The sequence below is a fragment of the Numenius arquata genome, chromosome Z (genome assembly GCF_964106895.1).
Source record: "Numenius arquata chromosome Z, bNumArq3.hap1.1, whole genome shotgun sequence".
NCBI classification, from domain to species: domain Eukaryota; kingdom Metazoa; phylum Chordata; class Aves; order Charadriiformes; family Scolopacidae; genus Numenius; species Numenius arquata.
This window is the reverse complement of record NC_133616.1, coordinates 55,560,144-55,621,091: the sequence shown is the minus strand read 5'-3', so window position 1 is coordinate 55,621,091 and position 60,948 is coordinate 55,560,144. Positions and strand designations below refer to the sequence as shown.

General features: G+C 40.3%; 2 protein-coding genes across 3 annotated transcripts in view; both read right to left on the bottom strand.

Annotated features, from left to right (window-relative positions):
• Positions 1 to 6,349: 6,349 nt before the first annotated feature.
• On the bottom strand, positions 6,350 to 30,422 carry LMNB1 (lamin B1). The gene is made up of 11 exons (XM_074166928.1): positions 29,852 to 30,422; positions 19,737 to 19,893; positions 18,740 to 18,865; positions 17,549 to 17,719; positions 15,951 to 16,076; positions 13,766 to 13,986; positions 12,593 to 12,818; positions 10,111 to 10,215; positions 9,554 to 9,673; positions 8,717 to 8,830; positions 6,350 to 7,390 (listed from the first exon to the last, which is right to left on the bottom strand). Exons 1-11 carry the CDS (start codon positions 30,205 to 30,207, stop codon positions 7,349 to 7,351), a joined length of 1,764 nt encoding a protein of 587 aa, XP_074023029.1. The 5' UTR covers positions 30,208 to 30,422; the 3' UTR covers positions 6,350 to 7,348.
• Positions 30,423 to 53,853: 23,431 nt separating this feature from the next.
• The window catches only part of PHAX (phosphorylated adaptor for RNA export), a 13,710-nt gene continuing 6,615 nt past the window's right edge, over positions 53,854 to 60,948 (bottom strand). For both annotated transcript variants that reach the window (XM_074166200.1, XM_074166199.1), the window contains exons 4-5: positions 60,193 to 60,276; positions 53,854 to 57,788 (exon numbers count right to left, since the gene is read on the bottom strand). In XM_074166200.1, coding sequence (XP_074022301.1) covers positions 57,519 to 57,788; positions 60,193 to 60,276 — 354 coding nt within the window. In that variant the 3' untranslated portion in view covers positions 53,854 to 57,518. The remainder of the gene's footprint in view (positions 57,789 to 60,192; positions 60,277 to 60,948) is intronic.

Sequence of the window (60,948 nt, the reverse complement as noted above, 5' to 3'; positions counted from 1 at the left end):
TGGACCAGTCTGGCTGGTTATGTTATTTAACAATATTCTTTGTAACTGTCAATTTCATGGGGATATAAGAAGCAACTACCTATATAAAGCAATAACAGCCTCATTCAGACATTAAACTGGTTTCACAGCAAGCCAAGATGTGTAAGAAACCATGAGCCTGCACATCTATACTCATTAGTCTGACAAGGGCAGGAGTTGGTCACGTTTGGCACGGAAGAGCTGCTTCTCTTCCAGAGGAAACTACATAAAACTCTGAAAACATGGATATCGCGAACTCTTGTGATGGCTGAAACTGTACTGCTTACTTTTAAACCCTCTTCCCAAGGGCAACTAACTATCTGCATAGAAGACTGAAAGTGCGCATAAGCAGAGAGTTCCAGTTTAAAAGAAAACCTGCTAGCCAGGGGCACAGAAATAAAGCAAGTCTGGCTGGGTCACGACCAGTGTCTTAATGCCTACACCTTTGCTTTAGGTAAGCTTTCTTCAGAACTCTATTACTACTTCTGCTTCTTGGGAGATAACCCATTCCTGAGCACATACTGTTCTGGGTTTTGTTTCATGAAACAATTCCACATTGTCCTAATTTTTTAAGTACCCAGTAGGAAAACTATTATTCAAATCAAGCTGCAAGGTATATGCATATAGATCAGCATAATGACTTGGCCCAGCTTGTGTGTTTTACTTCATTTTTTTATTAAAGGCAGCTTATTTAATCTGAAGAAGGCATACTGAAGCAGCCAGAGAGGAAGCATGGTGCAGTTTAGCAAATACGTTACTACTCTACTTGTGCTTGATGCACAAGTACAGCAAAACTGACTGGTGAAGTCACTAGCAGTAGTCTCCCATGCCTTTTCTTCAGAAAAAAATACACCAGAAAAGATCTAGTCACACACTTATCCTTTTGCATTAAACCCATGGAAAAAAGCATACTTCATAATCTTCCCCGTTTTTCCTAAAACGTAAGAGCAGGAAGGTAGGTGATATTCCCACTTCTGTTCTCAACTGAAGACTTGCAGACAGAAGGCTCCTCCTGACAAGTATTGCTTTTTCTTCCACTAGTTGAGGCTATTGTTGCCACATCCAAATTTCGGTTAACGATTTTAAAACTGGATCATTACAGCAAATATTCTACAACAGCACCAATGCTCATTTTCGTCTGAATAGATGTGAAAGATGAATTCAACTGCAGCAGAAGCTACAGTTAGCAAAGCAGTACAATCTTTTGTTATGCTATCCTTGAGGAGTTAAGGAAAATTAAGCAAAAATAAAAGTTAACCAATGAAAGGATGGGGAAAGTCTTTATTGAGAAAAAAAAAAGGAGAGAAAGTGTCACTCCATTTCCTTCTCAGAAACATTACGCTTTCATGCAGCTGGCCTTGACATTTACATTCCTTCCCCATTTAAGAAGTTATACAGAAGGAGCAGTATTCCAATCAGTATTTTGAGGTGCAAGTGATAAAAGCAACAGCAACTTAGGCCACCCAAAAAGTCTTCTAAGAGGCTGCAGACATACTAGTTTTATTCCTTCCTTTCGCATCCTACTTGCCGATCACAGAGATTGCCATCCTAAGCGCATAGAGTTAAACCCACGCAGAGTCCACAACAGTTCAGTATTAATGACACGTACAGTGCAGAGTGAGGAAGTTTTACTTCTTCTACATAGACTAGTGTTGCAGGGAAAAGGCTATCACATTACATGAAACAACAAACAAGGTAGACTTAAAAGTACGTTTCAGCAGTGGTACTTGACATAATGATGATGCTGAAAAGGTATGAGGTTCAGCAGCAGGAAGCTAGGCAAGTCCTCACTTCCTATTGTAGTGAGGAGAATAAAACAGAGGAAGCAGCCATATAAATCGCTTATGGAGAAGGGGGGGGAAGCACATTCAATGCAGAGAAGAAACTGGTACAGAAGGATGTAACTGAAGATTTAGAATTACAGCCTTCTGTTCAACTGGAAGGAAGTCACAGCATAAGTAGGATTAAAGATACTTCAGGTTTTTTGGGTTTGGGGTTGTTTTTTTTTTTCCTCCTTTACTGTATAAATCCATCAGATTGAGACTTCAAACTGTCATTTATTAAAAACTGCTTTACATCAGTTTCACAGTAGGAATTCACACAGGGAAACGTGAAAACTCACTAAACTCAGTACATAAAGGGAATTGGGGCCAATATATGCCTTTGGTGCGATGGATACCATCAGAAAGAAATTAAAAGCTACTGTGGGAAACACTTATGTACTAAAAGAGGGCAAAAGAGCCCTCCCTTTCAACTGAAGGTAAGTTTAAAAAAATAACTGTTAATAATTAAGCTCTTCATCTGTTATTGTTTATGAGACCAAGCTCCATTTAACACACAGCTGGTTAATTAAAAAAGCATTTTCCTTGCAAGCAGAACTGAGTATTGCCTATTTACTGCCAAACACTGCGTTTGGGATATTCAGAAGTATCTTTAAAAACTATTAGACAATGCAAAATGTACTAAGGCCCCTAGCTTTATAAATACCTAGCAGGCCCATAAAACAATAAAGCCTACAGTATGGGTATACAGTATGTAACGTAACTGATGATGACACCACACTGCATACGAATTCATTACTGTTATTTCACATTTCAAATTTGATTTCCACAAGCTCTTTCAAAAAACGGGTTACATCTCTCAACAGCTGCCAAGTTTGTTAGTACTGTGATTGCTTTCAGGTCTTGAAGTTTTTACTGACAGCCTCTTACACCTCATTGTGGCAATGCTACAAAACATTTTTTTCTTCCTTTTGATTTTAAAAGGTTATAAGAACTGATTGTGATCTTCATCTTTATCATAAGTGTACAAAATGCTTTCTCAATAAAACTTGTTAAAATAAAGAATCAATGTTGACATTCTATCTACAACACCTTCAGAAACAAAACGCGATAGTTGTAGAGAAAACCAATGTTACAGTTTCACTCCATGACTTACATTATGGAGAAGGTCAGTCTTGCTTGCCAATAATCTTTTCTGTTCATAAATGCAGCAGTCAAACCAGCTATGAAAATTCATATCCAAGAGTTAATTGACGACTGTAGCAAAATCCTATCAAACAATCAACTTAAGCTGAAATATGCCTTTATTGATGCCACCAAATCTAAATTTTCTTTCTTCAGGGTAAATCACAGAGAGAACAAGTCCTGTATTTATGCATACCTATAAAAGAAAACCAGAGGAGAGCGGCAAAGGACATAGAGCAGTAAGTGCACACTTAGCAAAATCTGAGATAAAATAGCTAACTTTTGCCATAATCCTCTGATGGATCTAGTTGAATATTAGAAATAACTAAGTGTCCCAGTGTTTCCTTGAGGTTAACCTTCACATACCAGGAAAGGCTAAATAAGCATTCGCGTCCATCATACATAGCCTCCGTTCCCTTTATAAAAATCACCCGTTAGTACTAGTTGTCCTATTTGGGGCATGAGCTTTAAAAAAACCAGCTTTTATTCCCCATCAACTACTTACTTTCTTTGCCTGGAGAAAAATATTTCTTAGTCAATTAACATGTAGCCATTTCTGCAAAAGCAGCAGTCCTTGTTTTTTTTCCTGCTAGAAGCACCTATGCTGCTTACAGAGCAGTATGAAAACAAAAGACACTATTTCACAGATTTGGAATTTCCCCATAAAGCACCCTTTTCACTCCAGAAACCCTCAAGTTAGTATCAAAGCGATACACTGATAAGAGTTAAATTTATCCATGAAAATTTAAGACCAACATTTAAAATTGCTTCTTTGGCATATACTGAACAAAAAAAGTACTTACATTATGTATATATTAATTTCTCCATCTATATTTTTCTGCCTTCTGGGGGGCAGAAATGCCTACATCATATGATGTAGGCATATGCAGCAGGAGCAAAGAAGCCAGAGGCTTAAGACAATCTGTAGCATAGAGCTACAATGGCTACACCGTGGAAAATAATTTGTACCAGAGGGCTACAATTGATTACATGGAGGTTTATTAATGAACTTGTCCACTATAAAAAAAGAATGCGGTTTACAGGTTAGCTGCTTTTGCTGTGAACAGACCCAAAACCTGAATTTCTACAGAAACAGGACCAGCTGACAGGAAAGCATACCTTGCCTCAAGACTGTTCATTGTACAGTACTAGTGCAGTACAAGTCAAACTACTTGTTTCCTAAACAGATTCTTACTCTGATTTTCATAGGAATTAACGTATTTGAGCAGGCACATTTCTGATAAAGGGTTTTTCTAGTTGCTAGCAGTTTTCGCCTGTCAGGATGACGCAATTTGTGTCTCCCGTTACAGAGTTGACAAATCAGTATCAGATAATGATAATCCATTATCTGTTGCCAACTCTAGAAAGGACTGAATGTACCTAAAAACAATCTTTACACACTACTGTTAACAGTACTAATAAAGACCTACCAAAATTTTGATCACAAGTTGAACACATTTACAGAGCTCGCTAGGATATTGTTTGCTTCTTCTCTGGCTTATTACCTAACACACACCCTTCAGAAAACGCAAACACATTTGACGTAACATTGCATATAGCCAATTGGCTCATTTTTCAGTGGTCAGGTATCTTTACCAAATCTATCAGCATGCCTTCTCTCACCCAGACTGGTGTAGATCATGACAGTAACCAAGGTGCTGTACTTTGAACGCAGTTCCAAACTAACAGGAACAAGAGCTCCCATTAGACAAGGTGTGATAGAGGGAAAAAAAAAAAAATTAGCCATAAAAAAATTTGCATTTGTTGCATACAGTGGCACAATGCATACCCCTCCACAAGCTTGAGGATGGTGTTCTTCAGTACAGGAATGGAAGGTCCACTCTACCTTGCAGTAATCAAAACGCACTTCTGGACTTCAGTGTGGGAAGATGGGGAAGTAGGAGAACAGAAGCTGTTCTGATGAACAGAGCAAAAACTTTCAAGAGTTACTGTGGAACTTGCAGGGAAGCATCGGAAGGTTTGGGTTGGTTTTTTAATACTTCAATAGTAAGATCTCCACCTGGTGGTAGGATGTTTCACTCAAGCTTAGAGTGAACCCACACGCGCACGTACTCCCCAGAAGGGGCACCTGTGTTTCCAAGCACTCTTTATGCTAGTTTACAGAAATACCTGTAACAGCAAAATGATTTTCTAAAAATCAGCATTTCTGCCATTGCCATCCATCACAAGGGTGCCGATTTACCAGAATATTCACAAGACTCATGTAAAACCTCTCTTTACAGAGAAAATTAGCTTGAAGTGGCAGCTCCTAGCTATGCATTCAGGTAAGAGTTACAGCGCTGTTCATCATCCTGGTGACAAAAAAGAGGCTCTACAAAAGTTATAACCAAGAATGCTTGATTATACTGGCAGGTTCCTACTATGAATTAAGAGTTAGGTACCCAATGCCTGAGTGCAAATATTTTTCTTTACAACTGATTGGAGAGATTAACAGTCCTATCTAACTGGCCCAATCAAGTCTTTACCAGAATATATTGCTAGCCTGTGCTATTTGATTTGAAAACAACAAACAAGGAATGGAATCAACCCCTTCCTACAACACATGCATTCGTTTATATAGTGTATGCCTACTGACATCTGAGACTACAATGAATAGAAAGCCATTATTCCCATAGATCAAACGGAGGAGCATTCAGAATGTCAGTGATGCTTTAGAGACATTAAAATATTTATGCTATGTAAACATTCAAATATAAATAGAAAGTTAAATCAAGTATTACACTGGGGTTTAATGTAGTTGTTTAAGACAGCATTACTGTCAAAAAAAGCAGTTCCCCTAATCCTAGTCCTTCTGTATAACCCCTTGGCCACCCATCTCCACTTTCTGCTAGCACAAGGTTGAACCACCGCTATGTAGTTCATCAGAAAAGGGAACTTACCCTAGATGAAAGATACGTTAAAAAAGTCTGAAATTTTTCATGAGACAAATGCTAGAAAAAAGTTCAAATCCACTTCTAAAATTCTGGCCATGCATTTAAAAATACTTCTAGACTAAGATGAAGATAACTGTTTAAAGTATTTCTAAGTTTCTATTTATGTTATTATGCCGTGCTTGAACTCAGCCCGGTACTTGTGTAATGTAGTAAAAGCCATTCTGGTAAGAATTAATATATGAACAAAGATGATGCAGAAAGTTATGCAACAGTGTTTGAATAAAGCTCTAAAGAATTAATTTTCTGAACATGAAACGTGTTACCCATTACTTGGAATAAGTCTTTACAAGTCAATTGCCACCATTCCATTTACATGGATGTTTCACCAGCTTCAAAGCCTATCAGTTCCAAGTAATCAACACTCATTTAACTTTAACTCAGTTCTAGGAAGAAGCAAATTCCAAAAGCTTTACTTGGTAACATCTTAAACAGAGATACTTTATTCAAAGCTTTTTCAGACATTAGATTAATGCAGAAAGGACAGAAAAACTTTCCACATTGACAAAATTACAATTGTTTTCCATATAAATGTAGACTAGACGCCTAGAAGTGGTTTTGTTCCTACAAACTGTAAACAAGCAAGACAATCAATATTAAAACAGCCTTCTATTTGTTAAAAAATTATGTAAGAGAATTTAAGCTGGTTACACTATCTTAGCAACACAACTAACACGTTTAACATGAATCCTCCTCCAGAATAAGAAATCTAAAAAAAAGGAAAAGAGTACCAATAAGGAGTTTTACTGCATCCTTCATCCTCTGAGTGCTTACATGATCAGCTGGGCTATGGGTTTTTTTTTTGTATGTGTTTTTTTTGTTTTAATTTGGTTTTGTTTGGTTGGTTTTTTTATTTTTTATTTTTTTTTAAACAAAGCAGTTCTTTTCTATTAAAAAAAAAAGTCATATAGCTTGATTGCGTTGTAGGAAAAAAAAAATCTCCAGTACAAAAGAGTTCATAGTATCGAAAACCCCTTCCCTTCCCCAACAGCACCTAAATATAAAGAGGTCAACAGCAACTGGCTAGTCTAGGTGTAGTCTAAGAAAAATCAATCCCCAAAACAGTGGAATATTTCTATTCCAGCAAGGTTCCAATAAAAATCGATCCCCAAAACAGTGGAATATTTCTATTCCAACAAGGTTTCAATAAAAAGACTGGCATATAAATCTGGGGCAGAGGGACATCATTTTTCAAACAGTACGTTGTTCAAGGGTCATTAATTCACATCCTGCAAGAAAGTTACAGATACTTCTTATAAAACTTCCTTTTTTGTGGCAAAGGAAATTAAGGCCATCAGATTCGCAGCTTAAAAATTCACATACAGAAAATACAAAAATACGTTGTGCTTCCAAGAAGGCTCTGCTCTGTAGGCAAGGATTACCATGATTTGAGGAACCTGGCTGGCTGGTAGTTTACATGATCACACAGTTTCTGTTAGATGTCCTGGGGCCCACCTGTGATGAATAGAAAGTCATCTTTGAAAAAAATAATCCAGCAGTAACAGATTTAGCAATGCAAAATAATACACTGTACATTTTTAATATATTAAATAATTAGCCTGGCTTGCTCTAACCAAGAGCCAGCATGCAAAACTGAACAACCTATTACCCCATGTAAGTAAAAGAATGTTTGACATCCTTTTCCATGAGAGGTAATGGAAGACAGGTACCAGAAAAACACAACTTAAATAATTATCATATTTGAATCCCCAGTCAAAAAGCATTGTTGAGTTTAGACAGGTGGTAAATACTTCAGGGAGCATATCAAAGTACCTCGAGATTTTTTTATCTGAAGATATCTAATCTCTCAATAACATTTTTGTAAGTAAAGCTATTAAGACACACACTTTATCTGAACTACACAATCCCAGAAACCACAAGAGCAACTGGATACACTTCAGTACTTTTTTGCGTAACTGCAATAAAAACCAGACTCTATACTAAATGCCACAGTTATGACTGAGTTATAGCCCAAAAAAATATGGTTGCCAAAAAAATGCAATTTCCAACACATCCAACTCTTTCCATTTTTTGTCTGTTTATATACACACGTTTAATTACTGTCCTGTATTATCTTTTCTAACCACTTTAAAGATACATACTAACTGCAATGTAGCAAACTCTTAGGCAAAGTAGCAAACTTGAAGGTTGCATTACAGGAACGTATGTTTGTTACATTTCCTATTTTTCAGAAGACCTGGTCAAAACAGTAAGGTAATGGATAAAACTCAGAACATGAACAAGCAATTATGTTATATCTCAGTATTTCCCCTTATGTTTCAAAACATTTTATATTGGGACTGCAAGGCCACATCTTTCCATTGCTTTCAGAGTTGCATTTCTTCAGCATGCAAGAGAAACTTTCTCTGATAGAGGAGAGATTTGAAGACACTATCAGAGAAAATGCGGTGTTTAAGTTCTCAATATTTTAGGTAAATTTAGGTGTAGCTGCTTAAGCCAAATGTCACTGTAAACAACTGGCCTGGGAGAAATCTTAACAGTAACAGAGTTTAAGAAAAAAAAGATCCCCAAATCTTTCAGCTTTAAAACCTTGCTTTAAGAAAAATCTACTTCTCTCCATCAAGGGAATAAACAAAGTAATATTTTTTATACTGGTTTTAATAACAAGGCTTCATGCTTTCATTAAATTACAGATTAAACAAAACAGAAATAAAAAACCTCCCACACTCAAACAGTTATGACATTTTTCCAAATATTCCTGACTTTCATATATATGCATTTTTTCAACGTAAATAACCTTGTTAACCCAAAACAAGATACCTGCTGGTGGTGAAGGTCTTCTTCCTCCAGAGCTTCAGCTACTTCTTCCTCAACTTCCTCCTCTTCCCCTTCACGTATAGTTGTTTTAAAGACGGTGCTTCTCTGAGCAACCTCCTGCAACAGATTTTTATTTTTCAGTCTTGACTACTCTAAAGATCTAGTGCTAATCTACTTAGATTTTGATAAACAGGAGTTCCAGCTGTTGAGAAAGCTACTTGTACTGATTTTGTCTATATATTTTTCATGCATTGCTGTGCATAAATGGCATTCGTAACACCTTAGTTTTAAATCTGTTAACGATAAGAAAGTCTTTATAACAAGACGCTCATCCATTCTTTCAAAATTTGCTTATTATATATTTAAATATTTTTTCAATTGCAAGATGTCATAGCTGCTGTTCTACCCAAGTTTTTAAATCTCACTAGAAATAATGCTTCATTGCTTTACGCGAGTTTCACTGTAACATTTCCCACCCCTCATAAACACACAGTTTTAAGGAAAACTAAAAGACACATCACTGAAGAGTTCACTAAAATCTTTTCTTTTCAGAGCATATTCTAAGGCACTGCCCAATTCCTGGCATGAGGGTAGTGTCTGCACAAGTCTCTCTACTACTTATACTCAACATAGGGGAAAAGATTTCACACACTGCTACAGAATGCATTCCTAAATTGCAGGCAGACAGGGGTACAGTATGCATGGCTGAAAAGCGAAAGGAGAAAACTCTACTAAACACTCATGTGCAGTCATGTGTAAAATCCTAACAACGTTCTACGTGCATCTTTACAGAGGATGGCACCACAAAAAGGCAAGTTTAAACACATCTAGGTACTTTACCTCTCCCTGAGAATTTTTCAGCACAACTTTCACATCTTTACCAGTGCCCCAAGAATTCTGGTTCTTCCAGATGAGGTCAGTGGGAGGGCTAGCAGTTATTCCAGCATTTGCAGCCCAGATCTGTTAAAAGAAATCACACATGAACGTTATTTGCTACTCATACATTACCAAGTTATTTATTGAGTTAATGTATTCCATTAAGTGACATCAGTCAATCTCCTTCAATTAAGAAAATACAAGTCTCTCTCTACCTACTTCCAAAGTTGCATACAATAAAACACCCCGAAGTTTTTCAATGCAGAGACTTTTGAACATGTAAATGCACCTGTTTATGGTCAAAATTATTGTTCCATATAGCAAGTAAGTTTCTGAAGAACATGACTCCCGTCCTACTTCTTCCCAGCAATAATTACAACTAAGGCCCAATAGAAATATAGGTGATTATTTTCTGAACACATACGTAGAAAGGACAAAACTAAAAACCTTGCATCTTATGACACACACACAAGTTGTCTTAAAGCCCATTTCAATTGAACAGCTGAAGCCTGACAACTTACTGTAACAGTTTGGCCTGCCTTTAGTATGTATCTTGAGGTATATCTGTAACTAGCAGAAGTGTCTCCTATTTTTCTTATCAGCTCCCATCCTCCCATAGGTTGATCCTAATAAAAAAAGAGGGGAAAAAAAATTCTATCAGCACTTTCTGTTACATATGTAGAATATTTTACATACACAGCATAAAATTTTCAGTAAAAAAATTTATTATAACTTCATCTTCAGCATGCAATTAGAATAACTTTAGTTAAATTTGTCTTACCTCTTATTTCAAGTTAAAGCTTAATACATCCCGCTTTTTAATTCTGATGTTCTGTTAACTAGTGTTTACAATTTGCATCAGTTTTGTTATAGCTTAGTCCAGAAAAATATATAAATAAATATTAAAAAACCCTTACAAATACATATGTTTTCTGGAGCACAGAAGGACAAGCAGACTCCTTAGAAAACAAACTATTCCTGTCAAGTCTTCTTAAAACATGTTTCTATTCCTTTTCAAGGCCTACGTTATTTTTTCCTTTCAATTGTTTTTTGCCTATCAACTACTTGAAAAGCACTAGCAAACCTAGTAGAAAAACATATACAGGTCATTATTACAGACTGTTTCAAAACAAGAGTAGATCTTTTAAGTTCTCCCACCAATAGTTGCCACCAGCGTCTGAAAACAGACAGTTAAGACCACCTAAAATAAGATATCCTACTTGTCTTAATAGATGCTGACATTCAGCTGGTTGTTGTAACAAAACATTCCACACTTAAAGAGGATTTTAGATATTTTCTATCTATTTTTATGTATTCTATATATTGTATTTTATATTTTTGTGTGTATTACTATATATTAATTTTATATATTATATGTAAATAAATATAAAACCTGTCAAACACTTGTGAAAATTCCCCAAGTACAGCTTATTATACTTGCACTACAAACAGTTGCTCAAATCTAGACCCCTGGCAAAGTGCTATAACCATAACCCATCCATGGCTACTAGTAACAGAACTGATGGTCCTTCCATGAAAGAACGAATGTGTAGTTAAATTAAATGGGGGCGGGATACTGTGGGGGGCAGACTCATGTGCTACACAAAGTGTGGGGGGAAAAAATCCTGTAAGCTTGAAAAACTTCAAAAGCAAAAAAATGGCAGGTCCTGACTCACTACAAGTAGTCTTTGATTTGACTGAATTTAATCATCTAAATGCTTAGCTGTCTAAGACCAAGACAGTTGTCAAGGTTTCTTCCATTCGTAAATGATGTCGGCAACTCTCAGCCAACACCCCAGGCAGGTAATGAAGATACACATGTATCACCATCTGGAGGAGTCTGTTCATCTCTTCATTGATTAGAGGGGACTGAGACACTGGGAACCAGACCAATCGTTGTCATCTAAAACATCAAGATGAGCTACCCTTTAGTGAAGGTAAAGGATCCAATGACATTAGACAAAGTCCTTTGTGTCACCAAACACTAAGAACATAGCTAACACTTCTACACACAGCTGAGGCACAGACGGCACAGGAGAGGACAAGAATTACTTAAGACCTCTGAAATCAAGGCTGCAAGAAATTAAGTCTTGTAATTCTGGTGTCCTATTGAGACAATGCTCAATTCTCTCTTCTCCCAGACAAATGATTTAAGGAATCATAGTCCCCCGTCTCCAGCTCCTCCTCTGATGACTTGCAGAACTGTATATAGCATAGGACTTTTTTTTTCTTAAGCAGAAGTTATAGGTAATGTTGGAAGGGGAAGAGGGAATAGGGGGAAAGTGAACTGAATGTAACAACATCATTCTGAGGGTACCGTAAGGAAAAGTTTTGACTACCACTCAAATGAAGTATCTTTTGATAAACAGAAATGTGTGTTCCCCCCAGTACAAACTCCAACCTACTCATAGAATGAAATCATCTGAGTAGCCATCATAAAGGTGGCTTTGGCATGGGAACTGAGGGCTCCTAAAACATGCAGATGCAGCCAACGAAAAAGGAAAACTACAATTTAGAGGAGCTATATGCAAGTATAAGGGGCACAGGCAATTAATTACATGTAGTCATTTATTTTGCAACAGTAGGTATTTCTTTTGGGGATTTTCAAGGCAGAGAAAGTTCTTAAAAGGCTTCTAAAGTAGCCTAATGTCTGCTTGCACTATTTCCTATCAGTGACAATGCTATCGGGAAAGCTTTACAAGCAGATCACGTGCAAGGCAGAACTCTTAAGATTGATGCAACACTTTGGTGGATAGGCAACACTGCATTAAAACAATTGCTATGAAAAGCATTAAAAAAAAAAATCATTAAAAAGAAGTCATCATCAATCCAGAATACTGTATGAAACCTTATTTTGTGACACACTAGTTTTAGTGCCACCTCTTACACAGCATGCTTTAACTCCAGGGCCAACATGAAGCCTGAGGGCTGAAAGGGTGCTGAGGATGCCTTCTGCCTCTAACCAGCCCATTGTGAAATCATGATGTGAATGCATTTTCAAACCTGTTCAGAGGTGTTCTTCAAGCGGATGAATTTTCCATCAACGTCTATCTCCTCAATAGAGACATTTCCAGTGGCAGAAGCCGAGTGGGAAATGCTAACGCTACTGCTGGCTTCAGATTCCTCCACATCAACCCTCTTCCTCTTCCCTCTGGTTGTACGCACACTACGGCTCGATGAAGCCCGTGAAACTGTCACTCGGGAAGAAGGGCTTGGAGAAAGTTTCAATCTATATTGAAGAAAGTAAGAAATATGCATACATCACGCTTTTTTTTCTTTTAAATAAACTTTGTTTCTCTCCTCTTCTTCCCATGGCATTATAGAGCAAAAAGGCATAGGAATATAGTAAACAAAGCATGTTACATGAAAAAGTGAAGCATTAGGTACTTTTTGAAGAGCTGGATAAAACATCGTCAACCCATTGATTAATGCTTTGGAAGAATACAATACTGATGGACTACCACATTAAAATCACAAAGGCACTTCTATGCAATTCTTAAAGACTGCATTCCTGGGTACATGGATCAAGTAAAGAAAAAAATTCTTAGGGGAACTTAAGCCATTGTAGGAAATTTATGCAAAAACCCAATGGCAGAAGAGCTTTTGCTCACACTTGAGAGGAATCAGCTTGGACCAGTATGATGTCATTCAGAAAACAGTGAAGTATCAAACGACTTTAAATAACAGCTGTGACTTATCAGGCTAAAGTTCACAGTATTGCTGAACTCTGGGGAACTTTTTCCACTTGTAGAAAATGCTGCTAGCTGATAAGCTGGGCAATTGTAACAGCTATTATTTTATTAAAATTATTCTACACTTAAAGAAATTTGGCTAACAGTTAAATAACCCTGTAATTAACTCTGAAAAAGAATATTAACTGTGGCACTAAATAGACCTACAAATGACAATTCATTATGTCCTCAGTGCTGAATCTTAATAGAAGAATAGTATTTGTTCCCTTGAGAGGTATTGGTCTGATACTCAGCCTGGTTTCGTGGAGACCAAGTACAAGTAAATGTGTTGGGCAGGAGGGGGGCAAAAACCAAACAGTGCCTTGGAAACTACAGTAAAGCACCTAATGAATACATTCCCAGTAAGAGCTGCCTTTTAACAGAGAAAAAGACAAGTAAGGGAAGCACATAAGATATCAGCATTTGTTGCTACTTTCTTTCATACCTCTCCTCTTCACCCTCCAGCAATTTCCGGTATGCTTCGATTTCCATATCGAGTGCCAGTTTAAGATCCAGAAGTTGTTCGTAGTCACTCAGCTGCTCCTGCATCTGATTTCTTATCTCTGCCATATCCTTCTCTTTCTCAGACAGTATTTTACGACAGTTTTCCCGTTCCTTGGCCAAGCTTTCCTCAAGCTCTTGCACTCTATCTTGCCATGCTCTAGACTAGAAAATATTGAAAACATCAGTGGTGGAAAGGGAAGCTCACCCAAACCCCCATGCACTCTGCTATTCAGGCAACTTGGAAATCAAAAACATTAGGTTAAGCATCCTCTCCCCCTTTCTGAATTCAAACTCACCTCTATTCACATTCCTGTTCTCCACCTCATCAGTTACAAACATAACACCTTAAGTTCCAATGAAACTTACAACATGCTTTGGAAGACAACTTCCTGCTCCATTTTTCTGAGATCTGAAGATATATTACACCACCTGAATTTACTCAGTCAAGAAAAATTGAGCTTAAGATGTGCTGGACAGGATACAGGTACAGATCTGAGTGTACTTTAGATCCTGTGGTAAGTAATTGCTCTTTAGCTTTCAGATGTCTACCTCCTGCTTCAGTTTATTGCTGCCAATTCTGAATTCTGGGAGAAAGTTCCTCTAAAGGAATAGAGATTGTCAGTGAAAGTCTGTCTACTTGTTATCAAAGCCTTCAAGGCTTGCTGAGTACAGTGCTAAGTTCTCCACAAAGAAAGCTAATTTCTCACATATTTTAAAAATCACATAAAGCCAGTAGAACTTGATATTGTCTACACAGAATGAAACGCTTATCAAAGAAAGGCCAAATCATGACTGATTTAAGGTTTATTTTTCCTGAGCATGCTTTCTTCTGTTTGACAGTCTCTTGAGATTTTTTTTTTTAATCAAAGGACAGACACAGGAACCAGTGCCCTGCAGTCACCATGTCTGGTTAAGTCACTGAGTTTGCTATGCAGGCACTCTACTTAGGAAGTCATCATAGTCCAGAGACAACGATGGACAACATCCATAGTCCAGAGGCAGTCTAAAAGGCTGACGCAGAGGACCAGTGTAATCAGTTTTAATTGTTAAGAGTCAGATAAGGAATGTAATAAAAGGAGTTGAGTGTCACATGGAAGATCCCAGTGGAAACTACTACAGAGCTCAGTATTGGTAACTCAAATTAGGCTTCACATCAGTGATAAGAGAGTGTCTTTGCCTTCTTTTAAGAAAATAAAGTTAGTGCTAGCAAATGGAAAACAAAACTGTACTAGTTGACATCACTAGCACTACCACCAAAAAAAAAGAATGCCACTGCATCAAAATTGGGGGTTTGGTGGACAATTAACAGTCAAACTGGCAGAAGTTGATTTTGATAGCTCTGAAGTTAACACCTAACACCTCTGCAAATTCAGAAGCATGTTCTCTGAACCTAGCTGTCACTCCCAAATAAGTAACAGAACACAGGTAATTAACTAAAGTAAGAAGGAAAGCACCCTCAGAGCCCTCAGTCTGTTGACTGAACCACCAAAAGAAAGATGATGGTAATCTAAAGGCAGAAATAAGATATAAGTAGACAAAAAACTCTCAATCTGTGATCTAAGTATAATTAGACTCTGCTCAACTCGACTTGAGCACTTGTAGAGCAGAGTCTTATCTGATGTATTTTCTCAGTCTTGTATTTCATCCTAATCTTGGTAAAATCACTCCTCCTTTTTTTCCCCCTAGAGTTCCAGATGCAAACTGGATTGAGGCTGGAAAGAGATATCAAACAGAGAGAGAATGCATATTTCAGCTCTGGCTTTGGCTATCACTTTGTGGAATCTTATGCTGGGCATTCCGGTTACTACAGAACAGAGCTAAATTTCTTAGAATGTCAAAACTTTTAATACAGAGCTCTTGTCTAAAATTGTCCTATCTATTCGCAAAAGTTTCTGCAAAAGCCAGTGAACAGTACGACCTTTCAAATACTCTGTAGCAGGATTCTGCACAAAAAATTCAATTTTGTTGAAAGGAGACATTAAAGAATTTGAAAAAGTATACAACAATACAACAAAAGTCAAATTCAAGTCATGATGCTGAACATACTTTAAGGGAAAGAAAGTCCTTTAATTAAAAAAAAAACAAGCGTAATTAGCAAGGCTGAAGAGTCACAAACAGCTTATTACCTCTTTCTGAAGGCTGGCGAGATGGGAAGACAGACTATCAATTCGTATGCGGCTTTCATTCAGTTCTTCTCTTACTGAGTCAGCTGCAGAATCGCTCATCTTAGAGGACAGTCTAGCATTCTCAAGCTGCAGTAGATTGTTAAGACGTCAGTTTCAAAGCAACTTTTAATAAAAGATAAATGAGTCACTAAAAACCACACACAACACTAAGCCACAAAGTTCCTCTCTGAAGCTTTAACACAATGAAACATCTCTTTCTTCAGGGGTTAAATATGGTGGCTCATTTACCATGCTGGATCGCCCTACCTGAAATCGCAGTCCTCTGAATACTTATTCTAGGATTAAAAATTTAGAAGTCTCCCTTATAAACATTACTGAAGTTGAACGGCTAAGTTCAGTTTTCATGCTGGCCAATGTTTAGCTTTATATATTTAATTACTGTAGCACTGTTTCTGAATATGCTTAGATAGTAAAAGCTAAATTGAAACTAGCAATTCTCTAAAAACAAGCACACTTATGTTAATTTTCAGCCAACATAAGGAAATTGGTAATGTGCCTTCAGATTACAGTACCAGTGTCATGAGTCACTACTGCTTCATTGTACCACAACTTCAAGGTCAAACAATTAAATCCTTCTTTTATTTTTATGGGTTTTTTTAATGGCTACATCGTTCCTGCTGAACACTACCACATCCACTTGGGCAGCACCACAGACTTAGTGAACTTGTAGTTGCAGATGAAGTGGTATCTAAAAAAAAAAACTTTAAAAATAAAAAGAGTCCAAAAATACAGAAACAGTACACCTGAAGAGAGGGAACAAGAAAGCCTCAATTATGCAGAGATTTTTAGAACAAAAAAAAATTTTGCTAGATCTTCTTTTAAGTAAGTTTTTCCAAGTCAGATTGAAGCCCTGAAGATAAGCAACTGCACACTGATAAGACTGTAAAGACTGTAAAGACTGAAAACTATGCTAATAAATGTAGTTTATATCAACTTTGCTGTAACATCAAAATACTAACTGCAACAAGTACAGTCACAGAAACCCGGCTCAGTTGAGACATCAGGATCCCTCCTCACACAAATGCTGAATCTAGTAGAGGAAGGAAATTACGAAGTAAACTGATTTCAGCTTAAGTATGCTTCCTCTCTAGAGGAGCAAAAAGGAGAAATCATTGGGTGTGGTGGAACTTCCACATGTTTTGTACAAGATCAGAGGACTCAGGATGTTGTCTTCTCAGCAAGCCCTACTATGAAATGAAGTGTCACATATTTTGTATAAAACTTACTGATCATCAGGTTATGTTGTATGTTACAGCTGATAAGTAATAACACATGAACTTCCCCTGAATTCACAGTAATCCTAGTACTAATCACTTCCCCCACCCGCAGTTCACCTTCACACGGTGCTTTATACTCTCATGTTCTTGTACTTTCTGAGGATTAAACCTGCTCCCAAAATGAGACCTGAAAATGCAAATTCACATTCAAAAGCATGGTAATTTTAAACTAAGATCCATAATAAAATCCTCTGAAATGCAAGTAATTAAGGTATCTTTCCCTAGAGGACATCAGACAACTGTATGAAAAGGTGTTCTCACTTTGGCATGGTAAGCCTGTTCAAGCTCTTCTTTGTACAGCTTCACTTGTGCATCATGCTGCTCTCTTATTTCACGAAGGGCTTGGGTCAGTTTATGTTCATACTCGGTTTGACGCCCAGAATCAACCTCAACCAGGCGAGTTTCATGCCTCCTCCTTGTTTCATTGATTTCCTAAGAAAAGCAGAAAAATAAACTAACGTTCAGTAAATATGAGACAAAACAAGTTTTAGAAGACTATCCGCTGAGCGGATAGCAATGCAGAACTTGCAGACCATCATTAGACCAGTTTGTTTGACATTGAAACTTTCAGTAGAAACCCAGGGCCATTTCCTCAGTCTGATCTGCACAGTACCTTAATTTCCAATAGCCAGTCATTGAAATAAGAGCTAGACACCATTAGCACATAAATTCACATTTCCTTCTGAGAGTTGTCTGCATTTTCAACAGATACACCTCAATAGGACTATACGTTAGAAATACATACCCCTCTTTATGCTTGGAAAAAAATGAAAGTACTGTGAAATTAAACAGTCACTTTCACTAACCAGGATTTTCCCCATTTATTTGTATGCTCGCCCACGGCCTCTGGAAAAAAGGATTCCAACAACTTGAACAAAGCTGAAAATACAACTAGCAAGGAAATGTGCCCACGGAGCAAAAGACAGTATTGTTCAGTACATTTGTTACTGCTCTAAGGTTCCTCCTGAAGAGCCTGAAGTACTGCAAGTGAAAGGAACAATGGCAAGAAAAAGCTCTCAAAGACAAATACTTATCAACTTCTGTTTCTATTATTCAAAAGCATCCTATTAGAAAGTTCTGAAATCATCTGTCTGAGTGCCCCTCTCCACTTTGTTTCTCCTAAAGGCATCACGTGAGAAATTATTAACCTGTTTTCTCATTACGAAAAGGTGCATACATTGCAACACCGTGGGCAGAATTTAACATGAAATACAATGATACATGAAGCTATTTTATTACAAAAGCCCCGAGTTAACATCATTTTTCCTAGGGAAAAAAAAAAGCTGGAAATCTTCCAGCTAAAAGAGAGTTAAACCCCACTCTGAGTGGGAATTCAGACCAGATGAACTTCCTGAAGTCCCTCCCAACCTTAACTATTTTAGTATTCTAGAATGACCCTCCTGTTGTCTTCTTCCTTTTAAAAATGTGAATTCTTGAGACTGAAGCATTTACCTCTTCATACATATTTTTACGGAATTCCAATTCCTCAATGAGACTCTGACAACGATTTTCAAGATCCACCTTCAGTAAGGTTTCACTTGCAAGCTGGTCCCTGGCAGCACCTAAAGAAGCTTCAAACTTTAAGAAAAAGAAATAAAAGAATCAACACAACAATTATTATGTAGCAGAACTCGCATAACACACTGACCTCAGCTATCTAGAAGTACAGCTAACTACATGTTATGGTTGAAATTGACAATCAAATCCAGTATTTACACCACTAATATCTTTCCCCTCTCCTTTGCAATCACTTCCACAAGAACTCTCTAACTCTAGATAGTTAACATTGGTAACTAGCATTAAAATGCTACTTGCTAATTTGGCTTAAAAAACTTCACTTTTTCTACACAGCAATTACCATTTTCTGGTCTCCTCAATTCATCCTCTTGAGGTGGTGTTGCTTAAGGTCACAAATCATGTGTTGATTCAATGGGTTAACAAAACTAGCACAAGACTTCCCAACGCCCCCCCTTCTTTGTTCTATCAGATGCTCAGAAGATGGAGAACCACAGGCATAACCAAGAAGAGGGCAGAGAGAGTAACAAGTTGTTACTTGTCGGTTCTTCGTTATCTGTATTTGTGAAGCTAGTCTCTCCCTCAAAACAGTTATACAATTTGTGAAGTTTATGTCAACTCTTGACCTGCTTACTTTGAAATAAGTACTATCGGTTGCAATTGCAGAGTCTGCAATTTTAAGAGTACTCTATTCCACCATTCATGTTATTAATAAACTGAACAGCACTAGACACAGACACCTACTCAATACTGCTTCCAATGTTGACAGTGAACCAGTCTGGTCTAGGTGTGAGCTAGTCGACAAGCCTACATCCATTTTGTGGCTACAAAGTTGCATTTTACCAGAATAACAGCTCTCACTATGGATGTATTATACATAAAAACATCTCATTTGCTGACAAAACCTTGATGGTTAAATATTTCTTCTTGTCACCTGTACAATTTCATCTTTTAAATCCTGAATTTCTCCCTCCAGGCTTTTCTTATCACCAAGGGCTGTGGCGAGTGCAGCTTCTTTAGAATTGAGGGCTGCTTCATACTCTCGAAGTTTGACTTGGGCTCCATTAAGATCAGATTCCTTTTTTGCGTAGCTGGAATAAATCAGAGAAAGTGGTAAGTAAGTCTAGAAATGCCCCCATAGTAGACTGCTAACTGATAAAACAAGGTGCAAACTGAATCTTAAACTTGAGAGACACCCAACAAAAAATATTTTTTTCTTGGCTTAATTTACTCTAATTTAAATCAACTCCTTGCTTCTGCTTTCTTATCTCATATAACAATACTTTAATATTTCACTTGGGCTGCAGAAACCTAAATATACGGGAAACCCAGAGTGTCAAAAAGTCTGAGATGCGTACACAGAAAGGGGAAACTATATTAAAGGCATCTCTTGTTTTCTCTTTAGCTAGCCACTGTAAAAATATCCTACCTTCACCTTCCCCTTAAAAGGAAAAAGAGCCTTCCCCATTGGAAGGCTCTTCCCATAGAGTGGAAACAAGTACATTATCTTCATTACCTTTTATCCAGGCAGGAACTTATGCAGATCCACTGTGTGTGGGCTGCAAAGAGTCCACTTCCAATTAACAGACAAGCTTCTCAATGAAAATTGACGTTCACTATGTATAAGGCAGTCCTCCATACACAGATGCTGTAGCACAGTGAACCGCTTTGCAGCAACTTTCTAATCATACATAATGACAAAGTTCCACAGATCTGAGGAAAGATACCCACATCCTGCCTATACAACAGTGTGTGCCATTACCGAAACTGCACTGGTGCAGAGGTAAAAGTGTCTTTTTCTTTATGAAAGAAAACATACAAGCTTTTCAAATTACCACTCAAAATAGTTTTCTTGTCTAAACAAGTGGTCAAACAGTTTCTAGGAGTTTATTCCCTTGAATGGCATACACAAACAAATAAGTTTGATGAGAAAAGTAATGTCACATAAGCACAAACCAACACTCTTCAGCCTAAATCAAGCATTCACAAATAATTCTACAAGAGAGTACTATCAAAAATAGCAGAAAGTAAACCATACTCAGGAATCAAAATAACTGTTGACCTTTAGATGGCACAAGCAGCTGTTAAAATGTATAACACAAGTTTTCCCACCGTGAAGTTGATTCTTTTTCTGTCAGTAATGTGTGTATCCCAATATGCTACTGACCTTAGTAGAGACATTTTAGATGGTTATAATCAAACTATGAACATTTTACAGAAATGGACAGATTCAGACTCAATAAGCCAACAGCACTTCTTCAGCTTTCACTTCTTCAAAAAGAAATGTGAAAAAAAAAAAATCAGAACTCACAACACTAAACTGAGGAGACGGAGAACTGGATAAATATTCTTAAGAACAGGATTCAAAAGTGCTAAAGCATTAATACATTCACTTTTTTTTTTTAAAATCACTGTACTAATGAGAAACAATAGCAATATTTCTCTGCAAAATGAGACAGATGTAAAAATCAACAGTTTTAAAAAAAGAGACTCAAATTTAAAAGATGCTCTTCCAAGATCACATACAAGCATATGCAACTAACATCATGCTCGAGAAGTTATGTGCACAGGGGCTTGCAAAAAAACTTCTGTAGAAATAAAACTGATGTTTCAGCACTAGAGCCACGAGATGGCATGCTTTAGGCAACAAACTTCGCGCTAGCTAATCCCACTCCCGCGGAGGAGCGCCACACTCACCCAAGTGGCAGACTGTGAGAGCCTGCGACACACACAGACTCTTCTATACTCATTTTTTCCTCATTTCTGCAGTGCAATGCTGTCCAGGCCCTCCATGGCATTTTACATACCACCTCTGACACCAAACAGCTCAGACAAAAGCACAAAATTTCTGTTTTGGCCACCAGGGCTCCTGCTTCCAGCTCTCTGCACTATTGACTGGAGGCCTCTGTCCTGCTCCTGCCATCCCACCAAGGCCAGCAGGAATTCCTCACAGAAAGAAGCTGTACAGCAGAGGAGGAAGAAAAGGGAAGGAAAAGTGCCTTGCTATGGTACATCTGCAATAAAAAAAAAAAAAAAAAAAATCTCAGTAACCTACTGGGAAGTATGAGGGCCTGCATCAGGCCTTTGGTGTTTGATCACTGCTGAAGAAAGTTTCTCTGTGTTTGAATAAAACTGTTTCACACAGTCTCTCTCACACATCTTCGCGCTGAAGTCAAGCCTATCAATCAAGTTGCATCCTGAAACTAGAAATTTGCACTCAGACATAGCCACAGTGTGCTGCCCCACGATGCCCTGAATTATCCTGGACTCTGAAATGAGAAGACTCACCACACACCTGTTTTTTTAATTTTTTTAATGCAAATATCTCTACCAATTACAAAGAGAGCTCTTGCAATCAGGGCAGCAGAGAAAGAGATGTATAATATGGACTAGCAATAACAGCATGACTAAAAGCCAGTACACTACCTGTACCACTGAATTAGGTACTACTAGTTACATCAGCCCAAAGTACCTTCCTTGCTTGTTTGCAACAAGATTGGCTGCGAAGACATCCTATAATTTAATGCAGCTAAAGTTATAGAAGGAAGAAAAAAAGAATTAAAATTAAGCACTATTAGTTGTTAGTGTTTGAGTTGTCTAACTATGAGACAGCTCACCCAAACACACTCTCAGAAAGAAAACAGAAACTAGAGCTCAACACTTCAAACACTGAAAGCCAGATGAAATCTCAGCAACTCAGCAGTATCATCCCAGCCCTAAAGGAATATGGGAAAGAAGTGAAACAAGATCAAAAAAGCCTCTGTGAACTGCAAACACCAAATATAGACAACATATACATCACCCTTACACCTAGCAATTTTTACGAGGAAGAACTTCAGTCTCTCAACAATAGCTGGCTTTTTCTTCCACAGAAAGCCAAAGATATATCTCAGAACACCAAATAAAAAAACCTCAAACACCTTCCTGTTGCAGTGTTCAAAAATTAGCTAGGACTCTACTCCTTTGTTTGGCTCATGAAAGAAAAACAAAGAAATAACTGACTTGCATCTTCTTCAAAGCAGCAGCTTGTTTTTCTCTCTTCTGGGTTCGAAATGTGTAGATGATCTTATCCATGGAATTGTAATTTATCTTAAAATGGTGTAGAACTAGGATCTGCCCAAAAAGATCATACTGCTCTCTACAACTACCTGAAAGGAGGTTGTAGAGAGGCAGGGGTCGGTCTATTCTCCCAAGTCACAGGCGACAGGACAAGAGGAAACAGCCTCAAGTTGCGCCAGGGGAGGTTCAGGTTAGATATCAGAAAGAATTTTTACACTGAAAGGGTTATCAAGCATTAGAATGGGCTGCCCAGGGAAGTGGTTGAGGCACCATCCCTGGAGGTGTTCCAAAGACGGGTTGACATGGTGCTGGGGGACATGGTTTAGTGACCTTTTTTTTGTCAGAGTTAGGTTGATGGTTGGACTAGGTGATCTTGAAGGTCCCTTCCAACCTAGATGATTCTACGATTCTAGGATTCTATGATTTTCACTGTACTTCAGAAATTTAACCCACAACATTTAACTCTCACAGACACTAGGGAGTGTTAAAGACCTCAGTCTCACACCTACCTACCATTATCAGCTCTCACTAATGGAGTTACAGCCACACATAGTTTAGAAATGGCTCAGCACACCCCCCAACAAAATAATGCAGTGTTTTCCCCAATACACTCCAAACACTGAAGCAACCTGACAGCAGTAAGCATTCCACAGTGCCACTCTCAGGGGTACATATAACCCTGACAGCTGCAGGACATCTGCCTGGCTCACATTTAATTAAGTTAATTTCTCATACCAGATGCAGTCTAGCTGAGGCACAGACTTCTAAGCGGGTTAATTTCCTCACCATTCCCAAAACTTAAAAACCTGTAAAGCAGAGTAAGTAAACTCACACACAGCTATAAGGTACTGTGGCTAAGTTATGTCTGGTTACCTGCACTAGCTCACTTAAAGCTAACTCAAAGCTCTCAAATACAGATACCAAGAAGCAACCACTGCTTTGGTAAGATTACCCGGACCACTTGGTTTGCAGCTCAGTAAAATGGCTAAGTCACTGAATAGCTCACTGAAAGAGGCCAGCTCTCTTTTCATGCTCTAGCACGATCACCAGTCTTTCCTGAGCCCTGAGGTTCACGAAATAACCTGGAATTTCCTGTGATCTCCTTAAATTTCTTACTAAATTAGTAGAAAAGCCAGGCAGGAAAAAAAACAAAACAAAACACAATTTTCTACCAGTTTAATAAGTTGAATTGGCTTTCTGGAGCCAGAACAACTACACACATAATGCAAGGTAAGCAGGAAGAACTGCTCCTTTCAGTCAGTAGTTAGATCTCAGGTGTAATTTAAAGTTCCTTTGAAACAGACCCAGTGCAAGATGCCACAACCCTACGGGATTTTTCTGACCTCCCACACCCACCATTCATTTCTGCCAGTACTTACAGAGTCAAATCACAAAGCTAAACATTACCAACACTAAGTAAACACTCCTCAAAAAAAATTGGGTTTCAGCCAATTCATGACACAGCTACACAAGTGTTGTACTTCACAATAATGCAGCCTATATTTACATCCATATTAAATTACACAATACTGCACATTGAGCTGGTTTTCCACTCCAGTTGTAGAGAAATATGGAAATCAAAAAACAAACTACGCTCATTAATGCTTTACATTTTGTTTAGCCAGCAGTCAGTTTTCCATGTTTTCCCCCCCTCTGGTAGACAAAACAGTAAGAGGCTATGTTTTACAAGGAAGTGATTTACAGTAACATAAGAAACATCTCAAAAGTATTCAAGCTTTTTTTGTACATAGATCAACATGACAATAAGAGTAATTGGACAAACTTGTCGCTCCTGTAAGTAAGTATATGTAACTTGGTTTCAACTTGTCTCATGTCACTGACTTTATTTAACTGGAGACTGCTGCTGAGTGTTTGAAATCAACACTAAACATACACCATCATCTCTAGCCACTTACTGCTCAACAGTGACCCTTCTTGAAGAGCTCAGTCAACCACATGAATCCCACTACTCTAACCAGCAACCTAAGGAGAACCTTTACATGTGCAGTAAGTCACTGCCCATTACTGTTATCATTATGTGTCCACATGCTTGAGACCACCTTTAATGCTACACCAAATCATTCCTTGCATTGTTACAGCCTACACTGCATGAAAGACTCCCTTAGATAATTTAAGCACATGAAATATAAGTTATCGGGCAACAAGTTAATCACTCCCCTCCTTACTTCTCTGGGTGCTCTCTCTACAGTACCCATCAGACCAGTGACAGATTTCAGATCAAAGCTCAGCAGTTCCCTAGCCACCAATCTTTACCTCGCTTCCCCAGATCACAAACAATAATGAAAATATGCTTTGAAAAGTTTCAAGTCAGCTTCCTCAAAACAGTTCCTCTAGCACATTACAGCATATGCACCACAAGAAACCCTGGAACAGCTGTTACAACGCTGTTTGCACTAACACAACACTGTTCTTCTGGGTAGTTGCTCAGGGTACCAGCTGCTGAGTGCCACACACTTGCACGGTAATTCAAGGCATAGGCTGATACCAAGCTATTACTGATGTTTATTGTACTGACTAATCCCATCGCAGAAATTAATTTCAGAATACAGACAAGAAGGAAGACCAATTGAAGATACAACGCAAGAGAGACATAGAAATAATCTCTTAGATATTAAAAATACATACAGCTAGATCCTTGCCACAATTAGATTTACTATAAATGCTTGCACTCTATGAACACTTGATGATAATCAATGACTATTATATCCTTTACTAATAACTTCAATAAAACCCATAATTTCCTTTTATCACATTGTCTTCTCTTACAGGAGAGCAGATGTACTTCAGCATTGGAAAACTGCCACAGTGAAATCTGAGCCTGCCAAAGACAAATGTAAACAAGGAGTTTCCTAAATGAACTAGCATTAACACCAGCCCAGGCTTCCTCAACAGTGCAATTACCTCACAGGACAACCAGAATACAGACAAGTGCAGCTAGGGATTTTGACCTGCTGAAATAAGTCCCCATAACGAACACTGACCTCATCAAGGGAAATCTATCCTGAAATTTGGCCCATAAGGAGACCAAGCAACACAATGTTAACAGTAAGCCTAACTTACTGAATTGCCCTTGTTCAGCATTACTAGGTAACACGGCCGTGTCAAACTTCACTATGTAAACTGTTGTTAATTGCCCGAGTTACACATCGGGATTTTTCCTCCACCATCTTGGCTATACAGTTCTCCCTGGTTTGCATCTACTGCAAATCATTAAAGCATGACACACTTACAACCAAAAGCAGGAATTTAATACAGTCTGTAGGATGCCAAAGTGATGGAACAATTCAGTGCTCTACTCTTCTATCTAGCACTTAGATGACGGCATTATGAAATGCTTAAGGATCATGTCTTTCACTACTTTGCCTGTGTTGTGTATTTAGCTCTTTTCTCAAGGAACATGAAATCTGCAGTAATCTGAAGTCCCAGCCAAGGCTACACTCCTCTGTTGTAGGAAGGGCACTCTTAACAGCTAGGAGTTTGGTGCTAATTGTATCATCACACACTTTACTTTGGCTGAGAATCCAGCTATTTGCAGGCAACTACCTGGTTTCACCTCCATTATTCATGAGCAAGTCCGGTAGTTGGAGAGCCATTTGCACACTTTTTTTTTTTAAAAAAAAAAACACAATACAGTCTTGGGAGAAGAGATTTATTTTGACTTATCTCCATTCACCCTGTCACAAGCCCCATTTTACTTTCACAATCATGCATTTCATTTCTCCATCCCATCCTCAGAACAGTAATAGGAAGGTTGTTTTTTTTCACCTCACTTTTTGTTTTTCCTAGTTCTTTAAGAGTTGAAATACCAAAAGAAGCCTTCATTTTCATTCAGCTACAGCAGTACCCACTGCATGGCAGGCACTCTAGAAGTAGCATATGCAACAAATCCACTCTACATAGTAGTATCAACATAGTAGTATCAACTACAGAAACAAATGTAGTTTTTCTTGATGGATTAAAAATGTGAGCAGAATAAGCTTCTGGCACTTAAATTCAAGAAATCACACCATATATATGAGACTGAAGTCAGAAAATCAGAGAGTCCAACAAATAGGTGACTTGGTCTTAAAATTACTTTTGATGAAAAAATAAGAAAAGTCCTACAGCATGTTGAAAGTAACTAGAAGCTTGAGTTTGATGCACTAATTAGGCAAGTGTCTGAAAGACGATGATTGGAATAAAATAAATGGATAAAGCACCTCAGAAGGATGTTGTACTAACAGGAGGAAGTAGAGTTGCACAAGTGTCTGGGGAAACAAGACTACCAACTGCAAAAATATTCAAACAACACAGGAAGGCCATCTAGACCATGAATCATTTTGCCCAACTTCAGCCAACTAAGTAGTGAATCATCCATGCCCCCACACAGACCGAGGACGTCTTCAGAGCAGTTTCTCCTACCATTTATCTCCACTGACTCTAAAGGAAACCAAATACCTAGCCATCACAACTCTGACTCTTCTGATGTGGCCACCAGCACACCTAAACCAAGCAGTTTGCAGCTTACCAAACATCACTCCCCCAACTCAGCCCACTTCTCTCCCTTGCTCTCAGTCACCTTCTGTACGCAAGTCCCAGTATTACTTCATTGACGAAAAACTAGATCAGCAGCAGAAGTGAACATCTTCCTGTCATTTTAAATGATCTGAGTTAGCTAGCTGAACCATAGGTAGGACAAGTGATGGGAACATACATCACTGTTTGCTTCTGCAGCAGCAGACTGCTAGATCGGCTCAGCCGTGTGTGTGTCCACCAGCAACCTTTCACAACCAAGGCCAGACAACATGGATCTCACCCTGACAACCAGGATGCGTATTTTGCAAAGAAGGGCAAGATAAAGTTTACTCCACAAGAATCTAACAGCAGCACCAAACACACCAGAAAACTCCCCATTTTTTTCAGGTGGCTCTCTTAACCAGATCCGAACTACTACAGTTACTCTAGCTGTATTTAAAGCAAAGGCAGTGCATATACCACACTGCACTTCAGCTATCTGAAAGGGCAAGGAAAATTCTGTTACGGAAACACACATTCTCATCATACCTTGCAAACTGAGATCTTTACAACTACCAGTACTCCCATGCACACTTGTGCAGTGTTTTAAGATTATTTTTGACAGGTTTTAATACGACTTAACAGCTTTAAAGAAAAAAAGTCATCAGGGAGCATGCTCCAAACCAGGTTAGAAGAAATCTTTGGTTTCCCTAGACGATTCTATGATTCTATGACTTTTTAAATAGAATTACAGATAAAAAATAGCCACATGTAAGTTTATGTGGAATCTAGTAGCCTTAAATAGCATTAAGTGTTTTACTACACTGTTCAGGATTTCTTGTCCTGAACTATCATCTGTATTCCGTGGTGCAGAGAAGTGACCTGTTTGAGACAGGTCTATCAGGCAACAGACTATCAAGCTGTAAGACTTCACTCTTCATAAAAGGTCATACCTGCAGGGCAAGGGCAACTCCCTGCCCCCTCTACCCCCCAGATCATCAGGTTTTTGCTAAGTATCACATCACAAAGCATCTTCTATATAGAGATTGCATCTTGATCTCAATCCTCCCCAGACACTCTTCTGAAAAGCTGACAGAAGAGTGTATCTTCCTCCATAAAGCCACTAAGAGATGGAAATTTCTGGTTTGACTTTAAAATCATGTTGGTGCCTATCCACAGCTACACCTTGCTTTCCCTGCCACCGTCAACAATCTCTTTGATGCAAACCCATCATGAGGCATCAAGAAGAAACCACAAGAACAACCAGACTCACTAATTAAAAGCTCCTGGTTTGCTTTTGGTTTTTCTAAATAACAAGTTAAGAGCACAAAAGGTATTGGAGCTGTCTGCAGACACATGAAAACATCAATATGTTGGTTCACACATGGAATATCTTTTCATTACGAAAAATTAGGGCTGAGAGTGTATTTAACTGAAAATCAAAATTAACAAGTTATACCATGTTAGAGCAAGATTAATAACTCTGCTCATTTTTTTTCCTCAACATCAATCCATTGACAAACTTTTTAGTCTTGGGATCACAAGTTAGAATGGCAAGTGGGTCTAACTAGTGAAAAAAAGCCCAAACAGAAGATTCTCTTTTGCTAAAGGAAAACTACAGCAAGCACAGAAATCAGATTTAAAGTAAACAAAAACAAGGAAACAAATAAAAAAAACCTGAATGAAGTCAAATGTGTAAGAAGCAAAATCTAGTGGCAGAAATCAGTTCATTGCAAGAGTGGAAATCTTGGCTCTGCGCCATAAAGCCTGCAATCTTGAGGATATCCGGTCACGAATCTACCTTTTGTAACATCTGAATACCCAGCAAAGAGGTCAGAAATCAGTTATTTTTTAAGTAAGCCCTACTTATTACCAACTCGTGCATTTTCGTATTTTAACTTCACGATCTTTCCGAAAGGACATTCAGAAACCCCAGACCCGCAACAAGCACTATATAGACAATCATCGCTCTGCACTTTGCATCCTGAAGCGGCTTAAACCTTACGGACAGAGTCACCTGTCTGCAAGGAGGTGGGGGGGGGGGGGAGTGGAAGCGGTGGCGAAGGGTCACCCCGACTCGAACCCCGGAACCCTCCAGCCTCTGCTCTCGGGCGAAGCTTGGAGGGTGCCGTCAACGCCGCTCCGGCCGGAGGGCTTGCTCTCCGGAGCGACCGGCACCGAGCGGCGGCCCTCCGGCCGCCAGCCAGCTGTCCCCTTCCCCACCGGCGCAGCTGGGGGGCGGCGGCGGCGGGCGGCGCTCCGGTGGGCCGGGCCTCCCCGCCGCGGGGGCCGGGCCGCCGCTTCCCGCCAGGGCGGAGCGGAGCCGGGCAGCGCTGCCTCTCGGTCATTCATTCAAAGCCGAGGCGGCGGCCGCCCTCCCGGCGGGCGGGAACGGCCGCCACGGCGGCCCACCGCTCAGCCCGGTCCTCCCCCCGTGTCCGTGTCCCCCCGCCGGCCACCCGTGTCCCCGCTCACCTGCCTAGCAGCTCCTCGTGCTCGGCGCGGATCTTGCCCAGCTCGATCTGCAGCTTGGCCCGCTCCCGCGCCGTATCGTCCAGCGCCTGGCGGGCGTCGGCCAGCTCGGCCTCGTAGACCGCCTTCAGGCCGCTGACCTCGCGGCCGCGCACCTCCTCCCGCTGGGTGACCTGCTGCTGCAGGGCGCTGTTCTCCGTCTCCAGGCTCCGCACCTTGTCGATGTAGACGGCCAGCCGGTCGTTCAGCTGCCGCAGCTCCTCCTTCTCCTGCAGGCGGGAGATGCGCGTGGGGCTCAGCGGCGTGGGGGGCGTCGAGCTCCGGCTACGGATGGCCACCGGCGTGGCGGCGGCCGCCATGGCGAAGCGGCGGGAAGGACGAGCGCGGGAGGAGCGGAGCGGGAAACTGAGCGCGAGGCGCCGCGGCAGCGAACAGGAGCGCCAAGCCGACACCGGCGGGCGGGGGCCGAGCCGCGGGCGAGCAAGCAGCGAAGCGGCCGCCGCCTCCCGCGCAGCACCAACGCCGCCTCCGCCGCACCGGCCGGCTCCGCGCTGCGATCCAATATGGCCGGCGCCCGCCCAGCTCCGCCGAACCCGCGCCCCCGACCCGCCGCCGCCGCCGCCCACGTGACGGGCCGCCGGCCAATCGCGACCCTAGGCGGGCCGGGCGCCGCGCTCTGCCGCCGGCTGGAGGCTCAATTCAAAACCCGCCACTGCCCGCAACTGTCAGTGGGCGCGCGAGGGAGGGAGGCTCCGCCCCGCCGCGCGGCTGAGGCGGCCCGGGCTCGGCCGCCCCCTTCTTTGTTGCCGCCTACGGCTTCTCCGGACAAAGGGAGCCCTGGGTCCCCTCCGCCGCGCCCGGTGGGTCCGCTCGGGCGTCCCTCCGGTACGAGGCAGGTTCCCCAAGGCCTGCGCCCCTCGCCTGGCCGGCTTCCCTCCCCGCCCACTGCCCGGCCCGGGGGAGACGCTCTGGTTTGGCATTGTCGCTTCTTCCTGTGAGAAAATAAATGATTTTTGCTGCGCCAGGCATTTCCTATCCCCAGTTTACTCTTCCCCTCGTCTGTAGGCTGCACGCTGTAATTTGAAAACGATGCTTGACTCGTCATCCTGCGAGCGCCCCAGTGCCCGGCTTAAAGTTGCCTCGGATGAGTACTCTCATTTTAATATTCAAAATACAATTATTCAGATTAAGCTCAGCCCAGGTTTTGGTGTCATCATTTGAATATTCCTTTTCTGATGTTAGTCTGGCTCCCGACGGTTCATTTCGAGTGAGATGTCCTGTGCTTAATTCCAAGTTGACCGTGAATTCTTCAGGAAAAGCATGAATCCTTCAGCGCTGCGAGTGCGACGGATTGAAAAGCCACATTCGTCTGTGTGGAACTGAACCCGCTGAAGGCCTGTTTTATGGCTGTTAAATCGGCATTATCCCTTCACAAGCAATCGCTTGTGGATTAAGCAGGCTGCTTCTTCCGGAGGTGGGTTTACATAAAGACCACTGGGCAGCATCAGTTTGGTGTTAGAAAGTAGAAACTGGAAAGAGGAATACAGGGAACAGTTCAAAGTCTCAATTGTAAACTCAACTGTCCTTCTCACAGAAATTCCCACAGACAGGGCTTGTCAGCAAGAAAACACTAAGATTTTCCCCTACTTAGATTTCCTCGATGTCTTTTAGTAAAGTTCCTTCTAGAACAAGCCATGACGAGATTCCAGAAAACGGGTAGTTTTCCACCAGACGTGAGGTCTCCCCCATGGGACCCGGGTACCTCTTCTCAGTTCCTGGATGTTCATTCTCAGCTCAGTTAGCTTAATTTTGGTTTGTTTTTTTTTTTTTTTTGGCAAATTTCCACTGTAAAGTGACATCCCCTCAAGAAAAAAAAAAAAAAAAAGTATTCCAGACAGACACAGGGACATATATAGCTAAAGGTAATTTAGCCATAGAGCGCCTGCTTTTTCCCACATGGTGCCTTTGTTGACACAAACCATTATCTGTTTTTCCATTTTCCTTTTTCCTTCTCTGCCCGCTATTACAATTTGCTCATTTCCAGCCCTTTGGAAAAATAGCAAAGCTGGCTAAAAAGAGTGGTAGCAGCTGGTGGGGGAAAAAAAAAATCTCTATAGCACCTGCTGCAATATAAAATTGTCAACAAAGTAGGATTATCGCCCAAGGTAGTTTTACACTGCAGCTGGCAGTAGGGTGAAAGGATCTGTATTCACAGGCAGTACAAGAGACAAATAAAGTTTTGGAGATTTTATTGTTGTACAAACTGAGCCTTCTGCAGATGTTTATTGCTGACTTGGATTCTGTCTACTTCCAGGGTTTAATTTAGTGCTGGGTTTTAAATCATCGACTTTTCATTTCATTATAAAAATATATGTTATTATTCCCCCCCCCCATTTGTTTTGCAGTTAGTGTGCCTGAAGTTTCAAAGCATTTTTTTTTTTTTTTTTTTTTTCAAAAGAATTATGGCTGGGATGTGCTTCATTTCACTTCCCAAATTAGAAGGATGTATTTAAAATCCAAACTATATGTAAGCAGGCCTTCCTTTCTCCTCAGAAGTTTCAATCTTTATTCAAGCCTTATTTTTTTGTTGTTGAAATGATTGCATTTTAGCTTCCCAGCCTACCACATGAGATTAAATTAGATGGAGCTTACTTAGCAGACTAGCTTGGCCAGCAGTGTAAAAATTAGATGGAAACAAATATTGTAGTAGTGGGGGCTGGCCGTATTAATTTGCTTATTATAATTACACAGTGAAAACCAAAACATTTATCTTGCTAATTCAATGCTTACTTTCCACTGGTCTGTGCTTTATGTTTTTGCTTTCATCTAATTAAAAAATAAATATTGATGTAGTATTTCCTATATACATTAAAAAAATAAGTGTTGAATCTATTAAAACCTCATTATTAAAAATCTAATCTTTTGTGTGGTTTCAATGGCAAGATTAGCTTCCACGTTGAAGCAAGTTAATCTTCAGTAATCGTGCCATCAGATTTCTCTGCCATTTGCTTACGTTTGAGATTTTTTGGTGCTGCTTGCGTGATTGGATTAATCTGGCTCTGTTGTGCTGAAAAAGAAAGTAAGAGAAGAATCGGCCTTCGAATTGTGGCTCGGCTGATGTGAAACTGAGTATCAACATTGTTCCTCTTCGCTCTCAGCAGCTTGGGCCTGATACAGCGCGCGTATGTGATATACTTCCTTTGTATAGAAAAGCCTGTGAGTGCCATTATTAAATCAGCCAGAGGGGTCACTGCCAAGAGGCACAAGGCAGCTCTGAAGGACTGAGCGCTGACACTCCCCTGCCTCCAGACTGCTGCCCAAGGGAACCAGGAGCCTTTTCTCCGTCTCAGAATACCAAACCGAAACAAAGGAATGCGATGTGTTTACCCGTGTGGCTGACAACTCAACCCAAAACATTTTCACCTTATTAAGAATCACTCTGATTGATACACTCCATCGCTTTTAGAGCTCATCTCTGATGCGCATCACAAGTACTTCAACACAGCTTCAAAAACTACCGCAGCTATGATGTAATACCTTTACCCTCGGTATAAATGGTATATATTGGGCATATGCACACCTTATAGACATAGCAGGCTACACTACATCTAGACTCACCTCCCCTAAACAGGGAAGGTGTTTCACTGACTGAGACATTTTTAAAGAAAAGACTTCCAACATGCACCATGTAACAGCAAAGGTTTGCTTTGTACACTGATTTAAATAAAAAAACTTCTAGAATCTGGAAAAGTTTGAGGGAGATTTACATAGATTCTGTAATTCCTAGTAAATGAGCTGGGTTTACTGTTAAACTTTGTATTGTTAAAATAGCTTTTTTTTTTCCTAGATATATAATCATTTGTATTTATACCGTATTTACTTTTAAAGTGGACAAGAATCAGGGTGAATATATTCTGCAACTCTGTAAGTACTCTGAAGGTTACGTGAGGGATTCAAATATGACTCTTCTAATGAAGAAATGGACAAATATTTTAACTGTTACGTAATCTGAGTATTTATCAGACAAAAAAAAATTGTCTATGTGTTTCCGCTTGGTGAATGTCTGCTGAAGAAGAGTCAAACAGAGTAAAGGCTGCTGTCTGTGCTTTCAAGAAGCAGAACAAACCAACAACAAAAAATGGATAAAAGTGTTTTTCTGTAACAGCAAGAGTTACAGAGAAAATAGTTACAGTCCTGCAATATGCAGCAGGGCTGTTGTTCCTGTCAGCTACATTCAACGTTAAACAAGTGGAACTTCACTCATTGTTTTCATGTCAGAGCACGAAAAAAACTTGTGTGTACATGACGCTGTACCAGGGCCTGACCTAAAGCCCAATGAAGTTTACACTTCAGTACTGAGAATACTCCCTTCCAGGAGATTCCATTTTTACCTGTGTTACCATATACACATCACGAATACTATAGTATGTAATTTTGGCAAGTCAACCAAAATGTTTATTTCCTTGCTCATCTAGTGCTGGGTAGAGACCATTTCTGGTGACAAAGTGGCGAGGAAACACAATCTTACTTTATTTTTCTCCCGAGATATTGCCGTGGCAGGAGATGGGGAGCAGGGGCCCGCCTGCAACTGTTTAGAAAGACAGCGAAATCTGGAGGCTCCTAACATCAGCAGATGGGATAATAGTAATACTCCTCCCTGTTTTTTGGCTTCAGTAATGCAAAGATGATGCCAGTTAGATAACTCTAAGTGCTGCATTGTCCATGTGTTTCTAATTCCTGCTCTGTATAGTAATAACTTGTATGTGACTACATTACTCTTAATAGGTCCCCTAATGCATAACTTGGAAGCCTCGCCTAAAAATTACTTTTAAAATATTTTTACACTCTTTCTTACCAGGATTCAAACAGAGTTATCAGTATCGCCTGCACACAAATTAAATGAAAAAAAAAATTCCACAATTTTTTAAAAATTACAGTACAACAGAAACTCAATTTTTCATTTCTGCTGAATCTTTCACACTGGAAAATTTCTTAGAAAACTTTGTTGAGTGTGCCGTGGCATCTCCTCCTCCGGGAGAAGCCAAAATAGGATGAATAAAGATGTTTGGGATGGTCATGCCTATGACAGGCTGCAAGCCCGATGAGAGCAGGGGGAGGCGAAAGGAGCACAACTCGGAGAGGCAGCGCCGGAAAAGACAGAAGCAAAGAGAACTGTTGCAAGAGCTGCAGCGCTCCCCGGCATTCGTTATCGCAACCACCGCTCCCCAGTCTGCCTCCCTTAAGCGGATCCTCAGCCTCGCAGGGATGCATGTCTAAAGGAATGCACACGTGGGGGTGGATGGCTGATTTTGGCTGAGATGGTGTCCAGGGAGTAGTCTGCCCACAGTGCCGAGGTACCCACAGGGGAGATGTAGTGACAGGACTGTTGGTCGTTATTGAAGTCACTTCTCAACAGTGATTGCAAAACCCCAAAGGAGAGAGAAAGAAACTGCAGATGGTAAAGGAGAAGCAGGAACGGATAATTACACGGCTCCACATGGGGATCTGATTAAGCTCACTTTAAAAAGGGACTGTGCAAAACTAGAAATGTTGCATTTCTGCAGAACAGGCTATAAAGCAGTTACAAATACAGGATCTCTTTGCTAAGAACACAGTCCTTAGCACAGATGCCTCATGCTTATACAGAAGTACTAGTTTTAGGGAAAAACTTTTTGACAAGAAATGACCGAGATATTAACCCTACTCGTACGTAAGAGTGCTGTGCCGTAGCTGGTGACACAGCAATTCTGATTCACTTGGTAAGGGTATGGTTAGGGAATACTACAATTGCTGCCAACTTCTGTGACTTAGTTTTGTAAGACCGTAGTGTTTTCTTTTTGAAGAATAGCGATATGAATTCCTCTGAATAATCACAACTCAAAGTATTAGTTAAAAAAATTTTGTCCCCTTAGAGGCAGAGAGAAAAAAAATGTTGAAAGTGTGAGTCAGTGCAAAATTAAACATCTTAAAGAAAATTAAACCCTTGCTCTAAATCTAAACTAGTACCTGACAGGTGATACTAGGCATAGTGAGTTTCCTGGTTTCTCTGCACTAAGGTGAGTGCTTATGTAGTCCACGTGCTCCATGTCTCAGAGCAAGTTTAGCACAGAATTTCAGAAAACTGGATTTTAATAGCCTGTTTGTCTCTCACATATGCTGCTCTCTTTCCAGTCAGAGCTCCTTTCCTCAAGAGAACATACACCTGGAAAAGCCATGGGATAAATATCTAGTAACATCTGACACCATGACTCACCATCTCGCCAGGCTGCCTCCTCTGTGCCGCCCGGGCATAAGAACGACGGTGCTGGATCACGGAAAGAGCACAAGAAAACCCAGACACCACAACCCGTGTGCAGTGGTGATGGGACGGATCAAGGAGAGTGACTCAGACTGATGCACAGCGTTAGGATTTCTTTGCTCCCATCAGAAACTTAGCTCCAGACTCTCTAAAAACAGAGTTATGATAGACTGCTTTTTGAGACCTTCAGTGAAAATACTGAAATCTTGGAACATGGACAGTCTGTCTGCTCCTACAGTAGTTGCTGTGGATGGCAGTGCAAATATAACAAATGTGCTGCAGATTTCAGGTGCAAACATGCCCTTATATTGAGTTTCATACCAACAGCCTCTTTTATGTGGCTGGGAAGATAAGGAGTGTCAGTGTTTGTTGCAAGGGTGTTACAGGCATTGGAAATACCAGTTTTCACACTGTACAGTTGGGGACATAGGGGTGTATGAAAGCCTTATGAATTTTTTAAATAAATTAGGAAGGTAGTAATTATGATTTTAAAGTTTGGCGTCTAGGCTGTGGAGTCATTCTTTAAAAGTCTTATTCATAAAGAAGTCTTATAAAAACTGTAATGTGTTTCAGAGTTAGGAACTGTGATTACCTCAACATGTCAAGGGGTTTCTGATATGGATTACTGGCATAAGGAAGATAGAGTAAACCACAAGACAGTTTCAGTGTAATTAAAGCTAGGCTTCCTCCTAAGCATTTTTTTTTTCCTATAAGGAAAAAAAATCCAACACAAAAACTTGATATTCACTGAAAATAAAATCCAGTAGTAAGTTCTTTCTTCCCCAGAGCCCAATTCTGCTCCAGTTGAAGCCAGTAAATTCAACAGCAGCAGGATCCGGCTGACCAGAGGGATAACAAAGAGGTTGCATTGGTACATCACAATCTTATCCCAGAAATGTTTTAGGATTTGCTTTAGTAGGGTTTGTGTGATTAGTGTGTTGATACAATCTCAATTTAATTACTATTATAAGCTGTTATAACTTTACAATAAAATATGCAAAAAAGATCACCCTCTGTGTTCATTTCACTTAAAAGGCCAGAAAAAAAGTAGATCCGAGGGTGAGTTGGTTTGATATACTATTAAAACTTGGTATTAGGCAAAAGACTAATAAAATATTGTAAATCATAGGACAGCAAATCGTGATGTTAAAGCTGTCTTTCACTCAGATAATCACATATTTAAAACACACCAGAAAATACAATGTTCAGTATTTCACCTGGAGTCCTATATTTTAGCATACATGGAAGTGCAGAGAAGTATTGTGTATTTCTGATCTGATAGAGGGAGGTAAATGCAACATTTCGAGATATATGCATAAACATACATCCAACAACAGCAATAGTACTCTTCTGCCAGTTATGATTTCTTGCACCAGCATCATCACAGCTAGCAGAATACAGAATAAACATAATTTCTAAGCTGTGTAATATTGTCTGATAGTGTACTCTCTCTAGTGGAAATTCAATATGTGTTTTCTATACTTCTGAAAATTCAGAAAAAGGGAGGCTTGCTTCAGACTCCTCAAGCTGATAGTGATAACCTCTTCCATTTTTAAGTGTTTGTTGCTTTGGCCATGTCTGTCAAATTGTCCCCAGTCTTGCTCAGCAGAGGAAAAAATTGCAAAAAACTGTGATAGCAGTGTCTTTTCACAACACAACTATTTGTAGCCCTGAGTTATAAGGCAGAAGTGTTTATGAATGCCAATAAAACTATACAGGCACTCAACTAGCCATTTAAAAAAATATCTTTTGAGGACAAAAGAAAAGACTCACCAAAGCTTCAGTAGGAAGTTGCAGCATGTTTTTGGCTACTAAGTTTCTAGTTCTGGGACTCTACGAACACCACACTGTAACGACAAGTGAGTACAGAAGAATTTCAGCTTTGCAAGTTTGAGAGGCTTTTGGTTTTTTACTATGGCAGTATTTAATTTTGGCATGCTGCTTCTTACTTCCTGAGAGCAATGCAGATATAAATATGTCTAGATTTTACTATTTTATTATTCATTATTTTTTAAAAGTCAAATGCTGAATCTACCAAGCAGGTTCTGCCAGTATTTGAAGTATTGTTTAGTTTCACCTGGCTCATAGTGGTAATTAATAGGCAGAGCTATATTCTAATAAAAACCTCAAACTGCATGCAGATTCTAACCCTCCGGGTGAGGGCTGGTGGAAAAGTGAAACAGTAGACTGCGCGTCTCGCATCACCCAGCTAAGCTGCATGTAGAGGTCTGAATGGTGAAGACCTCACGCATCCGTGAGCAGAGGACGTGGAGCGCCACAGCGCTGTTGCTGACACCCCAAAGCCAAACTCAGCGCTCCAGAAAACCCTTGAATTCACAGAGCTGTGAGTGCTAAATGGCACAGGGGTGGTGTCCTCACTGGGGTATGAAGCCGTTCGCAACGGATCTCATTACCTGTGCTGAGGCAGAGGTGAGAGGCAATCTCCCCAGAAGCAGAGGATCAGAGCCTGCGTGGCCCCTCTCACTCTGAAATCGTCTCTGTGAGCCAGTGGGTTGCTGGTAGAGATTTCAGCAGTCACCGAGCCCCTGTGTACATCTATCACCACATGCATACAAAGAGGCGTACTTTAAAAAACGTGTTGCAATAAATACCTACTATTATATGTGAGGGTATATCAGTTTGTTTTGGCTGAGAAAGTTAATGTTGAGGTGTACGTAGGTAACACACCTTTCTGGTCAAGAATTCGCTATAAACTAAGAATTAGTTCATGCACTGAAAAGGCATAGAAGTAGAACTTGAATTAGGCGCAGAAATTACTTGCAGGTTCTTACCTTTTAAATTACCAGCAACATCATTATAAATGTTCTTCTTTTGCGTGACAGCAGAAAGTAAGAAGGCATAAGAAGTCTCTTACCAGCAATGACTTCTTGAGGAACCTTCCTAGAACCTCATGCAGTTCTTTGTTTGCATTGGTATGTACAGGACAAATTATTCAGAAAGGAGGACCTATAAGGGATGCAGAGCTTTATTGTACAGATCCTCTGTACTTCAGTAACAGTGGTCTGACCCACAATTTTCATTAGTAACTGCCTTTCACAGAATAATGATGCTCATAAAATAACCCTTCTTGAAGTTTTCCCTTCATTAACATCCACAATAAACAATGCAAGAGTGCCTAAAGTTTACTACAGAAAATTAAGAATTGTTTATTTCCATTTGGTTTAGTGACTGAAAGAACGTTTTGTTCTTGACTCTAGTACCCAGCAAGCAAGTTCCCTGAAAAATCAGCTCACTACCCTGGCATGAACGAGCAATTAAGATGAAATAAACCAAGAATCAACAATACGAATTTGGCTTTCCTACGTGCACAGGCGTTCCTCTCCCAGGGGCTGTCTCCTGCTGGAAGGCAGAGCTCCCAACTTGTGCCCAGGCAACTTGCAGCCATATTGGCTGAAGCAGAAGGTCAGATCCGGAGGCACAGGGATTAAACAATAAGGTTTATGCAGCTGATATCCAAACCTCTATGACTCTAATGCTGTAAATCACTTGGGTAAATGATTCTTGACAAGACAATGGGGTAGAAGGAACAAATGGACCTAAAGCCAAGTCGCAGAAACTTCAGTGGGCTGATTGCCCAAGCAACTTGGCTATACTGAGTAAAATGTGTCCTTAAGGTGAACTTGATTAATTATAATACGAAAACCACTCCTCTAGAAGTTAGGATACCCAGCTTCACTTGAAGACCCTCATCCAGTGAGCCTGCACAATAAAATTTAGAGACACTGTACCTTTAATAGAAGACGAGGACATTTTACACCAATCAGCTTCAAGTTAAGAAACTATGAGCACCAGTAAAGAGTTGGTAAACAATGAATATGTTAATTATGCTAATTTACAATGTATAAGTGAATGACTGTTTCAATGCTGGATGTGCTAGCTTTGCGGAAATACCTCCTAGCACCCTTTTCTGCGCAGAACTGCTTATAAATTGCTAATACCTCAACCCTGTGTGTTATTGGCTTGCACAGCGGGTAAACGATCCCACAAGTTTTGGGACAACACAGCCGTGCCTAAGGCTAGTCGGGCAGGAGCTGTCACCAAGAAAGAGGAGTGGACGGACTTGGTCGGCAGTGAATGTCATACGTTTCTGAATCAACTGGTCGCTCTCCCATGCCATCTCAGGGATCACAATAGCTACGGCAGGCACAGGAGAGGAAGGCATCTTCATGCAGCTCCACTTCCAGGCTTGGTCATACAGTCTTTTCTGTGGACAACTCCCAGTACCTAGAGAGACCTAGTAAGAGCTGTTATCTCTTGGAGGAGCTCTTAGCTTTTGATGATCACGCTCTGGGTGGGATTTCCAAGGTAATGTCTCTCTGAAACCTCCATTTTATTCCCAGGAGAAGCAGCCATCTATGACTCCCCTCAAGTGAGATAAACAAAGGACTGACTACAGATAAGATTATTTGTTCTGTAATGGGAAACCTTTTTTTTTTTTCTTTTTTTTACCAGCAAGTATTTTCAAGGAGCCCTCTATGTATGCACAGTTTCATGCTCCTGCATTTTCTTTTCTGCCAAGTAAGACTCTGAATTTATGACTATTGTAATCTGTGTGTGTGTCTCATTGGGAATTTGCACCTTAGTGGTCCCAAATGTGTAGGTACTGTTTGCACTAATTTCCTCAAATCAGTTTCATTTTTGCGCTGAATACACTGAGTGTACATGTGGTTCTCACAGGTACTACTATAGTGTTTCCTGCTTAACCATTAGAAATTACATTTAGAATTACATTACCTTTAGAAATTTCTCTAAGCAGGACAGGGAGGTAAGCAGTGTTTTTAAGTTACATCTTCATAATTCTCAGGTACTCTGTTAATTTTCTGATGAGGAATACTTTTACTTGGATCATTGTAAAATTCTTTGACACATTCATCATTGGCTGCCTTGCACATAAAGAATTTTTGGAATCCTAAAGATTAGTTCCTCGTGGTTTAAGAGATTTGGATATTAATTCTAAATGGCATCTCACAAAGGGCCAAATTCCATCCAGGGATAAATGACTGCTCATCCACGCCAACTTTAATGGGATCTGCTCTGCTCAGCAAAGGACAGGATTTTATGAAAGACTCTGATTTGATTCTGCTCCCATTTGCAAAAGTAAATACTGTATACTTCTCTTGAAGCGTTATTGAAATGGCAAACAATGTTAATCTGCGAAGAGGACAAGAGTACTGAAAAAGAACTTGAGTTAATATTCTTACTGATAAAAAAAATTTTAGAATTAGTAGACAGAAATCTTATCTCATGAACAGAAGGTGCTATGCCTTGTAGTACCCTTGAGTGGGAAAAACAGTGTCTGATAATAAAGCCTTTTAAAAACATAACATAGTACCCATAGGTTCTTATACAGAAAGTAGTGCAATACAAATAAGGTAATTGCTAAGCTGTTGATACGCTGGCTGCAGAAGAAAACTCCTGTGCCTTTCTAGAACTACATTTGAAGACTCTAAGAATCTGTTCATCTTCCAACAGTCTTGAAAGCTCAAATAGTTGCTGAACTTGTTCAAAAAGTTCAAAGACATCTGAATAATTCTTCCAGGACTTGTGCCAGAAATTGCTTCAACATCTTGCAGAGATGACTTAGTTCTGAAAATATGCATACAACTAGACAATAGTGAACCTGCAAGATATCCTCCCCAAAGTTTTGGGCTAGAGACCTAAAGCAACAAAATCTGTTGCTTTCTCCCCAGTGTTTCTTTTCAGAATGCAGCTTATTTTTCTTGCCTGTGATTTCCACTAAATACGCCACTGCAAAAAAACCCCTCCTGTTCTGTACACCAATGTCTAGGAATATTACGCGAGAGAAATGTGGTGTATAGTAACAACCAAGAGGGAATAAGGAAGTAACTTAGTTTTAATTCAGCATGTGGCATAAAATGCATGCTTCACTTTGAATCAACTGCCAAGCATGGAAAAAGGACTACCCTAAACACAGATACCTTAGAAATGTAACAATCTGTTTGAATTGTTGCCTTTGCTTTTTTAAATCTTTAAACTTGAAAGCACCATCTATGTCTTCCCCGGTAATTCTTGCATAATTACCTGACTAAGCTTTAAAAGTTAAAAAATACAGTTATACAGCCAAACATCATAAAACTGCTTTCAAAGAACTGGCTTGGAATCATGAAGCAATACTAACGTTACCTTTTTTGTTATCATTATTTTAAAAAGTTAATAGGGTTACTATTTGTCTCTGATAAATACATACAACCTGCACAAACTTAACCACATGTCCTTTTAAGAAAAAGCTGTTTCCATGCCTGTCCTCAGCTAGGAAATGCTTGGGGCAGGAGCAACACTAAGAGGAGGGGAGAGATGACACACTTGGTCAGCTTTTTTTTTTTTTTTTTTAAATAGGTTTGTCTACATATATATATAAAATTTATTTATTTATTATTTATTTATTTATTCCTGTCAATGCTGAGCTAAGGGTATGGTGAGTGCCCCTGTGTGGATCTCAGTGAGCCCCCAGCATCACTTTAAAACAGGGCGTACTGAGTTTGGCTCCAGGTCCTGCTGCTAATCCCTCAAAAGATTTTAGACAACAGAGTGCTGTCTAAAACACGGGGAATGTTCCCCATGGGGAACATTCTTCCTCTGGGGAATCTTGGCCTCCCAGCACACATCAGATGCAGATTTCCTTCTAGATGCCTCACAGTTGTGATTCAGAAATGTTATCCGGCATCTGGAGAGGATTTCCTTCCGGGATGCAACTTCTCATCTTTGGTCTCATTCCTACATCTACAACCTGAAATTTCAGAGTCACTGAACTTAACTCTTTCCTATATGTCTTTTCAGTTTAACAAAATATAACCAATTTCTCTCAGGTCTCCTGAATGACCTCTGGCAGCTTTCAAATACTCTTAGCCCAGTGACCCTTAACATTTTTCCTTTTCTCCAGCAAGGGAGAGTAAGCTCACTCCCAGGCGAGGCTGAGCTCCACCTACCTGAAAGTCCAACTCTCTCTGAATAACTCTACAATAAACAAGGTAGAAAGTATTGGTCTGATTGATTTGAAATGTTTAAAGATGCCCCGGGGTTCTGCATGCTGCAGGTGAAGCCTGATCACCTTTAGAGACACCTGCAGCAAACACTTGGTTGTACTTGCATGGGGAAGAGGCTATTTGCAATGAAGCATGAACAGCAATATCCTGCAGAGAGTTGTAAGCCTGCAGGAATGCAGGAACAGCCGTACAAGTGGCTCAGGTACCATGCAGGTGAGATTTTCTGACGTATCGATCTTGAAGGTCTCTTCCCCTCCCCACTGTAGTAGTGAAATCTCTCAAAGAAAACTACTCTTCCCAGCACAACTCTACAGATATGGAGGGTCAACCACTGGGTTATGAAAAAAAAGCCAAACCCCAACTTTTCCTGAAAATAGATTTCTCAAACAGCCTCAGTAGAACTTCACAAATGTCAATGACATCTTTAACTCTAAAAATTCTTCTGAACAAGAACAGAAAGCATAGCAGCAAACAAGTTTATTCGTCTAATTTCATTTCACTGGAAAAGTTTTTGTCTTTTCTTCCTAGTGCAAGATCAAAGACTGAAAAATAAATAGAAGCAGTAGCGCAGCCTTATTTCCTGCGATGTCACCTTGTACATGCACAGCAGTGAATGTGTTTCTCAGGCCACTTGTGCATACTCCCTCGCAAACACAGGCCTACAGGCTATAGACAGTTTACAGGCTTGTGGAAGAGGTTCATTAAGTCATACTGCATGTTGGTCTCAATTAAAAGGCTAAAAGTATTACGCATTGAACTATTAACGTCTAACCCTTTTATCCTCATCTTTATATCATTATATCATTTATATCATTATAACATTTATATCATTATGACCACATGATCCATCATCAAGGTCAAGGCACATGCATCTACTTTCAGTCATTTCTAGGAGTGTCTGAACCATGGTGAATATGTGGCAGTTTTAAAATTGCATGTAATTACATCTTCAGGAAAAGCTTTCTATGGGTTTTGCCCATGGAAACTTAATTCTTCATAAAAATAAAATATTTAAAATCTGTTCCTCAAAGTAAGTAATTTTACAGAGATGGTTTAGCGGTATTATTAGTTCCAGTTCACAGCCGGAAAGCTTAAGATTCCCTGGACAAAACAGGCAGCTCCCAAAAGCTCCAGAAAAGAAATACTCCAGAAAAGGAGTATTGTGTGCCATTTTGTATCCAGCTCTGGGGCCCACAAATTAAGAAGGATGTGAAGGCACTTGAATGCATCTAGAGGAAGGCAAGAAAGCTGGTGGAAGTGTTGGAAGGAATGCCCTATGAGGGCTGGCTGAGGACTCTGGATTTGTCTAATTTGGAGGAAAGGAGGCCGAGGTGCGACCTCATTGCTCTCTGCACCTTCCTGAGGAGGGGAAGTGGAGAAGGAGGTGCTGATCTCTTCTCACTGAGATCCAGTTACAGGACATGTGGGAATGGTTCAAAGCTGCACCAGGGGAGGTTCAGACTGGACGTTAAGAACCACTTCTTTACCAAGGGGGTGGTCAAACACTGGAACAGGCTTCCTAGAGAAGTGGGTGATGCCCCAGGCCTGTCATTGTTTCAGAGGCATTTGGACAATGTCCTTGATCCCAGGCTTTAACTTTTGGCCAGCCCTGGAGTGGTCAGGCAGTGGGACTAGATGATTGTTGGAGGTCCCTGCCAGCTGGAAATGTCCCTCCCCTCCACTCCCCCCCCTTTCTCTTTTTTCTTCCTTCCCTTCCCTTCCCTTCCCTTCCCTTCCCTTCCCTTCCCTTCCCTTCCCTTCCCTTCCCTTCCCTTCCCTTCCCTTCCCTTCCCTTCCCTTCCCTTCCCTTCCCTTCCCTTCCCTTCCCTTCCCTTCCCTTCCCTTCCCTTCCCTTCCCTTCCCTTCCCTTCCCTTCCCTTCCCTTCCCTTCCCTTCCCTTCCCTTCCCTTCCCTTCCCTTCCCTTCCCTTCCCTTTCCCCTTTTTCCCTTTTCTCCCATTAAGGTCTTGCTGGAGAAGCCCATTGATTTCACTGTTAGCAATTTCTTGGCCAGGGACTACCATTTCTTAGGTATCAGCAGAATGATATATTAATTACACGAACAACCTCTTTCATATCTGCTTTAATCTCACCTATTTAACTCCTCATAATTGTTTAGGTGAACTGACTCATAGAATTACTTTAAAGCTTGTCTCATATACACACTCCTCTATTCTCTGTGGGGTGTCTGTACAGAGAAAGTTGCAGCAGGCCTGTGTCTCCCTTACATATGTGAAATCATTTCTCTGCTGAGGATTCATATGCCTGTGGGCTGCTGGAAAAAAAAAATAAATAAAAGTGCAGCAGGGAGGAAGGAAGGGAGGGAGGAAAGAAAATGGTTTGCTGAGAGGTCAGGCTGCTTGGCATACTGCTTATCCCATATACGCTTTTGTATATATCTACAGGAAACTCACGGGGGCGTCAACACTGCCAGACAAAGCTGCTGAGCACTGAAAATTTTTGAGAGCAGAAGCAGACTGCCAGGTCAGGGCGAGTAACTCAAGAAAAAAAATAATCTATTCAGTTTCCCAACTCTAAAGAGTAGGGAATCCTAAATCCCCCTCTTTTCCTTTTTGCTTGGCTCCCTCTTCTTTTCATTCAGTCATTCCTAAAAGCACAAAGATGATTACAGCTTTACCGCTGTAGTACTCAATTACTCATCTGCTCTATACTCTTTTGGCTAAACTGGGAGCACACAAGCCTGCAACTGCATCAGAAATCTAAGAAACCCAAGAACATCTTCAACTTGTAACCCTAAGAGGAAAGACAGTGAGATGCTAAGTTGTTGTACTGGACACCGTCAGGCAATTTCTGAGGGAATTTCACACAAGTGTACTCAGTATTCTCTTACTCCCAGTTATAAGAATTTTGTCAAAAAAGTAGTTACAATTAATCCTTAAAAAAAAGAAAAAAAAAAGGAATGTGACACTACTCTTCTCCTTCCACATGTATACATTCTGATTTCTTTAGACAGTCATCCCAAATGGAAAACTCCTCTAAAATAGAGCATCATACAACTAATAATTCCTTGCAAAATGACAACTCAGTCACATAAAAGATTCAATTTACCTCCAAGGATTTTGTTAAAGTTAACAAATTACTTTACTGGAGCATCAGTCTTTTGAGAGGTACTCTAGATGTTCTTGCATAGAAACTAATCTTGAATGCCTTTCATTGGGAAAAATCCGGGTAATATAAGAAATAGAGCAGTTTGCAGAAAATAGCTCAGAGGAATAGCATTAAAAATCATAGCCAAATAAAAACAAAACAAGAGACCATGTGCAAGTTTTCAGAGCAGGGAAATAGACTGACTTACCATTAATAGCAATGACGCATTATCTCATTTTTATTGCCTTCTGTAGAAAAGAAGATTGTATCAACTATAAATTTTTATCCACTGTGACAGAAGTTCTGCAGAGAGAAACAACAAGGTGCAAGATATATCCTATACGTTTTCCTAAGTAAACATAAATGCAATATAAATGACCATTTAAGAAAAAAGAACAGGCCACCTGACTAGGATGACCAGGCGAATGAGGCCCTCTATAGACAGAAAGAAGCAGCCTCACATTCACAGGCCCTGGTCCTCATGGGAGACTTCAACCACCCCGATAACTATTGGAGGGACAGCACAGCAGGGACAAGCAATCCAGGAAGTTCTTGGAATGCATTGGTGACAACTTCCTTCTCCAAGTGGTAGAGGACTCAATGAGGAGAGGATCTATGCTGGACCTTGTCCTTACCAACAAGAAGGGGCTAGTGGGGAATGTCAAGGGTTGCCTTGGCTGCACTGATCATGAAATGGTAGAATTCAAGATCCTTACTGCAGCAAAGGGGGTGTGCAGCAAGCTGTTCAGCCTGGACTTCAGGAGAGCAGAGTCTGGCCTCTTCAGGGATCCACTTGGCAGGTTACCACGGGATAAAATACTGAAGGGGAGAGGGACCCAAGGAAGCTGGTTAATATTCAAGGATAACCTCCTCCAAGCTCAGGAGCAGTGTATCCTAACAATGAAGAAGTCAGGTCAAAAGTCAGGAAGCCTGCATAGTTGATCAAGTTGCTCCTGGACATGCTCAAAAGCAAAAAGAAAGCCTACAGAGAGTGGAAGCAAGGACAGGTAGGCAGAGAAACTATCTGAGTGGCCAGGGATCAGGTTAGGAAAGCTAAAGCCCTGATAGAATTAAAACTGGCCAGAGACATCAAGGGCAAGAAGAAAAACTTCTACAGGTATGTCAGTGATAAAAGGAAGACTAGGGAAAATGTGGGCCCTCAACAGAAGGAAACAAGACCTGGTCACCTGGGGTATGGAGAAGACTGAGGTACCCAATGACTTTTTGCCTCAGTCTTCACTGGCAAGGGTTCTAACCACATCACGGAAATAGAGAAGGCAAAGGCAAAGACTGGAATGAGGAACTGCCCACTCTAGGTGAAGATCAAGTATGAGACCATCTGAGGAACCTGAAGGTACACAAGTCCATGGGACCTGATTAAATTCATCGACAGATATGGATTATGGCATATGAAGTTGCCAAGCCACTTTCCATTATATTTCTAAAGTCATGACAGTCTGGCAAAGTTCCCACTGACTGGAAAAGAGAAAACATAACCCCCATTTTTTAAAAGGGAAAAAAGGAAGATCCAGGGAACTACAAGCTGGCTAGTTTCACCTCTGTGCCTGGCAAGATCATGGAGCAGATCCTCCTGGAATCTCTGCTAAGGCACATGGAAAATAAGGTGATCAGTGACAGACAACATGGCTTCACCGAGGGCAAGTTGTACATGACAAATTTGGTGGCATTCTGCAACAGTGTTACAGCATTGGTGGATAAGGGAAGAGTAACTGATGTTATTTACCTGGACTTGTGCAAAGCATTTGACAATTTGTCCTGCACAACATCCTTGTCTCTAAATTGGAGAGACATGGATTGGATGGATGGACCACTTGGTGGATAAGGAATTGGCTGGATGGCTGCACTCAAAGAGTTGCAGTCAACAGCTCAATGTCCAAGTGGAAACCAGTGATGAGTGGTATTCCTCAGGGGTTGGTACTGGGACCGGTACAATTTGACATCTTTGTTGGCAACATGGATATTGGGATTGAGCGCACCATCAGCAAGTTCACTGATGACACCAAGCTGCGAGGAGCAGTCAGCATGCTGAAGGGAAGGGATTCCATCCAGAGGGACCTGGATAGATTTGAGAAGTGGGCCCGTGCAAACCTCATGAAGTTCAACCAGGCCAAGTGCAAGGTCCTGCACCTGGGTCGTGGCAATCCCAGGCACAAATGCAGATTGGGCAGAGAATGGCTAGAGAGCAGCCCTGAGGAGAAGGACTTGGGGGTGTTGGTTGGTGATGAGAAGCTCAACACAACCCAGCAATGTGTGCTGGCAGCCCAGAAAGGCAGCAGCATCCTGGACTGCACCAAAAGAAGCAGGGCCAGCAGGTTGAGGGGGGTGGTTCTGCCCCTCTACTCTGCTCTGGTGAGAACCCACCTGGAGTACTGCATCCAGCTCTGGGGTCCTCTGTGGGACAGGATTTGGCTGGTCTCAGCAAAACCCCCATCACTGCTCAGTTGATAAAAGAAGATGTGCTGGAACTTGTTGGCCGCAGGCCGTGGGAAGGGTAAGATAAGAACTTTCGGAACAGAGAATACTGACTTCATACAAGGACAGCTGGTGAGACTGTAAAACAATCACCCTGTAAAAGAGAAACTATTGTCCTTGCTCAAGATAGATTGATGTATTTAGAAGAAATAAGTGTTTAGAAAAATGCTTTTCGCATTAGCATTAGCATTAGCATTAGCCAATCTGTGAATGTGAACCAATCATCTTAGAACACGCTACCTTAGGACTAGTATAAATGTATGTAAAGAATTATAATAAAATCAACATCTTGCTTGCATCAAGCTGTGTCCCGTCTCTCAATCGCAGCAAATTGGTGACCCCGATGTGATTCCAGGGCTCAGATCTGCGTGGCATGCTGTGAGTCCCACAGAACGTTGAATGAGCTGCTGAAAGGAAGCAGGAGCCGGCTGGCCTGAAATCCCTCTGGAGTAGAGAGGTGAGCTGTGGGAAACATGGGAAATCAAGCGTCTTCCCCTGAAAGAGACGGATATGAGCTTATGAAAGCTCTCCTTCAAAAGCATGGAAAGAATATCTCTGGGCATGATCTTAAAACGATACTTAAATGGGTACAAGTGAAAATACCCACTGTAACTGCATCTACTATTTTTACGCGGGAACTTTGGGATGATGTGGGGGTGAAACTATGGGATGTGGCGACTACGGGGAATGCCGAAACACAGCATATGCTTCCGTGGTGGAGAGGTATTTTTGAGACTTTAAAAGCCCAGGAAAAAAGTCACAAAGATGAAGCAGAGAGAGAGGAAGACTCTCCTGCAATACCTCCGTTATCATCGGAGGGTAAAAAATCCATTGCACCACTAGAGGTGTGTGCTGCGGGGTATCCCCCAGAAGAGGATCCCTTTGATCCGGGATCAGTGGACCCTGAAAAGGAGCCAGACCTATACCCCCTCGACCCACATGACGTGTGGGTTAACATAAGGCGCCAAGCCTTAAAGGAAGGAGAACTGGAAATTGCTAAAACGATAGTAGCCCCCGGGATTTATCAAGGTCGGGGGGTGCAGTGGGAAGCTCTATCTTTTCCAGTGGTTAAGGAGTTGCGCCGTACTGTCACTGAACATGGACTTTCCTCCCCGTATTTTGCAAGCTTGTTATCCTCTGGTTTTGATACATATGTTATGACTCCGCATGATTTAAAATCCTTAGCGCGATTGCTATTGACGCCGACGCAATACACTTTGTGGGAGGCTCATTGGAGAGGGGGACTCCAAGCACTCCTCTTAACTTACGTAGGTCACGGCGACGCAGCTATCGCCGCACTGACTATAGAGCACCTCACAGGTACAGGTCAGCACACCAATCCTGTGGATCAGGCTCGAATTCCACGGGAAGCCCTTGAGGCAACTCGTGAAGAAGCAAAAAAGGCCTTTTTTAAGGTTCCCGACTCTCAGAAGCCACAAAAGGCTTTTACTACTATTACCCAGGAACCCCGAGAGCCTTATATGCAGTTTATCGATAGACTAAAACAAGCCTTGGAGCGCCGAATAGATAATACGGAGGCACGGGAAATTTTGTTGCTAAAATTAGCCGTCGAGAATGCTAATGTGGATTGTAAAAAGTTGTTAAAGTCTCTCCCGAATCCGAACCCTACATTGGTTGAAATGGTGGAGGCTTGTAATAGAATTGGTACTATGGATCATAAATTTGAGGCCATGGCCGCTGCTTTCGCGGCCATGCATGGTCCAACAGGACCAGGGAACTGTTATGGTTGTGGCAAACCTGGCCATCTGAAGAAAAATTGTCTAAATGCCAATGCCAGTGCTAGACCCCAAGCCCCTGGGATTTGTCCCAGGTGCCGAAAAGGGCGTCATTATGCTAATCAACGTCGGTCTAAGTATGATTTTCAGGGACAACCGATACAGGGAAACCGATCACAGAGCGCGGGGCAGTGACGCGTGCAGACACAAATACTGCAGCCGACGTTCCAACCCCCTCGGAGGGAAGCAGCAGTGCTGGGGGTTTTGCTGAGACCAGCCGAATCCTGTCCCACAGTCCTCAGCACAAGAAGGACATGGACCTGTTGGTCTGAGTCCAAAAGAGGGTCATGAAGATGATCAGAGGGCTGGAGCAGCTCTCCTATGAAGATAGGCTGAGAGAATTAGGGTTGTTCAGCCTGGAGAAGAGAAGGCTCTGGGAAGACCTTATAGCAGCCTTCCAATATCTGAAGGGGGCCTACAAGAAAGCTGGAGAGGGACCTTTTAGAAGGGCATGTAGTGGTAGGATGAGGGGTAGTGGCTTCAAACGGGAAGAGGGCAAGTTTAGATCAGATATCAGGAAGAAATTTTTCACTATGAGGGTAATGAGGCACTGGAACAGGTTGCCCAGAGAAGCTGTGGATGCTCCATCCCTGGCGGTGTTTAAGGCCAGGCTGGATGGGCCTTTGAGCAACCTGGTCTAGCGGGAGGTGTCCCTGCCCATGGCAGGGGGGTTGGAACTAGATGATCTTTCAGGTCCCTTCCAACCAAAACCATTCTATGATGCTATGATAACAGTATTTGGAGATCAGTATTTCTATGTACACAAAACTAAAAGGGTAGTATTTCTGTAGAAATATTCAAAGACCTTCTTCTCATTTGTTTCCACGGCAATTTCATTTTTCTGTTAATAAGCACCTACAGCTTTGAAGCCACATTCTGGCCATTGGATTTAATGGAGTTAATCTGCTACAAAACAGAATACGAAGATGTAGTAACTTGGAATAAAGCACATTATTTCAAGAGAGTAACCTAAAATAAAGCTTTAGTATACCATACTTTAAAATACAATAATGAATTATCTAGGCAAACATTAGAACAGACAACCTTACTTGTATCACAGAAGGCAAAAACCAAATAGGTATCCAGGATACTAAAAACACTTCCTGGAAAACTTCTAAAATACTCAAACTTTTGCAAAATTAAAGATTTTTTTTCCTTAGATTTCCCACTTGCCACCCTCCAGCTTGATAATGTGGTATTTACCCAATGAAGAGTTGGTGAAAGAATCGCAAGACAAAATTGAATCACACGTCTTCTTTGATGCATGCACCTGGTTTGGGCTGACAGCTCTAGAGGGAAGGCATCTGGATGGCTGGAACCAACTACTGTCATTTGTGGAGTATATTTATTTTATACCACCATTTACTTCAGCTTATTCTTCACTTAGATTTTCAGCACATTTCCCCTGACAGCCCATGATAATCTTTCTGCATTTGGCCCCTTTTTCTTTAAAAAGGTGTCAGGGACTGTAGATCAGAAATTCTTCCTTCAGAAAATCTTAGTTCACTGTAGTAGCCTTGGGAATAATTTATCCCTGCTACAGAGGAGTTAAGTGTTTTATTTATATTTCAGTAAGGCTGAGAAATATGAGTACTGCTTAAACAAGCTTAAAAAAACCAAATAAGCAGGTAAGGTGGTTCACAGTAATATCTCCAGAAAGACAAGAAAAAAATGAATAGTGTCACTTCCAGCAGATGTAAGAGGAACAGAAGACAGACAAGACTTTACAAGAAAGACACAACATAGGATTGGGTTGCTACCCATCTCCTGTACATCTACATGGACATTCCGCTTTTCCACCAAAATCTTGAGTCCAAAATATTTTGGGTTCTCATATTCTTTATCAAGGACAGCAGGTCAACATTAAGGTAAGGGTTTTTTTTTTTTTTTACTTTTCTCTATAAAGAAAATAGTCCACACAACAGTTTGGTGCAATTTTGTATGCCATTTAAACATCACATATATACTGTTCCAGCTTGTACGTAAGAGGAAAAAGGAGGTCATGGGTTTTCTGCATGCAAGAGTGATCACAGTTGCTCAGGATCTGGAAACGTGGAAATGTACAAGGGTATCAGCAATTAACATTTCCCAAGGCATTTATTTTTCCTTGGAGGCTTTTTCTTTGATCTCCATGGCAAAGTCTTTCCTGGTGCTCCAAGAACAAACTGCCTTCCAGAGCCCCAGTGTATATTTCAGCACCTTCTGCATACTGAATAAAGACATTCCAGTGGTTGAAGGCTGTAAACGCTAAACTCATCAGTGGTAACTAAACAACAAATATAAAATAATTACTGTAAATAGCTATACTATCATGTGAAAAAAAAAAGTTGATAGAAGAAAATAAAAATTCAGGGGGCAAATTAAAAAAGTGCAACTTCTGGGGACAAATGAGTACCTTTCATAGGGATGATGCTTTAAACAAGGGAAAAGAAGAATCTTTCTGAGGAAAAGTTTTCAACACAAGATTTTTCTGTATTTATTTAATGAGACAAATGTGTTGGTTTGCCTTTTTTTTTTTTAAGTGACTAGAAAATGAATCTCTTTGCTCAAACAAAATAAACGAACAAATTACCTAAAAGGTAGTATCTAGAATACCTAACTTGTGCGTAGAGTATCCTGTTATAACTTCAGGTGAGTATTCTCGTCTTGTCAGTATTTAGGTCTGGATGTTCAGGATTCTAAAAATGCGTGTGGCTGAGCCGTATTAAAACTATCACAGTTGAGTGTTCCTTCCACTGCTCTGAAAAAGTGGCATCTATCAATACTGCAGATAAGGAGATCAGAAAGCTTCAAATATGTACTTTGAAAATATGGGGAAGGTTTGTTCTGCAAGAACTTCCTAGGGCCTGGCAGGTCACAAATGAGATAAGATGCAGTAGGTCCAATATACCAAGAAGCCACAGCTGCTGCAAAGGTTGCCACTGTGCAACATGCTCTCCAGTAGCCTGCTGAATCCACAAGGTGGCCCTAGGAAATAGCAATCATTGTCTCTGCCAGGTTCTTGAATCCCTGAAACAAACTATGATGCGAAGGCTCCAGGACTGGATATTCCCAGGATCACTGAAGTACCACAGCAGTTCAGAAATGGACTTCTATCTTTGACGTGCTGCTGACCGGTAAGAATTAGGAACAGGAGTGGGGTACCAAGTAAGCCCATATCCACTAAACCAAGCTTTAAAAAAATGCCTCTGGCAGACCAGCAGCAGAGGATGACGTAAGTTAAGGGGGCAAGTAATGAGGGCTGTCACAGCAAGAGTTTATGACAGATTGAAGAAAAACACCTTTTAAAAAAACTCGTGATTTTCTTTATTACCCAGTCAACCACTCCACACCTGTGCTCTGACAAACCACCAGCAATTCAACTTCTCCATAACAGCGATTGTCACAAGTAATGTTCATCCTCTCCATTTCATTTACTTTTCACATCACCTTTATACCTTTTTATTGCTGTTTTCCCCCTTCCCCTCCTTCTTTGGCTCCTCGCAGATCTTTGAGAAACCAGAGTCCTGCTGTTATAAGCTGCTTCTCGTAACATAACAAAGGAGACACAGTCACTTTTTTTTTTTTAAATTATGATCAAAATAAAGAAAACCAGAAAGATTTAGACATGTTTTAGACAGTAATAAGCTTCAGAATAAAATCTGCTAGCACTATGGTGATGGTATGGAGAGAATAGCAAAGCACTGCTGTCTGGTTTCATACCTGGAACTGAATTCAATACGAGTTGCTGCAGATACCCAGCAGCACCTTGGGGAATACGGGACAACTATTAAGTTCTATACAATACAAAACCACTTTTTACCACTATCACTACCTTTAAATTCAAAATACTAAAAGGCATCGCAGTAAGCACTGGGTCATTCCATGCTTGCTTGAGGATTTTGGCAAATAGCCATTCATAAGCCTGGAGGACATAAACACATTTTAATGAGATCATCTACTTAGAAGGGGAAGACAATCTTAAAGTGATGCTTCCATGATCCACTATAAAACCAAATCATTAATAAACAAATTTTCCCTGTGATACCAAAAACCATTGTTTTCTTATTTGAATTTGGGATATAAGGAAGAAAAATGTCTTTGATTACAAACAAGCTTTGTTTTCAAACCAGAGCATGTTTCCCTCATTTTCACCATCTGCTTCAGGCACGACAGAGGTGGCTTATTATGCCACTATAGCTTAAGGGACACAGGGCAATATAAGTCCCAGCAGTACAGAGTCGACATTCACAGTAAAGATGATGCCTCTCTTGCACATCAGAGAAACTCAAGAACACAAACCCCAACCCTTGTATCTGTGTTTTTGTCTTTAAAACCTCAGCTACTAAGATCTGAACAGCCAGGCATATCTGTTCCCAGACAAAACACAGCCCACACAATCCAGTTCAGTGGCAAGCCCCAGTGGACCAACAAGCACACAAAGCCGCTCTCTCCGCAAGTATCAGCTCAGGACAGACTAAACAAATTGAATATGTGGGAGTTGAGAGAGATAACCTCTAGCCTTACCCATGCTTTCTACTCTTGCAGTAGTTTTGGGGGAAGAAAATAAGGAAGGAGGAATGCAATACTGTTTGATGAGGAAGATGAAAATGGCCACTGCTGTATCTATCTCAACAGCTTCCAGCAACCTCAGTCAGATACAGAGTAAAAGCCAGATCTACAGCAATGCGCAGGAACGCCACAACCTGTGCTTTCTCACCCTTGCATCAGTCCCTGGGGAAATTGTAGTGTTACCGCACCAAAGCTCTGGGCACCCCAGCTCCAGCACTGCCCATGCTCAACCCAAGGCTGGCTGACACAAGCCCCGAGCTGTCACACACGGACTCATAATGAGGCCTCTGCCAGGCTGCCACCAGCAGGTACATCCCAGAGAAGAGGGCCGGGGCTCATGCCAGGCGGCGAAGCAAGGAGGACCAGCCCTGCCACTCCAGTAACAAACCAAAGCTCAACTGCAGACACACAAAAACGGGTGCTGCTTAATGCAGTCTTATTGACACCAACAGTAGCTTTCACCACTGTAATTTTCACCAACAGGCATGAAGACCTGCTCAATGTTTTGAACAGGCTTCCTTTTGAAAGGACTCTTGTTGAAAGCCAAAGAAAATACACAAAAAGAGAGGAAAAGCCAGAAGACAAGCAAAGGTCAGTTAATCAGACACTGGAAAAAAGGAATGGGCACTCCGTATCATCTTCCTTTTAAGGAAGAGACTATAAATTGTTTCAGTACCCCTTACCTGGAAAATGAATGTTAAAAACATTAACATTTAAAAATTACACAGAGCTCACTAGCAGCAAATTATATAACAATAAAAAAATATTTAAACCACCATTAAAATTTGCTGATTCTATCCAGGAAATTGTTAAAATGTTCCCAAGCAATTACCAAAACTAGGATCAACTGGTACAGCCCCAAACTAATTATGTAGTACAAAATCCTGTTTCCCTTACATGAGCTATCAGTTTAGTACTCTTGGCCATCATAGATTTATTAGGAACGTTAATGAACAAATCAAAACCTTTTGTTATTTCAGCAGGAGCAACTACTACCCACAAAGGCATGCTTCACACCTGAGGAATAACTTCTTAACAACAACAGGGAGCTCCAGCACATGAACAGAAAAATGCAGAAAAGTCAAAACTCTAATTAAATCTAATAAAGCATATAATGGAACGTGTTACATATTTAAGAACTTTCTTCGAATATAGTAGTCATTGAAAAAACAGCTCTTGACAGCACTGAGTTGTTCAACATTATAACTTCATTCTGTGTTTCAGTGATATGCTTTGCTTCTGAAATCCAAGGACTTCAGGTGATCAACAGTTACGTACCTAAGTTTGTTGTTGGGTTTGAAAGTGAGTTAATTCATTAATATTTCAGAAATATTTTATACTGGAAAATAGCATCTAGTCACAGAAAACACAAAAGTATTTTAGACATCATACAGACCAGTGCCACATGTTCTTCGGTTGTGTCAATAACATTCAACATAAAAGTCTTCAATTGAACTTACAAACTACACAACAGTCTTCTCCCATAGGTAAAAAAAAATTATCTTTTGCATACTATTGTTTTCTTAAGAGTCAGCATAGAAAAACTTTAGAACTTCTGCAAGCCACACATTATTTTACCCTACCACACATATGAGAAGCAGTTTAGAAACAAGAACTGCAAGGTAAATGGTTTATACCTACATGTAGAGTCTCAGACCCTTGAGGGGAACACAGATTTGTAAAATCTCACTACTGAAAAAGCATTCAGTGGTATTTGTTTGCAAAAAAAAAAAAGATCTGCGCAAGTTGTGTGTCTAATAATAGAAAAACTATAGACAGAAGAGGTAGGAAGCTCAAGCCACTACTATAATACGAACGATTAAACTGCTGCAGAAATTTGAAACATACATTGTTCAACAGTGCTTATTTACAAGGTTGTTATTTAAAGGTCACTGACCCTTAAAATTAAGTTTATTTCACAAACCAATCTGTTTTTACAGGTCTTAATCCTATAAACACTGCTATTCTTGCCAACAGACTGCCATACTATGAACACACGATCTTTTATATATCAAGACTAACTTTATACTGTTTTTTCTGTTCAACTCTAATAAGAGCATTGCTCACTTGATTACTTTGTTAGCTTCAGCAAATTAAATGTGTTGGGTTAAAACATAGTCTTAATTCCTAAACCTAACATGTGGCTAAAAAAAGTTCCTAAGGAACAAACACGGTGATGCAGAGCTGTTACCTAAAAAAAAAATCTTAGAAGTTTTTGAAAACAAATAATAGGACAACTAACATCTTTCATGCTGTTTAATTTAGCTAAGAATTATCTCATTTTCTTCAGCATCAAATATTTCCCATGTTTCTGCATCTTACGAAAATAAGAAACCATGGGATTATAAGAAAGGCTCATTTAGTATGTTTTACAGAGACTGTTATCAAGAACATTACTAACTAGAAGATCTCCAAATCATGAGCATTATCAATTTCAATAATATCTTCAGGTTCCATCTTTGCTTCATGATGCCCCTCCTGTAGATCATCCAGGGAAGCCAGAGCCTCATTCGTATCACTAGCGAAAGTCTCACGAGATGCATCATCATACTCCTGCAGGTTAAGCCCTTTAATGGCTTTTTTCATCTTCTTTCCTAAAACTTGAATTCTCCTCTTCTTAGCAGCTTTTTTATTTTCATACTCCTTTTGGTTTTCCAGATAGAATATTTCCTTGAAAGAAAACAAAAACAAAAAAAAAAAAGTTTGGCATATTCATTTACTAGTGCTTCCTAAAGAAAACATAAAAGTGAAAAAAAAAAATATTACAAATACTGTTCAATAATATTTAACTAAGGTACACATTATTGATAGTAGAAGTATGAAGATAGACTGCACTTAAGAAAAATGCCCCGTAAATAATTTTATTACATAATTTCTCAGCAATCTCAAAGTATATATAAATAAGTATCACTAAGTTTTCATTTCAACTTTGCTGATGATACAAAACTGGGAGGATTAGGTGGTGGACCAGAGGGTCGTTCTGCCATACAGAGGGACCTGTAGAGAAAATACAACCAAAAGTTCTATGACAACTTCTGAAAACTTTCCTCTGTAATTGGAATTTGAGTCTGGTCCCATTAAACACTTGTGAACCCCATTAACATCTTCTCAACTGCAAAATATCACTGTTGCAAGTTCCATCCGTATTTCAAGGGGGAGAATATCATGTAGTGTTACACGCCTTTCTTTCCCTGCTTATTTTTTAAAAAACAAACTGTCTACAGAAAACATTAATGGTTTTATCTGGCCAAAACCTGCAAGTCAAGTACTGAGGACATACAAATCTGTGAGAGTTGCATATGTGACAACCTCCACGACGACAGGATTACACATACTTTTCCCACAGGTTTGTATGAAAAATGATGCCTTGTACCATCAGTCAAGTTCACTGAGTGAAAACTGCTGCATCATTAAACACTTCCCAGTATCAGCAAGAGAAGAATGAGACACGCAATTACAAGGGCATGGAAGAGAGGTAGAAGAGGAATTTTTTGGAAGAGGGGCAAAAGACCAAACTTTTTTTTTTTTTGTAATGGGATAAAGTGATCAAACTTGCAACTTTGCGACCACAGTAAGCCATGAAAGGGTCTTTATTTGCTTTTAAACATAAAACAGACAATCACAATTTATGTTGATTTGTTTCTCAATTCCTAGTACAAGATGCTCAGATGGTTTACAGTGACCTGTAGTCACCTACAAGCAAAATTAACAAGTCTTTCTTTTAACAAAACCTTCAATAAAGTGGCAAATACCACAAAAAACCCCAAGTTGTTTTAATTACATGAAGAAAATACCATCTCAGTCTATTTCACACCCTAAAAGGAAAGGCAATATCGTATTTACTAACTGACAAAACTAATTTGGTGAGCACCACAGATGGGGCCAGTGAGCAATTCAGATTAGGTTCAAACCAGTATCTGACTTAATGGGAAATACTGCCTGGTGCTACAGCTAGACAAAAACATTCTATTAAGAGAACACAATTCAATCCATGCACAATGATGCAGAGCTCCAAGGGGACAAATGTAACTGCAGATTACATTGCTGTAAATTATATACAAATTAAGTAAAATCCAATGTTTCTCTCTTCAGACTCTAGAGTCTCATCATCCTCAACAGGTTTTTGTGACTGGCAATACATAAAAGGTATTCTCTCTGCCTAGCGTTGTCCTGGTTGAGGTAAGACAACCAATCTTCTGTTCAGTAATTTTACTTTGCAGCTAAGTCTCTTCTAATTAACTGAACCCTGAAATTAACAGCATATTGTGCAGAAACTGTTTGTTCCCACAGAGATAAGACTTGATTGACTCTAATTTATGCCAAGGAATGGTATACAGAGCAGCTCTTGCTTACACTTACTGCCGTAACAACCAAGGTCAGCTAACTTTTATTTGCCCCATTGGAGAGTTGGAAGCAGAAGGGCACAGAGGGGTCACACCTGCAGTGAGGAGTGCACAGGACAGGTGACCCAGAACTGACCAACAGGATATTCCATCCCATCTGCATCATGCTCAGTATAAAAGCTAAGAAATCAAAGGGGCCAGCTCTCTCTCTTCAATGGCCAGCGTCTGAGGAGGACTCTCTCTGTTCATCTGCCTTTGACCCTGATCCATGCATTCCTGAATCCAGATTCGGAATCCAGTTCCCATCCATTGCTCAGGCCAGCCTGGGACTTGCCCAGTGCCTGCCAGTCATGTGATCACCATCCTGGGAGCTTGATATGGTTTTGCATATATTTCATTATTTTCTTTTTATTTTATTAACTATTCCAATAAACTAGTTTAGTTTTTTCCTAAACTCCTAAGTCTCTTTCTCTCTCTCCCTCCTCTCCTTGGAGAGAGAGGTGGGGCAGAGCACCTGACATCTCAGCAGTCAGTCTGGCCCAAACCATAACAAGTGTGAATAGCAATCAATAACTTTTTTGTGGGTTTTCTTACTTACATTTTGAATGTGAAAAGCTGGTTGCTTTGGAATATAAACTTGCTAGAAATTATGAGAGAGTGTCAATCATAACATTTGTAGTAGGAAAAAAATATTTACTTTGGACAATCATTTGTGCTCTTGACAATTTTACCTTGATTTGCTCTTCTTTGATGCTAGGTGTGTTCTTCAGCAGGTTTAAATAAACGCCCCCTGGTGTTCTTCTCCTAGTCCCGTTCTTAATAGGGAAAGAGTAAATTATTGATGGCAAACTTAATATTAAGTGTTGATATAAAAATAGTATTGAGACAGAATAATAAAAAAATAAGTTCTACTGGGTTAGGTAAAGACACGAAACACAAATAGTATTTAACTACTCTCACAACTATCTGCAATAACGTATACACTAGTTTAAATATTCAGAACATTCCTAACACATAACACATAACAACATTCCAAGACCAGCAACATGTAAAACATGAACTTCACGAAATTATGTAGATCTCATTTTTTTTAAATTATGCTCAGCAGTTCTACAACTTATCTGCATATCTGCAGGATTTTGCATTTCTACCTAAGGCACATAAAACACAACATGTATTTTAAAGTTTCTCCCCACTGAAGGATGAATGAAGTCAGCTTCAAAGCCCCTGTAAATTATAAGTACTAATTATCACACTATTAATTGATTACCATTCATAGTATATCAAGTTGAACTGTTACTCCAGTGCTCTCATATTTATTAAATGTGATACTTTTCTGCTAAATAACATAAAATATAATCTAAAAGTTGTATGAACAGAGAAAGTCAATTTATAAGCATGTTCTTGAAACAGCAGATGCACAAAATCCCAACCAAAGAAAACAGTATGAACTGCCTTTCAAATGGCGTACTCTGATCTGCACCCAA

Bases quoted from the DNA above. Each gene is read 5' to 3' on its own strand.
- LMNB1 (XM_074166928.1), bottom strand. From the start codon at position 30,207: ATGGCGGCCGCCGCCACGCCGGTGGCCATCCGTAGCCGGAGCTCGACG. The intron at 13,987-15,950 runs GTAATAAGCTGT...AATATTTTCTAG, and splicing joins TCGCCAGCCTTCAGAAAGAG to TCTAGAGCATGGCAAGATAG. The intron at 7,391-8,716 runs GTATCTTGTTTT...TATTCATCACAG, and splicing joins AAGACCTTCACCACCAGCAG to GTGGGCCCCAGGACATCTAA.